General features: G+C 41.9%; 2 protein-coding genes across 2 annotated transcripts; both read right to left on the bottom strand.

Annotated features, from left to right (window-relative positions):
* Positions 1 to 16,751: 16,751 nt before the first annotated feature.
* CDC5L (cell division cycle 5 like) lies at positions 16,752 to 47,787 on the bottom strand. Its single transcript, XM_005528771.3, has 16 exons — positions 47,496 to 47,787; positions 44,488 to 44,591; positions 43,502 to 43,663; positions 42,528 to 42,655; positions 41,596 to 41,695; positions 41,294 to 41,512; positions 40,021 to 40,165; positions 39,709 to 39,897; positions 38,205 to 38,353; positions 36,404 to 36,566; positions 35,191 to 35,355; positions 33,519 to 33,599; positions 32,938 to 33,183; positions 30,003 to 30,200; positions 18,319 to 18,531; positions 16,752 to 17,217 (listed from the first exon to the last, which is right to left on the bottom strand). The coding sequence occupies exons 1-16, from the start codon at positions 47,538 to 47,540 to the stop codon at positions 17,113 to 17,115; spliced, it is 2,412 nt and encodes an 803-aa protein (XP_005528828.1). The 5' UTR covers positions 47,541 to 47,787; the 3' UTR covers positions 16,752 to 17,112.
* A 1,116-nt stretch (positions 47,788 to 48,903) lies between these two features.
* LOC102106318 (uncharacterized) lies at positions 48,904 to 55,610 on the bottom strand. Its single transcript, XM_014257659.2, has 3 exons — positions 55,490 to 55,610; positions 54,687 to 55,286; positions 48,904 to 54,046 (listed from the first exon to the last, which is right to left on the bottom strand). The coding sequence occupies exons 1-3, from the start codon at positions 55,554 to 55,556 to the stop codon at positions 51,396 to 51,398; spliced, it is 3,318 nt and encodes a 1,105-aa protein (XP_014113134.1). The 5' UTR covers positions 55,557 to 55,610; the 3' UTR covers positions 48,904 to 51,395.
* Positions 55,611 to 72,089: the final 16,479 nt, after the last annotated feature.

A 72,089-nucleotide genomic window follows, 5' to 3' on the forward strand; every position in this document is an offset into this window, starting at 1 on the left:
TATCCCTTGGAAATGGATAGAAACAGGAATTTCACACAAGAAAATCTGTGTCTGTAATACGGATAAGAACTTTGACCAGGATTTATACTGCTTACCTGAATACCAAAGAGTAGAGCTGCATTAAGTCCCTGGACTGAGAAGGGTGGTTCAGTTCACTGAATTCAGGTTCTGATCCTCAGAAAATCAAAGTAATACTGCTCTCCTCTGAGCCCTTTCTTGTCCTGTCTGTTTCAAGTATATTTTATTTGCCTTCCCCAGTACATACAGTGGATTCTCCAGGTGCTGACACAAGGTATTTTGAGATTTGTAAGCCACGTTACACCTGCAAAGTTCCTGGTAGCAGCTGTGAGAGGTGCATTTGTTCCAGCTCTGCTCAGAACTGCTGGCTCCAGCCATTTGTATGGAATAGCTTTGAGCTGTAGTTATGTAGATTTAGATTAAGACATTAGGAAGAAATTCTTTACTGTGAGGGTGGTGAAGCCCTGGCACAGGTTTCCCAAAGAAGCTGTGGGTGCCACATCTCTGGAAATGTTCAAAGTCAGGTTGAATGAGGCTTTAAGCAACCTGGTCTAGTGGAAGGTGTTCCTGCCCATGGCAAGGGATTGGAAATGGATGATCTTTAAAGTCTCTTCTCAACCCAAGTTATTCTATGATTTTGGCAGGGAAATTGAGTGTCTAAAACAAAGGATTTGAGGCTACTGGGAGCAGCTCTTTGTGTGGCAGATTGCTTTCATGGACATGGAAACTCATGCTGGAAACGTGGTTCTAATAATTAAATTCATTTGGATATTTATGTAGAGTGTCAGCTTAGCTTTGTAATAATAAATTCCAGTTTTTCTTCTGTTTGCAGTAATTTAACTCTTACTGGAAGAATCACTTCTGTTCTACTTCTGCTTCCCACTCACTGATTAGCTCTAGTGCCATGGATTTATCCCCATATATGGTTTTTAAAAAGCACAGGACCACCTGTAAGATGGGGCTGCCCATTGAATCTCTGCTCAGGGCTTCCAGTGATTCCAGCACAACAAAGAGCAGCTCTGAGTGGTTTTGTCCAAAAAAGAAGATAGAAAGAATGTTCTTTGTGCCTGCCTCCTTCAGTAAGCTTCTTCCATGGTGATGAAAGGTCCTGGTCCACTTCCTGCCTCTCCCACCTGGAAAGGCTACGTAACAATAATATTTCCTGGCTTTAGCTGTGTTCCTGCTCAGTCAGGATTTGCTAAAATGTGCTGAAATAGCCATTGGAACCCAAATGCGAAGTGAAGTTTCTGCAAGTCTGATTTTTGCCATGCAGAAAGGCTGTACCTATGGCAGCTGAGAAACACTGCTCAGTGGCAGTCACCTCTGCAGCCATCCTGCAGGGAAGCAACAATCCAGCCACATTCATCAGTTCACAGTGAATGACCACAGTTGCTCTGTGCATCCCTCACCTAATGACAGGCTGCCTTCAAAAGTTTTATAGCTCTTTTTATTTTTTTTTTTTTAATTTTTTTTTTGGTAGTAGGAAGCATCCTTCCAGTGAACATAAGACCATTTGATGTTACAATAAACCATTCTGCTGGCTCAAATCAAAGATGAGGCACTGAGGTGCTGTAAAAATCTTTGAGTCAACGAAAGACAGCTGGTTGAATCATTTCCCAGATTTTCATATGACTCATAAATTTGTTACATAGTGAGGAAATTCCCTGAAAGCTTCTTGGCAGGCACCACCAGTCTGACCAGTAGCTAAGAAACACATAACCTTCCAGTTATAGGGAGGGAGCAGTGTGGGGAGGAAACAAAGAACATCTGCCTTCAGGTTTGAGCCTGGGGTCAGTTGGAAATGCATTTCTGCCACCAAAGCCACAATCATTCTGCACAAGGGGACAGGACATTGAAGTGACAGCTCTGGGCTGTTATGACAATGTCCAGAAGTCTTGTCCCCTCCTCTCTCTCATTCCACCCCACTGAGTTTGTGCACAGAAACACACATGTCCAGACTCCACAGTGGTGACCTGGTGGTGCAGACACCTGTATCAGCCAAATACATAAAATTAGACCTTATCCATGCTATCTGAGATCCATAAATTCATAAATGAAATATCAACTCATTCCAACTCTATTCCATGGGCAGAGACCTCTTCCACTGCCTCAGGTTGCTCCAAGCCCCATCCAACCTGGCCTTGAACACTTCCAGGGATGTGGCTGCCACAGCTTCTCTGGGCACCCTGTGCCAGGGCCCCACCATCCTCTGAGGACTAGAGAAGCACTGGAGCAAGACAGGGACCCCAATCCTGTCTTATTTGGACACCTAACTAATGACAAAATTTGTTATTTTGATACAGATAAAAATCTGTTTCTGCCACCATGATCCATGTTTCTTGGGGTAGTTAATGAGGAGCACCTCAGAGAGCCTCTAAAGGGAAAAGCCTATCGTGAGCAGGTAGGTTGGGTACTTGTGTTCCCCAAAAAAGTTCAAAGCTGTGTTTGGTTTTTTTACTCTCATCACCGATTGTATATGACAGAAAGGTCTTGCTTCAAGCAAACCAATTAATTAGACAACTATAACCTTGGCACAGATTGGGGCATAGTGATGTAAACCCCAAATTTAGATGTATGACCAAATACCAGTGACCATCTCATGCTTGTGTTGACACAAGCATTGGGCCAAGATCTTGTCTGGTACCTCAGAGACCATTTGAGCCTGGAGTTGTCTTCATTACCCCAGAAAAATGGAACTTATCCACAAAACTCCAGCTTCAGAAGTTGCTGGTGCAGACTGCACCTGAATTTCTCAGTGATCCCTTCTTTGTGTCTGGAGAAAAGGAAGAGCAGGTTCCTCTCATCCCAAGCTATTGAAGCTCCATATGACCTCAGCTATCATGCAGATAATCTCACAATACTTTTCTTTCATGTCCCTGTGATATATAGAGAATAAACTCAGGACACACTCTTGAAACCTGGTGTGTAGAATCATTAGTAGCTCTACAGTAAAACTCAGCAATGCAGTATTTGGTTGTTCTTTTGGGTCTCTAAGCTCTGCACTTTGTTATCTTTTGAGGGACCCCCAAGGCATCTGCAGGGTCTGTGCACATCTTAGGCTGAAGCACAGAATCCTAGGTGCTTTGTGATGTTGGCCGACAGGTCAGCTCAGGGTTTTTCCTGGTCACTGGCAGCAAACCCACAAGTCACAAGGAGTATATTTGACTCCAGTGTGTTGGGCTGGGTGATGGAAGTGAGACTGTCCACATTAGAGGGTGTGAAGATGATGAGCACCACCTTGCAGAGACTTGGGGACCACCAGAAAGGCGTGGGCTCCTGTTTGGGGCCCGCCAGCGCCAATATTTTAACCAGTGCTTAAGAAAAGCTGTCTGACCTGGCCATTTGCCCCACAGAATTTTCACACATTTAATTAATTCATCAGGTAATTCAACAGCCGTGGATGATCACGGATAAAAATCCCACTGAAGTCCCAGTGCGTGAGCACACACAGGCCCAGGCACATCTAATGGAACGCAGCTCCTGGCTCCCCAAATCCCGCCGTGCTTAAAATGGCCAAAGGAAACACAAATGACATTTTGTTTCTTCCCTGTGAAAAACACTTGCAAAACCCTGACCGGCAAGAATGGATTGCATTTCAGGGACTTGTTTATTCATCCGAAGCTCAAAAGATTTAAGAGTTTAAATAAAACGTCTGAATGAGGCTCTGGGTATGTGAGGTTCTGAAATGCTCTTTTTAAGAGACAGACGCCTGACGCCTTGGAGGAGCTCCTTGGTGGCAGAGAGGGGTTTAGCAGCTTCAGTTGGCTGCAATTAAAGCTGATCAGGGCTTCGAGCTGGTTGACAACACAGAAAATCATGCCCAGTTCAGCCCTCCAAAATGCCTACCCATTTCACATATTTGTCACAGTTTTAGCTTCAAATTGCAGCATGAAGTACACAGCCCATCACCAGGTTAGGGGTAAAAATGTTCCTAGGAATTCAAAAACTTTACCAAACCGTTATTCTGACTGCTTTCCAGATTTAGCCTTTTTTTTTTTTTTTTTCCTCCTCTCTTTCTTTTGGTTGCTTTAATTTACTAGAGGAAGCAAAGGCAAATAGTTTAATCATAACCATCCCTAGGGGCAATTTAGAATAATTTTCTCATTAGTGCCTATAATATGCAGTATAAGTAATGTTCAATCAGATGGTGGCTACAAAGGCCTGTGCAGACAGTGAAATGAAATGCACTCCAAAGCCAGGAATAGCTGAATGAGAATAATCTTGTCTTTTTGTATCTTGCTCCTTTGCTGGTGGGTGAGCAGGACTTTTTTCCCCCCTTTATCCTCTTTCTGGTTTTTGGGGGATGAATCAAACTTTCTCCTAAATAGTAAAATCAAGTTATTGAAGTGGAGAGATTCCAAGACTGTTAAGGCTCCAGGGAGTTCAGTCACAGACAGCCAAAGGCAGGAAGTATTTGAAGGGAGAGAAGAAAATAAAAACATGAGAGAGCAGGAAATACGTGCTCCATAAAGATGACTTAAGCAGGAGACATGTGTCACACATCCATAAGGAGGGTCCAATGGGAATACCTGAGGGTATTTTGGGAGAGACAGTAGCTTCAAAGGCTTGTTCTTCCCCAAAAAGATTCTCAGCCTGAGATGCAATTACCCCCATCCCCAGTTTCTTCATACCACCTCGTGTGGGTCAGGGTTGAAATCAGATCATGGAAATTATTCCCATTAAAAAACAATCTATGAAGATTCAAAATGGTGGGGCAGGAAGATCTTGCACCATCTCTCCTGCCAAAGCTGGCACACTGGGATTATCCCCTGAGTGTGGATGGGTAGATAAGCAAAAATGCTCATTATTTGGATGGCAGCCAGCTCAGTGGTTGGTTGCTCCTGTTGGGTGGGATGTGCTGCTCAGTGGCAGCTACACCACTTAAATGGGATGTCATGGATCATCCTGACCATGATGGGGAGCCCAAAGAGCACTGCCTGCCAAGCTGGGAGCTGAGAAAGGTAAATTCTTTCCTCTTTCCAGGGAAAAAATCAGTAAGACCCTTAGTAGTGTTCCTCTCTGTGTTTCTCAGGAGGCTCTTGACTTGCTCAGGGTGGCACCTACTGGCTTTGATGGGCCTTGTCTAGGAAAAGGGCAAATTCTGGGATTTCCTGCTTTCCAGCTGGCCCAAGGTGATGACTGGGATTGGATATTATCTCTTGAATAGCTAAGTCTCTACATAAAAAAAAAATGTAGTGGCTACACTTGTCTGTTTTTTATAGGTTGGAAGAGACACTGGTGCTGCTCCCAGCATCCACAGAGATCAAAGGTATGAAATTGGAATCCATAGCAAGGGGTTTTGCAGATCATTTTTCAGGATCATTCAATGAGGGCTTGAACCTCCCAAGTTTCACTTAATTCTTCATAACTGAATAAAACCAAAAATTCAAAGTGAAACTCAACCCAGAAATCCACATTCAGCTTGGTTTTGGATGGATACCAAAGGAAATCATTTAATCCCAACATGGTTTCTACCAGAAGCTCTGCTTTGGTCTAGGTTTGGTTGAAGCTCAGCTTTTGCTTCCCTTTGCTGAACAGTTCATGTAAGCAATGGGATAAGAAGAAACAAATTCAGGAAATACTTGTGTATTTTCCTTTAACTGTTCAAAAATATCTCCTGAATTCTATCAAACACATCAGTTCCATGAAACTCCAGAAAATACATCAGTCCAAACTCTCTGTAAATTAGAAAGAACAGAAATTTGTCACTGTTTATCTTCAACACAAATACAGATATCCCACCATTGGAAGAACTTGGATATATAACCTGCATTCTTTTCCCCATAGGAGGGGAAAAAAGCTTCAGAAAAGATTATTTGAATTGATAAACAAAAATGAAAGGCTTAATTAATGCTGTAAACAAGCTTTCCTCACACTTTTACAAAGTCTGAAGGAAACAAAAGCAGCACATTTACTGCTACAAGAGACTTGGAAGATTTTTTCCCTGAGATTCAAAAATGATGATATTATACAAATGTCCTATTGGACAACAGACTTTGAGTGATTAAGGACAAGCCTAATTATTGTCTTATCTCATGGGTCACGGCAAGGAAAACTCTATTGAATAGAAGGATGGTAAGACTGTTCAGGTAATACATGAATAGTGAGTAATGGGTATGGAAAATAGGTATTTCTTATTTTAGTATGTGTTTGCATAAGTCTGTGTAAGGCTTGTCTGGCTCATATCCTCTTGACCATGAGAATGTGTAGCTTCATTGGAAGGGACAAGAAACCATAATTTACGCTGGGATGAGTAGGTTTTTAGTTCAGCCAACAATTAGGGGCACCCTGAACTCAGAAGCTGAAGTATTTGCCCCTTTGGGCTCACAGATGAATTGGCATCTGTAGATTTGGATTGTTCAAGGCCAGGTTGGACGGGGCTTGGAGCAACCTGGGGTAGTGGAAGGTGTCCCTGCCCATGGCAGAGGTTGGAATGAGATATCTCTAAGGTCCCTTCCAGCTGAAACCATTCTGTGATTCTGTGATACTGGTGATACTGTGACACTGTAAACTGGTATTCCCCCTTAGGCATTCTGGATGGCAAAAGTACTTGTTTACAGTTTGGGGTATGATTGTTACTCCACAGGGAGCTCTGGGCATCTGCAAATTGTGTGCCTGGCAAACTCACACCCTGGAGAGATTTTGTGGAAATTCCACTTGCCGGTTTTTTGGTTGTTTCTCCACAAATTCCTTGTTAATACATTCTCCACTAATAAATCTTTTAATTGCTCAACCAGCTCTGCAGAAAAAAAAAAGTACTGCTGGGGAGTGTTTGATTGCAACATTTCTTTCTACAGAAATAATTATCATCCAATAAAGTTGGAAGGAGCTTGGCAGAGTTAAATCCTCCACTGGGATTGGATCCCCTTGAAAAGGCTCAAATTAATTTTGCCATTGCCATGATTTGATTAGATCTTGTTTCACATGTGGTTGAGCTTCAAAACAGAGATTTATATCTGTGCAGCTAACCTGTGCAACAGCACTTGTTGCCCCTTTTAATTTTATTTAATACATTGAATGAAGCACATAAGCATATTTTAAAGCATGTAAAGAAGCAAATCTAAGGAAAACATTTAAAATGCTAACGCACACACATGATGTTTTTGTGCTTCTCTTCTTACACTGTCTGCAAAAACATCATGTGTTTTGGCCAGGCCATTGTCAGAACAGACAAGAGATTAATTACTGCAGCCATTTGCTCTCTTACAGAAAAGATAAAAATAACTCATGAGTCATGACAACAGTGAATACTGTGGAGCCAAATCCTGCATCCCATTTGCCATTTTCTAGCCTCAGCATAGAAGAAGAGATGTGATTTTGAGAAATGACCTGATGCTATTTTTAGTCCCTCTGTGGTGTTTGCACAGCTGGGGAAGCCAGTGCCTGGAGCTGCCTTTAGGGACATGCAGACCTGGCTCAGGGGAGGTGCCCTGCTGCAGGCTGTGGAGTGAGGCCACACCTCGAATCCTGGGTCCAGTTTTGGGTCCCTCATGGCAAGAAAGACACTGAAGGGCTGGAGCATGTCCAGAGAAGGGAATGGAGCTGGGAAAGGGTCTGGAGCACAGCTCTGATGAGGAGCAGCTGAGGGAGCTCAGGAAAGCAGCTGAGGAAAGGGGCTCAGCCTGGAGAAAAGGAGGCTCAGGGGGGACCTTCTCATCCTCTACAACTCCCTGACAGGAGAGTGGAGCCAGGTGGGGTTGGACTCTGCTCACAGGGAACAAGGACAGGACAAGAGGAAATGGCCTCAAGTTGCACCACAGGAGGTTTAGATTAGACATTTGGAAAAATTTCTTCATAAAAAGGGTGGTCAGACACTGGAACAGGCTGCCCAGGCCAGTGTTGTAGCCACTATCCCTGGAAGTGTTCAGAAATTGTGTGGAAGTGGCGCTGTGGGACATGGTTTAATGGTGAACATGATTGTGGTCCTGGGTTGATGGTTGGACTTGATGATCTTAGAGGTGTTTTCCAACCTTGATGAGTCTGTGATTCCATAAAAATCCACAGGATATGCTATAATAAGCATGAAATACATAAACATGAAATACATGTGTCACCACTGTGCTGGACCCAGGGTCTGTGTTGTGTGCTCCCTTTGCAGCAGGGATTCCAAGGCTTTCCTCAGATGTTAGCAGGGGGCAGGGAACATTTCTGACATAGTTATCATCCTGGGAAAACCAGTTTAATAAGGTCATGGACATAATCCATGCAAGAGACAGGGATAGGTGTGGTTTAGTTTACTGGCACAGATCATAGAATTGTAGAATCACAGAATCATACAATTATAGAATATCCTGAATTCAAAGGGGCCCACAAGGATCATTAAGTCCAGCTTTTGTCCCTGCACAGGAAAAACCTAATCCCACCCTGTGCCTGAGAGCATTGTCCAAATGCTCCTTGAACTCTGTCAGGTGTTGTGCTGTGACCACTGCCCTGGGGAGCCTGCTCAGTGCCCAGCCACCCTCTGGATGAAGAACCTTTTCCTAATGTCCAATCTAAACCAATCTAACTTGGCTTCAGGCCATTCCCTCGGGGTATATGATCACCACAGAGAAGTTCTCAGTGCCTGCCCCTCTTCTCCTCATGAGGAAGTTGTAATTGCAATGAGGTCTCCTCTCAGTCTCCTCTTCCCAGGGCTGAACAGACCAAGTGACCTCAGCTGTGCCATGCCCTGCAAGGAGCTCCCTGTGACCTCAGAGGGACAGCCAGCAAGCAGGGACCAGCTCTGGACTCCACACCCAGGCCCGAGGACTGCTCAGATATTTTTCATTTAACAATGACTGGATACATAACAAACAAAGACAAATCTGACTGAAGTCTCCCAGCCTCCTCCTTGAATCGCTCCTGTCTGTCTGGCCTAGGATGGGGTGAAGAGGAGTTGAGTGCCTTGTTGCTACAGTGCAAAATTGGGCAGCTCCTGATCCAGGCACTGCTCAGCAGCAGACAGTTATGATGATGATGATTGTCTTCCAGCTGTGCCTGTCCCTTCCCTTGTTTTTTACTGGGCCAAGTTCTCTGTTGAGGAGCTTGAGCCAGAGGTAGCCAAAGACCAAACACGTCACCTGAGTCCCATCATCTCTGGGAGTGTGGTGATGCCAGACAGAAGGCATCTGAGGTCAGCCCTGCATGTGTGACATGAGCAGAGGTATCGGAACTCACTTCTTTTTTTTTTTAATTTTGCTGGCACACGTCTTGAGTGTCAGGTCATTCCTTCACACATGCACATGTGTGCACTTCATTACAGCTTCTCGTCTCCCTCCCTTCCTCTGCCTTGCCCTGCTTCCCTGCAGTATCCTCCTTCCACCCTGGGGCTTGGAAGCTGTGCTCAGTCTCTGCAGGAAAACTGCTTCCAGCTGTGTGCTGTGACAGGCTCTCAGCCGCTGTGCAGCTGTTCCCGGGCTCCTGATCCCCACACCAAGGGGATGGGTGGAGGAAAGCTGTTCTGTGCTGCTGACTGCCTTCTGAAGCAGTTGCCTGAGTCTGGGTTTGGAGCCCACCCTGTGCCTGAAAGCATTGTCCAAATGCTCCTTGAGTTCTGTCAGGTTTGGTGCTGGGACCATTTCTCTGGGGACCATGCTCAGTTCCCAGCCACCCTCTGAGTGAGGATCCTTCTCCTAATATCCAACCTAAACCTTCCCTGGCATGACTTCAGGCCATTCCCTAGGGTCCTGTCACTGGTCACCAGTGAGGAGATCAGTGCCTGCCCCTCCTCTTCCTCTCCTGAGGAAGATGTAAAACACTGTCTTCACAGGAAGGTGCCTCCCACCCAGCTGACGTCTCAACCTCTCCTGGCATCACCACTATTTGTGGTCACTTTTTGCTTGGTGCTTCCAAGGACATGTGTCTGTTTGGCCCAAGCTCCTCTGTGAACCCTTGTCCTTCTGGCTGATTCAGCAGTTTTTTCAATTACAGTCACAGCCACATGGGCTTGGCTGTGCTCCTGCCATGCCTCGCTCATGCTGGAATAAGGGGAGGCAGGCAGACGTTTGTGCATTCTCTGGTGATGCACAATCCCCGTCCTGTGGTCACTGGGTAACTGTAAAATTAAATCAGATCTTTGCTGTTAACCAGAAGGCATCTGCAATGAAAGGAAGTTAAATGCAGAGCTGGAGGGGTTGTTTTGCTGCTAACAACATATTACAGGACCTGCTAGGAAATCAAATTCACTGTTCTATCCTCACCCACATGATTAAGTTCACCCCCAGCTTAATGTGATTTAGGTTTAGGTGGGATGTTTTATATTGATTGTAGGTTCAAGGACCCCTTTTTTTTATCCCTGGACTTTGGTAACACTGTCATTATTAAGAATGACAGAATGAAATGGCCTCAATTTGCACCACAGGAGGTTTAGATTAGACATTTGGAAAAATTTCTTCATAGAAAGGCTGTTCAAACACTGGAGCAGGCTGCCTAGGGAAGTAGTGCAGTCACCATCTCTGAAAGTGTTCAAAAATTGTGTGGAAGTGGTGCTGTGGGACATGGTTTAGTGGTGAACGTGATTGTGGTGCTGGGTTGATGGTTGGACTTGATGATCTTAGAGGTTTTCTCCAACCTTAATGATTCTATGATTCTAGCAAATCCACAGGATGTGCTACAGCAAACATGAAATACATAAAATACAAATTTTTCCCTATGTATAATCCTTCCATGAGGTAGAAAGTGGCCAGACACTCTCATCTTCCTCTCTAGGGACCAGGCAGGAAGACAGAGACAAAAAATTCTGCCTTTGGGTGCTTTCCAGGTAACACAGTGATGCTGGAGGTATGATCTCTGGGACTGTCAAAAGTGTGACCAAAGGTGCAGACCTTCCAATCCAGTACATGGAGGAAGATTTGGCATCTCCCCCAAAAAGGTACTTTGTCACAGCAAAATGACACAGTTGTGTGACTAAACATCTGCTACAATGGGGAGAGAAACTGTTCAGGGCCCTCTAAAGCAATGACCAACCATTTATTGTGTGGGGTGAAAACACCTCATGGGTGTTCCCACCAAACTGCTGTGTCTGGCTTTGTCTTGTTTTCCTCTAAACTTGAAACAAGATGAGCAGCACTGTCTCTTTTCAAATAAAGCACCAGCAAAATGGGGAACAAAAACCCTCAAGGTCACTGTTGGAGTCAGGATGAGCTAAGGATGTAGAAGCAGCATTTTGAAGGGAGAATATCTTTGAATAAACCAGCTGGAACAGGATGGTGAATTTTAGAGTTCAGGGTAAATGAAATATCTGTAATTATCTGTGTTCTCCACCTTTCTAATGAAAGACCCTACTTCTTCCCAGACCCTTGGAAGAGCACAGCAGGAGCATAGATCAAGAAGGGATAAGACTGTTCTGTGCTAGAGATTGATTTGGTTGAGTCAGAATTAAGAAAAAAAGATGGGGGAACACAATCTAAGGAATAATTTCACTTTTATTTATAGTTATTTTATGGTCTGCCATGGAGCTTAATTAATGTGGTCAGTAAACTCACTCTTTTTTTAAGACCCAGTTACAGCGATGGTCCTGCCCAAGCCCTAAGATAATTCACAAACAATTATAGATAAGAGAGAGACAGCTTTGAAATCAATGTTTTACACAAGAGCCAGATATTACAAAGATCAATGCAATAATTAGGTTTTTAAAAAAATAAATATATCATACAGCTGAATTACTCCAGGGGTGCCTTTGTGTCTGAGGTTCAACCAGTGGATTCTTTTAATCAGAATTAGTTCTGGAATAGATTTTGCTGGCTATAGAGCTAAAAACGTAATCCTGGCTGGCTCATTCAGCTTTATTAAGCATTCATGACTATTTTTCAAAAGATGATCTCTTTCTTCTCCTGACACAAAGGCTCATCAAATACAGACAGGAGAGGAGAGGAAAGGAAAGGAAATCTCAGCTCCATTGAAGCTGAAGCCAAATCTCCCATCGAATTCACTGGGGCCACAGTCTCACCTAAGCCGAATAACACACTTAAAAATGCCACTGGCCTGAAAATGATACAAAATAGACCCCACATTTCTGTCCTGGGAGGGGAGAGGGAGAGGGAGCAGAAGAGGGGAACCTAACACACACATCTGTCTGACCCTGTGAGGCATTTACTAGTAGCATGTACTTGGCAAAAGATGTGATGTATGAAGTGAATAAATAATAAAATAGTCTGTGTTTCCTTATGTCGCAATTAGTAAATGCTTTCAATGCACATAAATGATCCTAAAAGATGTACTTGCATTTCCTTTGAGGAATCCTTGAGGAATCCAAACACATCAGCACCACAATTGTGACTTGGAAACTGAAAATCATCAAATGAGGCAGATTCAGTCTAATCTCATCTGTGAAAAACCTTTGAGTTGAGAGCAAGAGTTTTCTAACCCTGACACTAAGGCATCTCTCAATAAATTACAATAAACCCAGACAACACCCCCAACAACTGGCAAACAATCAAACCCGCTATGAGTAATCACACCAGCAGCAGAAGTGATGCTGTAAAACACTGCTCATGCCCACTTCTTTACCTTTTCACCTACTGTGTGCATCACAGTCATGCCTGAGGCAGCAGGAATTGGTTAAAGCCACCTCATTTAAATACATAAAAAGCTAATGAGGCTTGCTGGAGGGGAGACGACTCACCTAATGGCCTGCACTGAACCAAAAAAGTGAAGCTGCTCTTTTTTTATCCACAGCTATTCCCTTTTGCTTCAAAATTATTAGTCTCAAAAGCGCTTAGTGTGGAACTTTCAAAGGGTGAGACAATTGCTCATACTTAGTGGAGATACAGGGCTGCACTGGCTTAGATATGTGTCAAATGTGCCTTTTGAAGTCTTTTTCAGGGTCTGATCTCACTCCTAATGTCAGTGCAAGTCTTCAAGATCAGCAGAACCAGGTATTTTTTGTTGGTGAGGAAAGGTAGAAACTGGAGCCCTGGAAAGGCAGAGCACACAAGTCTGGAATTAGTTACAGGGACACTTCGCCTTGAGATGAGTATCTGGCTATTTTTCAAGGTGCTTTTCACTCAGCTAGGAAAATGGGGGAAATGCTATTTGATACTCCACTTTTAAATCCTGCTTGGGAGACAGGTGTTGCTTTGAACCCACATTATGGAAGATAACTGCAAGCTGGATTCCAGAGATGAATGTGAGACAGATTAAGTCCAGACCACTATAATCTCTCTTCTCCAGCAACATCACTGACCGAGGATACTGAAGGCAAGCCAAAGTTCACACACTGGTTTATGATACTGTTAGCAAGTCTGCAGCCAAAAGTTCAAACACGGGTTTTGATGCATTTTATTTAGAAATCTATGTTCAGGCCATGATGACAAAAAACAATGAATTTCCAGCGTTTTCATCAGGGGCACAGATCCAGCTGAGTCTGTCAGAGGACCCAATTGTGGGTAGTTACCTCATGTCAGCTACTGGCCCTGAAGCACTGCAGCCCAATATTTCACACTCACTTTAGGCAGACAATGTAGTGGGACATCCTCTGACAGAAGCAGTCACAGAATCATTAAGGTCAGAAGAGACCTCTAAGATCATCAAGTCCAAACATTAACCCAGCACTGCCAAGCCCAACACTAAACCATGTTTCTATGCACCACATCTCCATGGTTTTTCAACACTTCCAGGGGTAGTGGCTGCACCACTTCCCTGTACAGCCTGTTCCAATGCCTGATCACCCTTTCAATGAAGAATTTTTTTCCAGTATCCAATGTAGCCCTCCCTGGTGTAATCTGAGGTTATTTCCTCTTGCCCTAGCACTGGTTACCAGGGAGAAGAGCCTGACCCTCACCCTGCTGTCCCCTCCTGTCAGGGAATTGTGCAGAGCCAGAAGGTTCCCCCTGAGCCTCCTTTTCTCCAGGCTGAACCCCCTCAGCTCCCTCCTTGTGCTCCAGGCCCTTCCCCAGCTCCATTGCCCCTCTTTGGACACCATTCTGTCCCACTTCCAGCTTCACTTACACTTCCTACCTGGAAATGTGGCCCAACTCGTGTTTGCTCTGTAAAGCGGATTGGACAATCAAACTGGATTAACATATTTTAACCCAAATGTGCTGGCCCAATGCTTGTCCCAGCAAACAAGGGTGCAAAAGGCAAACAAGGAGCAACAGGCAAAGACAAGATGCTCCTGTTGGCGCTGGAAGTGTCTTTTTAAGGCAGCCAGAGAACTCTGGTGTGTCTTGGCCACTGCTGGCTGCTGTGACTAATTACAGTGTTACACAGTGCTTATTTCTCTGGAGATTTGCCATGTTTGCAAGAGCTGGCTTCAGCTCTGCTGGATTTCTCACAGGGAACCTCCTGTGCCTTCGCAGCCCCCCCCTTACCTCGAGCTCATGATCTCTGTTATCTGCTGGGTATGGATGAGACACCCAGCTGTTATAATTTAGTTCCCTTGGCTTTCCCAGGTACCTGAATCCAACTCAATTGAAGTAAATGACAGCCTTATCAACTCCACGGACTTTGAAGCAGGCTCCAGCTATGGGATTGATCCAATATGTAAATTCCAAGTCGGATTCCAGGAAGGGAGGAAAATCATCAGCTGAAATTATTTAAGGGCTTGCAGATATATCTTGGCATGCTAAATGGAAATGGAGGAATTTCTTGGGGAGAATGTTAAATAATTCTCAAAATAATTGTTAACACACACAGCACAACCCCCACCCCACCTCTGTCAGTGAGATTAGTTTCCCCACTGTAGTGAAGTGTTCATGGGTTTGCATTGTTTATGGTTATACTTATTATTGTTCTTGGAAAGACAGATCAAATTAGTCGGCTTCAGAATTTTAAAATAAAAATTTGCTGTCAAGGTGTGCTGGTCGCTGTTGTGTCCACCAAACATCTGCATTTAGCTACAAAGACATTTAGAAAGATTCAGGGAGTGCTGTCCAGGACATAAACTGGGCCTAAGCCCAAGAAATAGATCTGACAAGCCCAAGCTCCATCATCACCTGCAGCTGGAAGCACTGATATCTACCAGCATCCAAATTTGTTTGGACAGATTTCCTAAGCACTCCAGTTTAAGATCCCACACCTGAATTATCTCAGGATGTTTTAGCCAGGCTCTGCTGCTCCATTCACACCATCCTGGAACCAACAAACATGCAGAGCACCCTGTGTGAAATTTGTGGGTTAATTTCAGCAGATCTATACATGGCTGCCCTAGAGCAGGCAGCTGAGGGCACGTAAAAAACTAAAGCAGGGCACAGCCAAGCTCTAAGTAAATAAAGTCTCTTTCCTAGTTTTCTTTCATTAATGAGATAGAAACTTCAGGACAAAAACTCTGACTAAAGACAGGGAAAAATGTGAACTTGCTTAAGTGTTGTGTGAACAAACTACTGCAAAAACATTGAGCAAACCTCCTGCAGGTACTTCTCAAATAGAACCACCTTGTGCTTGCTGCAATTAATAAGTGGTTAATTGCATGCATTTCAAGAAAGGAAAGACTTTTGTGACTGATCAGTCCTTCTGAATTTGTCTTTTAAACAATTTAAGGCAGTGTTTGAGTACCTGTCTAGCTCCAAAGCTGTCAAAAATACAAGGCACATCAAAGAGGCTCTGCTGCAGCCCTAAAAAGAAAGGAAACAATTGTAGTTGTGGTATTAGCAAACCTACAAGGGTTTCTCTGTTAATATCTCCAGCTACCACACAACCGCAAGAACTGACATGATATGCCATGATTTTTCCTTTTGGGTATAACCATCCAGGCTAAAATACCCCATATGCTACAAGACTGATGCTTAATACTTCATTCCAGATGTGTTCTGGCTTAGTTAAATATTTAACACATTTCTAGAAGAATGTAGTCTATAATTGCATTAATACTTCAGAAGAATGATGTCCTGGTGAGTAAAGGGAAAGATATTCCAATGTTGGCTGTGTCTCTACTCCAGTGTAGGAGTCCCTACTTCACTGACCCTACTGTCAGTGATCAACAGGACTCACCCAGGCTACATTTAAAAAAACGTGAATTTTTAATTAATTATCAGAAAAATCTGATAATGATTGATCTCCATGGATGGCATTGACAGAGCTACACAGGCACAACCCTGACCCTAGGGCTCTGCAGTAACATTTCCAAGGCCCAAGCAAAGTGACACTGCAATCTGGTAAAATTCCAGGCAGCAAAATCCCCATTTAAATTTCAAATATATCCAAGCAAAATTGCATGATGTATGTTACTGGATGTATTTAATTGCTGAATTTTGTGCTGCTAATAACAGTTTTGCATTCTTCCCTGTGCCTTTCCATAAGCCACAGCTCAAAAGACCCAAAGTGTATACACATTCCTGCCTTTCCCTAATTCCATCCTTTCCCTTCAGGACAAAGTAATACAATCCTGTTGAGATAGGGTGAAAGGAGAAGAGGAGCAAACACAGAACTTCTTTCCCATCCCACACCATGGGTAACAAAGCAGATGATTTATAAAAATTAACCCAGAAAATTTAACAGCATATTTTCTGCTGAGATCTATGGCTCTATTTGGATGTCTCTATAACACTTATCCTTACCATGGTTCTAGGATGGGGAGATTATTCCAGTATAACCATTGGAGCACCTGATAAAGCTGGGAGTGTATATTCACAAGCACAGAGAAGAGTTGGGAACATGGTATTTATTACCTGGACAACAGCTATCCTGCACAGGTAATTCCTATTACAAATTAGTCATGGAAAATAAATGCAGCAGCAAAGGGAAGACCAGAAACACAAAGGAGGGCTGGGATATGTGAAGATTCAATTTTAGTTAAAATACAGACATTATTACTTCACTGTTTTTTAACATTCCAGGTTTATTCAAAAGACATTATTCTGCATGTATCTTACAGGTCTTAAGACTGGTAAAACACGAGGAATAACGTGATAACCCTAGCAAATGAAGAAATGGCTAAAATCATACCAGAGTGATTTTTCTTTTCCTTCAGTAACATTTTGGACATTTCAATCCCATTTTTAACACTGGCCAGAGCTATTCATACCTAGAGCATTTGGAACAGTCCACTGAAGGAACAAAACTTGACAAGATGGAAACAGCAGACTACACTTGGATTTATGCAACTGCTGGCCAAAGCTGCTGGAGAAGTATCTGCACACTTTAGAAATGTTACATCAGTGACAGATGGAATTTTGTGCTTTAATACTTTGCTTGAAAAGTCTCTTTATCCAACATGAAGTCAGCAAATCTCTGCTGGAGTTCCTTTTCTCTCTCCTGCTGTCGCTGCACATCTTCCTTCAGACACTAAGGAAAACATCATTAAACAACCAGTCAGTTTTCCACCAGTCTCACCCATGGAGATCATTACCAAAGATTGTATTTTAGTTCCTTCAGAAGAAAAGCTCAGAATTGAGACAGGACATTGCTAAAATTACTTACATTAAATATAAATGCAAAACAGAGCAGTGGACGTAAAGTATCAATAATCACAGTTATCTTACTTCAAATGTCTGGTAGCTCACCATGTTTTTGACAGCAGCTAAGATCAAATGCTTCAAAAAGACAGATTTCAAATTGGAACCTTGCCATTTACTAAAAACAGGTGCTATTAGCAGCTATCAAGTGATTTAATATGTTTTAACTGTTGTCTTTCACTAAATTAAATAACCACTTCTGAGTTTGTAGACACATCTATCAGTATTTCTACATCATCTTCACAAAATCAGTTTTAAGCACTGATGCATTTTATCTTTTTTATAGCAAGTGGTTGAGAATATCTAAGCCTCAATGGAAGCCTCTGTTCTGGAGGAAAACCACATTACAATAAAAATTGTGCTCAGGTGAACATTTATTCCTTGGAAAGAAAGGCTGGCACTGGTTCAAACTTAGGACTGAGTCTTGATTAAGGGTTGTCTCATTAGCTGAATAAAAGGAGAATATCCTGGAGATCCTTAAACCAAGAAAAATGGCTCCAAGGCTGTGATTTTAGGCATACAATTGGTAGACTGACTTTTAAGGAAGAAGGAGATTTTCAACAAGTTTTTGATTTACTTGAAATTCTAATAGTAATTAAAACTGAAAAACCAAATCGAGAGAGAGATGGAACTTGTGCTGATATGCATTGCAGAAGGCTTATAAAATAAACCACACAAGGAAATAAAAAACCCCCAAAGTTAAAGAACACACTGCCAGATTAGTCCCAGCCTCTAATATATGTATCAAAGAATCTTTGATACTGAAGTAAAAGGCAGATGAATCTGGTAACAGCCAAAAGCAAGATTTTAAGAGAACATTAAAAATTTGATACCAGCTCAGACTGTGACGCTCAGAGCTCATGCACTGGAAAAACATCTTTTCCATGAGGTGCCTGTGTCTGACCTCAGCTCCTGGATTTTGGAATCTCACCTCCAGTCTCCGAGGGATCGCAGCATCTTCGTGTTTCTTCAGCTCCTCAAAGGTCCGCAGCTCCAGGTGGGCCTGCTCGATCTGGTCCCACAGATCATTCAGCTGCTTGATGAGCCCCATTGCCCGAGACTGGTAACCACCAAGAAGGATCTTCAGCTTCTTCTCCATCTTGGCAGCCCTCTTGGCTTCAGTGGTCATGTGGCCTCTGTTGATCTGCCAGAAGGAACCCAAGAGTTGTTTTGGTTACCCACAACTCAAAATTCAAGAGGGAAAAAATAAAAAAAGTAAAAATGTATCTGTGGAATTGTGTTGAGTTGATCAAGTTCTTTGATTTCTGTTAAAATAATCATATTGCACATTTTACAACAACCTAGACTTTTGTATTAAAATCTTTATAACAGACATAATGCACTCATAAATTGTAATCCAGACAAAATCCATAAACAGACAAGTGACACAAATGACAAAATTCTGTCAACTGGGACACAACATCAATAATTGAACATATTTGTGTTAACATGTTATAAAAGTTGTATAAATCATTTACAAATAGCAAAGATAACAGAAGTCTTTGTGTATTTTTCCACCTGGGGTAAAATTAAATGAGCCCTAAAATAATGAAATAGCCATCAGAATATTTAAAACCTGGAAGAAGGCATCAAAGAAATCTGTAACACTGAATCCCAATCACAAATGGTCTAAAGATGGGAGACTGGATTACATTAAATATTTGGAAGACATTGCTCCCTGTGCGGGTGGTGAGGCCCTGGCACAAGTTGCTCAGAGAAGCTGTGGCTGCCCCATCCCTGGAAGTGTCCAAGTTTAGGTTGGACAGGGCTTGGAGCAACCTGGGACAGTGGAAGGTGTCCCTGCCCATGGCAGGGGGTAGAATGAGATGACCTCTACAGTCCCTTCCAGCCCAGGCCATTCTATGATCCCATGAAACCACAAAAGAACACAGGCCTCCACCACTAAGCACAGCTGAAGCGAGGTGCAACAACTCACACCTTTGAGCAGAGACATAAGGTTCCTTGTTGAGGCTTTTTTAATGCTACTTTCTTAAAAAAAAACCAGAACAACAAAATAAAATCCTTTTTTTGAGAAAGGACTGTATGAAGAATGCCAAGCTCTCAAGAAAAATGGAATCAAACTTCTAAGATTTTGATTTTTGCCACACTTAACGATATATTAGTGCAGGACATGAAATATAATACAAAAGTTTCTCAAGTATTAAAAAATAATTCAGAACTACAATGTCTGAGTCACCAATCCTTGCCTTGTTTCTTTAGAAATCAAAACTTTGCTGGTGAGCTTTCTCATATACAAAAAAATTACCAATAACCAACCAAAATGCAGCACCTTTTCATTGCTACAGTTACCCAATATATCATTTATTACTAAAGAAACGGAACTCTTTTGGGAAGGAACTATTGAAGAGGGATCTGTCTTTTACAGTGACAGCTACAGCCAGCCATCACAGTCTTACACACCAAGCCGCTGCAAAGTGCATTTCATCAGCCTTCCAGCCCTCCAACCGTACTGAAGTACCCTCTGTTACACAGCTGCAGGTTTCTGTAGTGTGCCCTCCTACTCCTTAACAATTTATTCACTCATTTAGAACAGTTTTACTTGGTGGTGCAGAGATAAACAAAGTGAATGGTCAAGGGAGCAAACTGTTAATGGGTGAGTGAAAGAGGAATTTGACTTTCTGAGCTGTCTAGTTTGCTCCTGGGGAGAGCGATGCAGACTGCTACGCTTTTCAAACTCTGTTTGCAATGTAGACTTAAGCTATGCCCAAGGTGCTTTAAGCATACAGAAAGGCGCCTCTTTTTCAATATTTATATAAATCTAGAGAAAATTAAATAAATAGATTAGGGATTTGTGAGGATACTCTCTGATGGAAAAGTATGAAAGCTTTAAATGTCTTCATTGGTAAATAATATGCTATTACTGCAACAACAAATACAGCTGTGCGGTCAATGAACTATTTTCCAATTACTGTTTCTTGCATGAAAAATGTGTGCTGATCACCACTGACATTTAGAGATCATGGACTAGATGGATGCACAGGCCAAGAGAATGTTGTTTGCAACAGAGGCCTAGTGTAACAAAGATCAATTGTCCATGCTGCTCCCAGTATTACAGACAACATAAGAGTATGGCTGGTGTGAAATGAAACTCCCATCACAATGTTGCTCTTCAGAGCAGGCTAAAAAATAAAACCATTTAGAGAAGTTTCACTGTTCTGTCATCCTGAGTAAAGAGCTTAAGCTTTACTGTGAGGGTGGTGAGGCCCTGGCACAGGTTGCCCAGAGATGTGGCTGCCCCATCCCTGGAAGTGTCCAAGGCCAGGCTGGATGGAGCTTTGGGTAACCTGGTCTGGTGGAAGGTGTTCCTGCCCATGGTAGAGAGTTGGAACAAGCTGAGCTTGAGCATCCCTTCAAGCCAAACCTTTCTGTGATTCTATGATCTCTCAACAACCTAATTTTCTAATACAATTTTAAACACTGAGTACCTGAGGATATAAATACAGTTATCAGCACTATCCCCACCATACAGAAAAGGGACTGGATCAGGGCACTGTGGTCACAAGCCCTGAATTATCCCCATGTTCCAAGTATCACCAGCAGCAGGGGCAGTACTGGCTTGGTCTGCCACTTTTATACTCTTCAATTTGGATTCACTTTGTTTGGCTTTAGACACCAACATCTGAGCTCGTCACAGAAGGTCTTTCTGTCATCAGGGGAGAAACTGGCAATGCCAGGGCATGGCTCATCTTATCCAGGGCCTTGGGAAAAGGTTAAACACCTTCACTGATGGTGATGGGAGCACAAACTGTTCAGACACTGTTATCCAAGACCAGGTAGATCAAACCCACCCTAAGTGTTTACTGTCTTAAGGTGTTTGAAATAATAGAGTATTTTTAAATGTAAAACTTTTAACAACGCCAATTCAAGTCTAATACTTATTACAGTTTAGACCCTGATTATTTGAACACTTGAAATTTTCAGACAATGAGAATTGGACTCAATATTTCTGAGTTGGTCTGGATACTGGACCCTTAACTACTAGAGCTCCTAAGGTTATATGCTGCTATATTGCTTTTCTACTCAGTTTCTTGTCCATCTTGGATTATCATAGGCCTTACTGCTGTGAAAAGAAAAAAAAAAAACCAAAAAGGAAAGGAAAAAACCTCCCAAGTATCTAAACCCAGAAATAACAGCCCTTTCTTCCTTCTCTGCTTATGGAGAAATGTGAACACTCACCACCTTTTCCCCTCCCTCTCAACTACAAAATTTTAGGACCTACTACGAAAAGGTCAAAAGGAGGTCTCAGCTTTTGTAACAAATACTATTTATTAAAAATTGCTGACTGCTGCATTAGTGCCAACAACTGCATATAATTTCAGTTCAAGCTTCATAAAATTTTAAGGCTCAGATACCAAGCTAAAAATTCCAAGCAGTTATAAAGAGGTGTGTTTAAACAGTAGTCTACATTATTTGCTTAAAGCAAAGAAATAGATTTGAGTAAAATCTGACTACCATTTCCCCCTGAACCTAACAGAAAGAGTAAAGACATTTGAAAGATTTCTCCACTTATTTATTTTGTACTGTTCCTTGGCTAGCTTTGGTTCTGCTGACTTTTATACCAGTTACAGCAAAATGAGAACAGCTTGTACAGACACAGGGTAAGATGATATATGATGTTAAGGCAAGTGTGAGAGCCTCATCCCATCACAAATCTCTGATGTAAAAGCCTTCCTTCATGACTTGTAAAGTGGTGTTCAGTTTTCAGTACTGCACTAGAGAACCAAGGAAGAGAAACCAAAACAAGCAGCAGACAAAAGAGCCAAAAAAGCAACAGACATAACCAGAGGTTTATAAAACATGATCTAGAAAAGGGAGACTGACTGGATTACCAGGGTTTGTTTGGTTTGTTTTCCCTCTAATGAAAAAAAAGAGAAAAAGAAGACATAACACCCTGCTTTAAATATCACAAAGTTCATTGTGAAAAATTCATCTGTTCTTACAGCTACTGAGAAAGGAAGAGGGACTTAAATTTGGGAAGGAAGTTTTAGATAGTTCTTACTTCCTTCCCTAGATGTCAATTAATGTCAAACTACCACAGGAGGTTAGTCGTACGGTTTAACTAAGGACAACGAAGGACAAGGAAGGGCTCCTTATGAGAACAAATATCCACTGGGAAAGATTTAAGAAAAACTGACCCTGAGGAAGGAAGAGCTCAAGTGCCTTAAAAACTGCATTTTCAGTCTTCTCATCTCACCAGGTCTACTGAGGACACCCCTCCTCAGTTCCAAGGGCTTTTTTGCCATACTGACTGGTTTGTTTTCCTTCCCTTTAATGTAGAGCTTCTGGTAATCCCTGAACAGCATTAATCTCTCTTGTCTTTTAATTGATCTTCCTAATCATGCTGGATGGATTAAACAAACAGGGAAGAAAAACTGCTGCATGTTCGGAGCAGAGCTACAGTCAAAGTAAACCAACCTGTTCTGTGACCTTGGAGAATCAACATCATCACAACATCACAGAGAAATCCTCTGCCAGCTTCAGCTACGCCGGCTGAGCAGGGTACTCTTGGAACATACATAGGACTACTCTAAACATTACTGTAACTTCCTTCCTCACCTCAGACCCACACATGGCCCTCCCAAATTCAGTTCTGCTGGCAGGAGATGGATTAACTTAATTGGAATGGCAGGTTTGTGAGCTTGGCTTGTGCTGGCTCAGCTGCAGTGTCTGGGCGCTCAGCTCGACAGCAGCTTGTGCTCCAGGCCAGGCATTTCCAACCACTCCAGGGACAACAAGGACCCCCACACTAAAGAATCCTCTGGCCATGCTGGGGTCATCTGCCTTTACAAGCTTATGGTGCACTCAACAACGGCATGTTTAAAAAAAAAAAAAAATCATTAACTTCTCTACTTAAAAATGTTTTTCCAGTTCCAACATCTTGAACAGAATTCTCCATTTTTGGTTTGAAACATTGTTATATCTGTCTAGAGTCTGACCAGGCAAAACTCTCCACAGAGCCCTGCCTGAGTTACCCCTAAGATAGTACAAGTCAACTCTGCTGGAAACTGAGATTTGGAGTTAGTATCAAACCAAAATTGCATGTCCACTGTAGAACAATGTGGCCTCTATCTATTAAACAATATTAGCTCAGCTCATTGACCAAAACTACTCCAAGGGCTTGACACAATTTCACATTTCTGCTGTGACACTAAAGATCACAGAATCAGAGAACTGGTTGGGTTGGAAGGGACCTGAAAGATCTAATCATTCCAACCCTCCAGCCATGGGCAAGAACCCCTTCCACTAGATCAGGCTGCTCCAAGCCCAAGTCCAAGCCCAACCTGGCCATGAACACCTCACCTCCAGTAAGGTGCTTTACTTAAATGTATGAGAGAGAATGAGGATCATGAAGTAAAGGTGCTGATAAGGATCAGAGCAATCAAAGAGAGACTGAGCTTGTAGCTATTAAGACATGAAAAAGCAGAAATTAATTCTAGTTGACTAGGATCACATGAAGATTTTTATGGAAAGATTCACTTTAAAAAATCCTTAATTTAAGGCATTGATGGTAAGCAACTACAACTTCCCAACTGAAACTAGACCAGATGTTCAGAGCTTGCATAGCAATATAACACTGCCTTTTCCCAGTTTAACAGAGGAGCCCCAGATAAACTCCTATACTGTACTTTGTCACATAGATCCTGTACCACTATGATTTACTGAAAACTGCAGAACACTATTCTCTCTACTTACAGCCAAATTAATGACCCAAGAGCATGGTCCCCCTGAAGAATGTTCCAGAAATTATGACTTTTCTTCAATGACAATGACCATGAGTCGATGTGACTGTTGAGTAAAGACAATATAAGGTATATGAAAAGCAAGTGTTCCTACAGGGCTTCACAGCATCCAACTACTTAGAACTAGAATAATGTAGGAAAGTTACTGTGTAAGTAAAGCAGTCATTGCTGATCTACAGCCATGACACTGAAGTCCACTTTGAAGATTTTTATTTGGAAACTGCTTCTAAGACCAGCAGTTTTATGAGTGATACCCATATATGCTCTCTACAAATAAGGGATCTTAGACTGGGCGGGTGTCAGTCTCTTCTCCCAGGTAATAAATGATAGGATGAGGGGAAATGGCTTCAAATTGCAGGGTGGTTACACTGGACATTAGGAAAAAAAACTGTTATGGAAAGGATTGCCAAGCATTGGAACAGGCTGCACAGTGGAGTGGTGAAGTCACCGTCCCTGTAACTGTTCAAAAAATGTGTGGACATGGCACTTGAGGACATGGTTTAGAGGTGAGCAAGATGGTGGGGTAATAAGGTTGATGGCTGGACTTGGTGATCTTAGAGGTGTTTTCCAAATTTAATGATTCAAGGATCCTATCTCAATCACAGCAGAAACATGTAACAGAAACTAGAAGAGAGTAGTTTATGATGAAAACCGAACAATTTGTTTTTACTAAACTTTTTTGGAAACTCTCTACCACTCATTGGAAAAGAAAAACCTTGCATTAAGATCACAGACAGCAGCACCCACCAGAGGCCAGGAGTTTTGATTAACCACAAGCAAACACGGGTTACTGCTGGGTCTGATGAGGTCACAGGGCAGCCAGCACAGTGTAATTACCTTCAAACATTACCCCTGCACACCCAGAGTGCCGGCACTGGCCCCTTCCAGAGGCTGACAAGGTTGTGAAAGCTCAGGCAATAAAGGAGCTGGCAAAGAGCCTGGCTCCCTCTCAATACAGCTGAAGCCCCATGGTGATCCTGAAGCAGTCAGCTCTGAACAGTGAGGGTGTGCAAAGGCCTTTGCAATGAGAGCTTTGTCAATGCTGAACTTTTTTTCTAAGCATGCTAAGTTACCAGATTCTGAACAATCTGACAGTGAAGACCCTTGATACCTCTCTGATGTGATCCTCTGGTGCCAACTACATTCCCAACAGACCTTATTAAAAGAAGTGTATTCCACAAATGCAAGACATTAGCACAAAATCAAACATGCGGCCATAAAAGCAATGATACTCAGGATTTTCACCATATTTTAGTTCTGTGAGTAACTTTTCTATTCCTAGTCCCATAAAATCTCTTATTTTCTCCAGGTGCTTTCTGAGTACCAGAACATCTGAAAATGCAAAAGAAACTGCAAACTTTAGCCCATAAACTAGAGAGAAATTAAAAGACGATCTCCAATAAACTAAGTGATATACCCTGCAGCAGAGTGTACCATGTAACCTATAAAACGCCAGCTAAGCAAGTTGTTTTTAATCTGAATTAATTCAGAGGACATGGGCTGCAATTAAAAGCAAACATCAACACTTTGGTAAATCTCACCTTGATGTATCTTGGATACTGCAAATAGACAATTTACTATATTTTGCATATACAGTGTACCTTGAACTTTTCCCCTGTAGGCTTCCAATAGCATTTATAATTTAGTAATCAACTGAAATGATAATGTTAACTACCACAATTTTAATAGAAGTATTTGTATTCTGAAAGCCAACTTTATTAACTGTCTTCAAAGGAAAAGTAAAGATGGCAGAAAGTTTCTACGTTGCGAACTACAAAGGGAACCAACTGTTAAATAGATGCCTTTACTATCTCATTTTATCTTCTAACATTCCAAATTTAACATATGTTAGGAATGCTTTTCTTTATAAATGTATTGTTTGGAAGAGAGGGGAGCAAAAGGTACTGCAGAGAACTGAAGCAGTTACTCAACACTACTGCAAGCATCAGAAAACTTTGATTTCTGAAATCACTTGCTCTGCAGTGTAGCCTAGCCTTGGAAGAATATTCTGGATTTCTAGAAGCTACTGGAAAGATGAGAAAATTACACAAATCTAAGGTGTACCAGAGACATATTCTGAGGTCACAGGTATTTACTTGCATAGACCGGAAACTCCCCATCTGTAATGCAAGAAAGTTCACATACTAATCCTCTAACCCACAACAAGTAACACACTCAAGGAATCCAAAACCCTCAAAACAAAGCAATGAAAAGTATTACTAATACACAGCAGTACACTTCAACATCAGAACTACTGATGAGCTATGCATTACTGATGATGCCTGGACAGGATACCATGCCAAACAGAAGCTCTCCACAACAGCTCCACTTTGCCTCCACAAGTTCATCAATAACAGCACAAATCTGTTTGTGATATCAGCATCCATTTGAGAAAGATAAATGTCATGTCAACATAAACCACTCAGGCAGTGAGAACAGGACAATTAGAGGAAGATGAGTGTGTGTCCACACCATCAATCCAGCCAGGAATCTCTGAGCAACAAAGACAGACTCAGAAATAGCTTGGGTTTTTTGCACAGAATCTGCAGGGTGTCAGCAGTCCCATATGGAAGCAGTACACAGTGACATCCCCATGTGCAGCTGTGCCAAATATCACTACATTCTCATGGCTCTTTTCCCTAACAATCTTAGTGCACTATAAAGAGGAAAACTGACCAACATCAGTTGATGTTGCTGGCAAACTGTTTTACAGTTTCTACTCTTCTCCCAAAGAAAGCTAAGTGTCTTGGAGTACTGAAAGCTGAGCTAATATCCCTGCTTTTCATTAAGCTTGTCTGATACTTCCCATTAAAATATCTATTTCAACTGATATTGCTTTCAGACAATTTTCCTTGGAAAAGCATTAAAATAAAGGTGGGTTTTGTTATTGCTAAGAATGGTGTAGGAAAAAAAAACTCTGTGCTTTTTTATTGCATATTTATTTGTCCATTAAACTGCTATGCTTTTTATTTATTGTTTAAAAAACAATTCAGCAGGTGACCTATGCTTAAAAAACCTGTATATGTATATCTTCCTTTTAGGAAGGGCCTTTTAGGGTCAGGCCACAGAGCTGCACTAAACTGCATTTTACACACACTTGGGAGAGATTATCAGGTCAAATTTAACTTTGCACAGAGTCCACCTGCACTCAACAGCAGTGAGCTGTGAGAAGCAGAACAGTGCTCACTGCACCTGCAGGCACAGGGCTCTGACAGTCCCAGTGCCTGCCTGGACTGGGGGGTGGTATTTTGGAACACAGGAAAATGGGAGAGCAGGATTGTGTGTGGAATTGTACCGAGCTGTCTCATCCAGCAGCACTCTGAGCTCCAAGGGGATGTAGCTACATTAGCTAGAGTCTCATCACTGCAGTGACTGATAACAGACACATGATGGGTCAGGCTGGAAGGGACCATCTGGTCCCTCCTCCCTGCTCAAGCAGGGCCATCCCAGAGCACAGGGCATGGACAAGTGTCCAGGCAGTTCTGGAATATCTCCAGTGAGGGAGACTCCACACCCTCTCTGGACAATCTGTTCAGTGCTTGGTCACTGCACGGGGAAGAAGTTCTGCCTCCTGTCCTCTGCTGCCATTGCTGGATCCCCATGGAGCAGAGCCTGGGCCCTGCTCTGAGCCCTCCCTGCTCACAGGGACACCCAGGGATGAGGGCCCCTCTCAGCTGGGGCTCCCCTCGAGGCTGAACAGCCCCAGCCCCCTCAGCCTTTCCTGGGCAGGGAGATGCTCCAGTCCCTCCATCATCTTTGTCACTGGGCACTGGACCCATTCCAGGAGCTCCAGGTCTCTCTTGTCCTGAGGAGCCCAGAACTGGACACAGCACTCCAAATGTGCCTCCAGGGCTGAGCAGAGGGGCAGGATCCCCTTCCTCAGCCTAATGGGACACAGCTAACAGGATTTAACATGGTTTTTTAAGTGTCTTTCACAGAGTCCCATGCAATGTTGGCAGCAAATAATTTCTTTTTCTTGGCAAGACCTCTGATTTGTACTTTACTTCCTGGGTGACTGTCTTGTGACTGCAAAGCAAAGACCATTTAGAACACACACACACGAGTTTGATAAATTAAAAACTTGACCTTACTTTGCTTCAGTATCCTTAATAAGCATTCCACCACCAACTACTCATTCAAATACTGGGAAGAGAAGGACAGAAATCAACTCAAGAAAGCCCACACAGAAGTAACCAATTTAGACTGCAGAAACTGTGCGCAGGAAAAAGGCACAGGGCCACACACCAAACAATTAAGAGAAAACAAAATATTCAAGAGCTACTCATTAAGCAAGTACCATCCACCCTGTGCAGTAAATGAGTCTGTGGAAAAACTAGGCTGCAATCATGAAATTAAAGACTGTCTCAAAAAGCATATGCATAGGCAAATTAAGGCTGTTCGTGCATTCCCTAACTTGGACTGTTTGACTTTGCAACTTTAATAATGCCCTTCTAATGTCGTTTTGGACCTAAGATATTTAAATTTCAAAAGCATTTGTACACAAATTAGGTGCAGCCCTCTGACTGCTGGCGTTGTGCCTGCCCGGCCCTGCTGCCATGCACAGCCAGGCTGCTGCTGAGCTCCCACATGGGTTTGGGAGAGCAGAGCATGTGAGAAGAGTCTGCCAGGCAGCGCTGGGCAGGGCAATGGTGCTCTCTGCTGGGTGAGCAGCAGCACGACAGGGGCTCTGCAGCTCATACCGAACCCCTACCACCAGGCTACCTGCAGGTGAGCTGCTCCTGGCCCGAAGCTGGGCTAACAACTGCGGGATCTGTACCTGGACAGCGCTCCTGACTGACAGGCTTTACAAAACACACACTCACTTTGTATTTCATGTGTATGAATCAAGTGAAAATTCTGCCTTTTTGACCTCTCTCCTTATTTCTGGGGTAGCGGCTGTTTGGGGAGGTTTACTTCCAGCAACAGTAGCTATGTTCATGTTAAATGCAGAGAAACTTTTTTTGCAAAGTTTCCTTTTACCATGGGAAAAAAAAAATAACCTGAGACCTGCATAATTTAGAGGGACTTTTAGGCTAAAACGCTATTTTAGAAAACATTTAATGACTTACTGCAAGTCAGAACAAACATGCTCTGTGGGAAGAAACTGCTTCAGACCAGCTTACTTGTTATCATGAACGTTGTCTGGTTTTGGTTTTTTGTGAGGAGTGTTTGGGTGAAAATCTAGAGAAAGGACTGGGCAAGGGAAATCAGTGTCAAAGGGTCTGATAAATAAAGTGAAATGGGATCGCAAACATCCATTGTTCTCTCTTTTGGAGGGAATTTCTGGAACTGGAAAAATATGCCAGCCTGGCAAGAATTCAGGACTAGCTAACCTTCATGTATGTAATAGTCAGAAACCAAATGTTAAACTGGAAAGAGGACTTGAGAGGAACTTCAGGACAGAAAGGGCTTTTTTTTAAGCATGTTCCTCTGAGGTTTCTCCTCATACTGGCCACAATCAAGTGCAAACCAATAAAGATCTGACCCATTCACAACAGAGATTAAGAAAACTCAAAAATTCCACATGTAATTAAGAGACAGCAGAGCTTGACCTTCTTTCCAGTAGAGAATGGAGTGGATGAGCTGTGTTACAGCTATTAGTGCAGAGAGAAACTCTGTGTGAGAATACTGTGTGGGGATATTTTAAGGAGGAAGATGATGGAAGATGATTTAAACACTTCAAGAACATCTATGAACTCCCTAGGAAAATTTCTCAACAACCAACCTTTTCAAATTAATCCTTTCAAAAGACCTGACTGAATTCCTACAGAGAAAAAAAAAAAACAACAAGACAAAACCCTAGGTAGCTCATAAAAAATAGGACGTGCAAAAGGCAGAAAAAAGTGACACTGACCTCGAGCCTCTTTTCAAGTGACTCTATCCTGTCTTTTTTGCTGGCCAAGTTAGCCCTTGTGTAGCGGCTCTGTCCAGGCAGGTACAACACTTGGCTGTAACATTCTTCCCACACTTGGTTATAAGCTTCACTTGACAGCTCCCCGTGCCCCATTCCTTGCTTTACCACCTCCATCTCTTGTGCCAGTAGATCCTGTGCCTGTTGAAAAGAATGAGAGAAATTGCAGTTACAATACACAGAATACAAGCAAATTCTTCTTTTCAAACCTTCAGTGTGCAATTCATGGGGGCAGCTTTTCTTTTCATACTCAAAGCTCACCATCAGGTTAAGCTAACTATGAAATCGAACACAGATGCTGTGGATTACAAATGAAACCCAGGCTAGAAGGCTCCTCACAGCACAACTATCCCCCATTTTATATAATTTGGCCAAACCTGACATCACTCTGGCATGGCTAATGAAAGCTGTGGCACAGTGAGATACTTCATCTTGCTGCACAAGAACAGAGATAAAAGCAGGGACCTTGTGGGGAGGGAGAACTGTACAGACAGAAGCAGCTGTCCTATGAAACAAAAATCACTTTTCATTTCCTTTTGCTTGCCCTTCTCCACGCAACCTGGAAAGTTGAGTCTCAACATTCCTGGGTGAGCTGCGTAAGCTCCGTTGCAGGAAATACAACTCTGATTGTAACTAACACTTCTGTGGCTGAAGAACTGGTGAGATATGAACGCTCTGCTGCTGCCAGTTTAGTTTATGAAGTTTACAATGAACTGAAAAGATTCTTGTTGGTCTCACAACTCTTAATATTTCTGACAAAGAGCCTGCCAAAACTGGCACCCAGGTTCTGCTGATTTTATTAATAACTAAAAAACTAAAATATCTTTTCCAATCTAGACTTCATTGGCTATAAGAGCATGTCCATGTCCTCTCTTTCAACAGCATTTAGAGGTGCAGAACAGATTTCCCTATCAGCAGTAGGTATCTTACTGCAAGCAGATGTTATGTTTTGTAACTGCACACTGACCAGAGAGAAATTCAGGTATCACCAGATTAGATGATCCCACAGATGCTAGGGAAACGAAAAATAATTACTTGTTCTTGATGGTCAAGACAGATAAAATAGAAGTAACACAACACACATGACAAAGCTAAATGTTACAAATTAGCCAAGATTAGCACACTGTGAGGAACTGCACGAGGGTATTTATTTGTGGCACCAGAAGTGTTTCCCAGCTTCAGGAGCTCAGCACACTGTGCCCAGCACCACTAATCCTTCCCAAAAGAGAACTGCGCATCAGGAAAAGAAAGGAGTATTTCATTAAAACGTTTTAGCACAAAGATGCTAAAACAAATGAAGTAAAGCAAAATAAATAACCCCCAGATGAGATAACAGAGATAGGAAAATTTTCTGTCTTGAGCTAGATTTTAGACAAAGAGGGAATACTGTGCTGAATGTTAGAGAGCAAGCAGGAGCAGGGATGAAAAAAACCTTCTGCCCATCAGTTAGGAGACAAAACTTCCAGGGACTTCGAAGAAAAGTTTCCAGACAAAAACTACTGGACCATGTAATAGTCTCTAAGGGAAGTGATAGCAAACCTGATTCTTGCTGCACTTCAAAACAACCAGAGAAAGCACTTGGAGAACAATCCTAAGGGAACAATCTGACACTGTCAGGGCAATGAAATTCATGATCTAACTATATTTTCCATCTTTAATGTCTACTGGTAAGAGATCATGTAGTGTAATTTTTCATTTAACAGCAAATTCGAAGTACATGCTGTTCAGCGTTTCTCTTCTTAGGCTCTAAATTTATTGGTCAGATATGGTCAAGGACATAGATTTAAAATCTGCTTGTGTACCTTCAGAGTCACCTTAAAGGAACAGGGGATTTAGGTCTAGAGATACAACAGGTATTGTCAGAAGACAAGTCTAGAGAGACAGACAATTTGGTGGCACGTGATTTTGGTCTTTTCACTCATTTTTATTCCTATAGGCATTTGGTCAAAGATTACTGGCACAGCTTCACAGGTGAAGCTCTTAGAAAGAGCTAAACCACAGAACTGCCTATCTGTCACTTGGCAGCAAAAGGCACCATCTGTAGCTGCTTAAATAAATGAACACCCTGAACTGGAACCCTGTTCCAGATCTGCTGTTTAACTTGGGATTACAATGCAAAACAGGACACAGTGCCCAGGCCGCCCACTCACTGCAGCCAGCCACGGCCCAATGTGCTTGTTCAGCACTTCTGGACCAGGTATGGTTGTAAGATCAGCTGCCACAGCCCAGCAGGCTCTGCACTGGCACAGCTTGCTTGGATCAAGCTTGACAAGCATAATTAAACAACTTGATTTGCTGCTCCAAGGTACAAACTGACTACCATTGTCCTATTTGGTCTGCACTGCTCTGAAGAAAATACTTTGTAATTCTGGACTAGTGAAATTCAGAGGCATCAGAAGGTGGATATCTCATTTGGTTAATGCCTCAATGATTTAACAGCAATTTACAGAAACAGCAAAGTAGGATTTGGTAAATGTTGGGGTATTATTGCTCTTACCCTTACTTAAAATGATAAGCAACCACAACACATTTGAAATTGTATCTCAGTGACAATGTCTATGGGCAAATACAGCATCCTTATCACTCTGCTGAAAAAGCCCAGATAAACATCAGCTCACAGAAAGGAGAATGTGCACTTAAATCATCCTTACTTATTAACTGACCCTTCCTTACTTAGCACTTGGCAGTGCTGGGTTAACAATCAAACCTGATTATCTTAGAGGTCTTTTCCAACCTCAACACCTCTATGATTACAGCTCTTCATACAACCCACTGGAGACCTCCCAGCTGAATGAATTCTGTGCAGGCTTTTTTCCCCAATATTACAGAACTACATCCTAAGGAGACTTTAAGTCTCCTTGGGACACACAATTCTCACCTTCTTGAGATCCTCTTTGGAGAACTTCTCATAAGGATTTTGCTCCAAGTAAGCCATGTGCTCTGCATTGTTGCTTCCAAATCCTGGGCCTTTTCCTTTCTTACCAGTAAACTGTTCTCCAAAGGGATGGTGTAAAAGATCAAAATGAAGCATGGTAATCATCTCTTTCTTTATGAGTTCTTCACTTTTCTGCAAGTCTGTTAGAGGTGGTTCCACGTTTAAGGGTCTCAGTATTGTTTCATTAACCTGCCCAGAAATGAAAAAAAAGTTTGTAAATATCATATATACCAAAGATAACATTAAATTAATCTATCTCCACTCAAGTGTGAATTTAATGTATCAGCTAAATCCCACAGAGCAGGTGCCAAAATCCCTTGTGTTGGGACACATGCAGCAATCTTAACATCTGTGCAGATGAAATACATCATGACAACTCTGCTGGGGAAGTTTCCTTTAAATCAACATAGTCTAATAAAGATTTCACTCTTTCATGATCTCTTTAGACTGTATTTCCTCCTATAATGCTTAAAGCCTTTATTTTTAATTTTTGTTCTTTAACAGTGAATTTTGTTTCCACTTACTTCTGAGGGCCGTGGTAGGTTCTTCTGCACAGCTTTGTGCATTCTCTTCAGTTCCTTGGCACGCTCCGCTTCTCGGAGAGCCTAAACAAACAAGCCAAGTGTTACTCCAGCCACTGTACGACAATCAGATGCTGCCTAGCAATGTATGTGATATAAAAACTACTTGATTATTGCAGTAAAGATTCCTTCCAGTATACAGACTTCATGTTACTAAGCCAGAGCTAAACAATGTGATGACAACATAATTTACTACCTCTAAAGTGAATAGGAAGAGCACAGCAGACTAACTCCAAGAAAAAAGAAACCTTCAAAAGTCATTTCCAGGCATCAAACTCTCCTCCAATCTCAACTCCAGCAAGATTTCGTTCTTTACACAATTCTCCATGTGTGACAACTGCTCTAATTCTCCAGACATTAAATCCACCAGGAAATAAAGACTCTTAAATTAGCAGCCACGACTCTGTTGTCCTAAATGACTTAAAGTAGGTATTTCACTAAAACAATACTTGTGAAAGTGGAAAAACATGAGAGTTCTCTTTACAATACACTTTCAAGCAACAAGTAACATGAAAAGCCAGTGTTGTCAGGAACTTCAGGAACAATGTCCAACATCTTCCATGTTCTAATCCCAGCATGTCACATCTCCACTTGAAGGCAGGATGCTCTTCTCTTGTATGATGGCACAACTCAGATTCTTTCTTCTCTTCTACATACATTACTTGTACTTATTCGGACTTTTTTTTAGGGTATGTATGCACAAGACATACATATACATGTATAAAACATGTTCGTCCCCAAACAGGACACACTAGGAATCAAATTCTGGAAAATGCTTATCCCATTTATAGATATCAAAGCATAGGATTTTTAAAAATATTTGGTTCACTTGTCAAAGCATAGCCATTGTCAAAAACTTCTCTAGACTCAAAAATCAAATTTATTTTTATAAAAAACATTTATATTTATATAAGGTATATAACAGAAAGAGATTTGAACACAAAATTTAGGCTAAGCAATGAATAGAAAAGGGACTGTTTTTATAAAGATTTAAAGTGTCTCTGGTTACTGGCCAGTACAGCCATTTAACTGGCAGAATTTCAGCTTGTACTTTATCCAGCCTTCCTTGATTCTAAACCAAAAAACAACAGGGATATATTCACAACTTGGCCGTCTGGGTAATCCTCTGGTACCAGCCAAGGGTACCAATTCCCTGCATAGATTTTTATCTGTGTGCTACCATCCTGCCAGAGTTTGTATGTACCTGTCTAACCATTCACAAACAGCAGCTTTTACCCTCGAGAGAATAACCTGAAACTGAAAAAACTGCACAGTTCTTATGTGCTTAAAATCAAGCACGTGCCACTGTAGAAAAAAGCTTTAAATAAATTTTTATCTTCTGGGGGACAAATGCAGGAGGTAGGACACAGGTACTCTTAGGGACTTCACAGTAGAAAATGATGTGATATGTAACATTAAGAAATTAAGAAAATGATTTAGAGAGAAAACCGATTTGTGTGTGTATACTCTGACAGCAGCAAATAAAACAGCTAAATTTTACTTTGCTATCCTGTAGAAGAGCCTCTTCCATTGAACAGGTGTGAAATGGTGGGAACCACACAAAGAATACATTTTATTTTATACAAAAGGCACCATTCACATCTCACACACTGACCTGCTTGCGGGCTTCTATATCAGCAGCATCTTCTACAAAGGTTTCATCTACTTCATGCTCTTCAAGTTCCTTTTCTGCATTTTCAGGTAGAACAATCTCAAAGTCGTTCTTTGGAGCAGGGAGGGCCATGAGCCCCAGGCGCAGGTGCTCTCGAGACTCCCTCTCCTGTGGGAAGAGCAGTGAGATGTGATGCTTCTGGATTCATACCCTGAATGCAGTGTAATACCCCGAGTGCAACACAATCAGACTCCATTCATCTGCATTAACAGACAGAACAACACACTAATTATTCCCTGGACACCTCAGTCTGCTGTAGAGCCAGAAAGCACCACATCTGGAAACCAGTGGAGTCCACCAGGAGTTTGGAAACCTCAGTTTCCCTTCTAGCAGTAGACAGTCTTTTTACTATAAAAGGGCTAAGACAGAACCAAAGCATAAGTACATCAAATAAACCTTCTCCTTCAAGCTAAGAGAAGCTTGAATTTTGAACTTGAAGAGTTATTTTTGTGAGAACATGCCAAACACTTGGGAGTGGATATCTTAGCCAGGCCAAAAAGAAAACTGTCAATAGCTCAGGTGTGAGATATCCAAAGCCACAGTAGAGGCTGCAGAATCAACCACATAAAAGGAGTTCCCAAGGTGCTACCTATTAGATGTATGCCCTTTTACACCATGTCTAATTGGCAGGGTCCATCTGGCTGAATCTCCAAGAATGGAAACATCTGTTGCCAAAGGTGATGAAAGAGTCTAGATGGGACTCAGATTTCTGAACATCTCAAACCTCAGCGCTCCTAATGGCAAGAATTAAACTCCTTTAGCTCAGTGTTGTCAACAAGACAGACTGATGAAAAGGTCCTGTAGGTAAATCAGGAAGCCAAGATGACGAGGAATTTGAGGATTGTGTAGGATTGAGTCTTTGCTCAAGATGCATCTCCTGCTCAGCTTCAAAGACAGAAATAGGATGGAAACTTAACTATGTCTTCTCCAACAAACAGTTTTAGAGTGTGTTTACTGAGCACACTGAAAGGCATTCTAAGCAGCAAGATTTCTGCCGTTTTAAATAAAGACTGTATTTTATTATGTGATGAGGACAGACCTGTAGACAGGTGGAAGAAATAACATTTATTATAAAATAAAATTATTTTCAACAGATGAGAGCTAAAAACTTGAAAATTAATAGAGCACTGATTTCCACTTCTCAAGTACTACTTACCATTTGTTTTGCATAGGATGGGTCACTGTAATCTGCCATTCCCTCTTCTGGGTTGATGTTCAGTTTATCCCGCAGCGGAGTTCTCCCAGGAGTTGTGCCAAGTGCAGGTTTGGGAGTCAGTCCTCCTCGAGGAGTTAAGCTCTCTGACCCCTGAGAGGGTGTTCTAGTGAAGTGTAGTTAGTCATTAGATTTTTACTAAAGAGTTCCACTTACAGAAGTCTGAATGCTGGGAAAAGTTACATAAACACAGTCGATACATTCAATCTAGAGTTGTTTTTTGGAAGGCAGTGAAACTGTAAAGTGCAATTAAAAGAATACTAAAAACAAATCGTTTAAGCCTGTCAAGATGTAACCAAGGTCCTGTCAAGCTGACAAGAGAAACTTCAGGAACTCCATGAACACAAACTCCCACTGCTGCTTTTGAGAGAAGAGCTTATCAAGTCACCAGGCATTATTCTGGGATACAGTAATCAGGACTGATTTACAAGCTCTGATTTCCCCACCACCTGGGCAAGTCATTCACTCCAAAATCATCTGGCCCAACAGCTGTCCCACACTGCAGTTGAATGGATCATCCTGACAATGTCTCTTTGCTTTCACTGACTATTGAAGGAATAATTACATTATAATAATTACTTCTAATCATCTATGGTTAGGTAACATAGATTAAGTCTTAGATTTTGTTGCCCCCAATTGCTTCTCCTCTAGATTGGGAAGGAATATTGTTCTCTATCCCAATGACCTACTCATGAATGTGGGGCTACTTCACGGATTTCTTATTTTTCCCCTCTGCTCAAGGTCTTGGATTTTCCCACTGACAGTGGACTTCTGCAAGCAAGCCAAGTTGACCCACAGGGACTATATTTACATGTACAAATCTGAACTTCAGAAGCTAAAAAAAAAAACACCACAAAAAAATCTCAAAGAAAATTAAGAGTATCTCTACTTTTAAAATATAAAATAACCCAAATGACACCCAGATCAGTCCAGGTCAAATTCTACATTCATTCTGCACCACACTGACACCAACAGATATTCAAAAAAAGCACTCATTGCTGGAGCTGCTCTTATAATTAAAAAGATCAGGGCTTTTAAACACAGCTTCTAAACAAAATAAAGCTGCTTTGGAAATGCTGCCATAAAGGTCCTTTTTATTTTATTCTCCACTTTTCCTACTAACACGATGCAAGTAAAATTAGAACCTAAGTGGAAAAACCTGACACACAAAATGTACCAATTATAACATGTTTTAGCTGTATGGTATTTGGCATTTGTGAGATATTTATTTGTACACTGTAAGAGTTAAACCAGCAATTCCGTACTATTTAGATTGGCAATATAAGAAATATTTTATTTTGGATATATATGGCTTATAAAATATTTACTCCAGCTTTTCAAAAATTCAGTGTGGGTTTGGCTAAGGGACCTCCCACATCTTTGACTCCAAGGTAATACTTTGGAAAGGCCAGAATTCACATACAGAATGACACTTCAGCTTACTATTTATACTCCTGCATTACTCCAGAATAATTTATACTGATCCACACCACAGAAGGCCACATTTTGGATCAAAATTCCAGTGAGCCATACAGTGTATGCACATAGATGAAGAGGACATGGCTGAGCTTTCTAAAAACACAAAGAAGGAGAAATTTGTACAAGGGCTTGAAATAAAATGCAGTTAAAATTTCTTTTGAAGCTCTTATCATGGTAGTACTTTACACATTAAAATCTGCTCTGTCCACCCACCTCCAAACAGACATGCCCACCCAGGCACCCATCACAAAAGGAGTCTGTTTACCTGAAAGGTGTGGAAAGCACAGTATTTGGAGTCTGAACAACCTGTTTCTGTGGTGTTACCCCTGAAAAGTCACTTTCATGCAAGGGAGTATTAAGACCTCCTTTCAGAGGAGTATCCACATTTGTGAGAGCCATCAGATTCTGGGCCTCCTGTGTAACAGACAACACAAACAATTCTTCACCAAGACATTGACAGTCACGTTTAACAGATTCAGTAGCAGCAAGAACAGCTGAAGAGTTATTTGAGTATCAGTTTGTGGAAAACGTTTACAATTTCTTAGCTTTAACACCCGTACACTGGTATTTATAAACCCTACTGTTCCACTGAGAGGCATTTGAACTTCATTTCCAGTAAAATATGTTATAAACTGGAGTTGCAAAATGAGTGGGTTACTTACTGTTTCAGCTTCCTTCAGTTTGCCAGACTCCAAGATTTGTTACTGAACATTCAAGTAATCCTAAGAATCCTGATTTTAAGAGGGAAGAGCACACTTGAACTCTGAAACCTGAATTCAATCAACTTAATCCAAACTGCACTTCAAAGAGAATGTTCCAAAAGAGATGGTCACTATTCAGATTTTTGGTCCACGACTCAATTTGGGCTTTTATGAATAGCTCCCCTTTTTATTTCATTTTTCCTTATTACAGCAAAGAATTAAGTCTCTCTGAAAATGAGCTAATTATACTACTGCAAATAGCAAATGCATTCCCAGAATATACCTAATCCACTAATCCACCGAGAGAACTCTGGATATGCATAATACTGTGACATTTATAATGTCAGAGTACTCCATTTGAAGGTGAGCCTGACTGTTGATGCAAACATTGCACAGACTTAGGTCATGACCTGCAGAGCCAGGAACTTTCCCTTTTCTGCTATCACAGAACTGCTGAAATACAGCTCATTGTCAGCTCAGAGGGGTTTTTATTTTGGAGTGGGATTTTTGGGGTCTTGTTTTGTCCTACACACTAGTTGTACTGATTTAATTTATCCATTTCCACACGATCAACAAAATGTTACTTAACATTACCAGTATTTGAAAAATGCAGACAATCAGAGGTTGCAAAGGAAGGTTCTGGCTAACCTATGTTTTAAGCCAATAAAGTGCTATGAAAATATTCTTGAATTGTTGCGGTTAATCACTACTTGTTAATTGAAATAAAAGTTGGGCAACATGCATAAAATATACTGTTTTAAGAAGATGAACTCATACATCTTCAACACAAGGAAAGTGAAAATTATGCAAGACACCAGGAAAATGGTTAAAAGCTTCACACAATATATGACTAAAAGAAAAAGAATCAGAATGTTTTGAAACATAGTGACAACTGATCAAATAGAAGCAGATCTGCTTCTGTGCCCTTCAGTGTGTCCTGAAGATTGGGATTGTTTCAAATCCCAATATTGCACATAATCTGTGGAGTGTTTCTTTGGCACTTCCACCTTCTACTCAGCTGACTCCTGCTCCAAAACTTAAAACCCATCCTGTACATTTATACTCTACCTGCAGGATCCTGTCCTGGGCTGCTGGAGTTTTGGGAGTTCTTAGAGCGATGCTGTTGTTGGTTACATTATATTCAGAGAGAAGAGTGCTGGAAGCTGAGTTTGTGATTCCGGATTCCTCAGCAGTCTGCCGTGCAATCTCACTTGCCTGTCCAACTTTTACAACTTCTTCAAGTTCTGTATCAGATATCTTTGGAAGAGAAAATCCCAAGGCACAGTAAGATACAATATAACTATGAGATCCACTTAATAAAACAGAAAACACTGTTTGGTATTGGCCTTGGAAGTTGTTTATTATCAGGAAACACCTCACCTGAGGAGCTGGAAGCACCAGTTTACTCCTTTTCTTGGTAAATTCTGACACTCCACTGGTCTGCAGAATAGCTGAGGGCAAGTCTGACTCTTTTTTCCGTTTCATGTGTTGCTTGTCTTTTTTTCGCTCTCTTCCTTCCCTCTCACTGTTATTATGGAAAACGGAATCATTTCAGAACACAAAGAGCAGCTACAAAGCAAAGCAAACAAGCCAAGAGCAAAAAGGCCATACCCTTATCAGATACTGGATATACTGAAATAAAACACTACAGGAAGAGTGGAGCACCTTGTGGGTGATTAGATGTGATCTGCAGATCTTGCAGCAGAACCTACCACAGGGCAGTGTAATGCTTTTAAATTACGCAATTAGCCAACAGATTTAGTTTTAGGCTGAATAACTACAATCAATATGGTCACTGAATCAATAAAAAAATGTCAGGCCAGGAACTTAGATAGTAAAAATATGGGAATGTGAACAGACCCTTTTTCTCCAGCAGCTGCTAAGGGAAGATGAACATTTTCTTTTATGGAAAGTGGGAACCAATTTCTCTTCAGTCTTTAATAAAAATGGCATTTCTTTCAAACAGCAATGGAGGCAGTCAGTAAAATCATAAACTTCAGTCTGAAGCTCCTGCCTGACCCTTTGAATGGAGTGCTATGCAGAAAAATCAGTTAGTAACACCACAGGAGTTAATAAACAAACTGTACATGGCACTGGACCCCCTCAGTAAAAAGTAGTTTTGGCAGAAGTAATGGGAAATGCAACTGTACAATTAAGTATGTGCAAAGAGTGGCATTTAACTTCTCAACTACAGTTTTGTGGATTTTTATGGAGGATAGGTAGAACTCAAGCATTTAAGGACATCTGCTTAAGAACAACTCCATCAAGAGTAATACTACAAATCTACGCCTATAAGCAATCTTAATAAGATCATAACTTAAAGGACACTAAATACACAAGCAAATGAACTGCTAAAAAAAAAAAAACCCTAAAAAATTAACATTTTGACTTAAAGAGCAAGTGTGTGAGAAACTTTATTTTGATAGATAAAAGGTGAACTAGAGGAAAGAATAAAAGTGATCATAGACAATAGGTAAACCATATCTTTTGGAAAGACAAAACCACTGAAAACTGAAAAGGCAGAGGCCACTTACACTTGTATCTGTTCCATGGAAATATATTCCCCACTATGTTTTCAGGACTTAACACAGATATATATGGGTTGCTTCTTTTTCAAATACGCTGTTCCCTCCTTATTACAGCACACACTTACGATCTTAACTCTCCATCCAGGTCTTGCTGACGCAGTCTCCTGAAATCTGCATCCAGGGACTGATAATTTTCTTCTGATGTATCATAAAAACCAGGAGCAGGCTTCTTTTCAAATGGAATTTCTGCATTGTAATCCACACCTCTCTTCTTTTTTCTTTTCTTCTGGATCTCAATTCCAGCAGCCCGAAGTTCTCGTCGTTTCTGGAGAGCAGCAAGACGTCTAAAGAAAGAGTAACACCACATGATTTAAAGTGCAGAGTACAGAAAAGCAGTCTCAGGATATGAAACCATATGCAAGTTTACCGAGCTTCTTCCAGCTGCTTCTCCCTGGCTTTCCTCTTGGCCTTCTTTCCCTGTGTATTCGCCAGACGCGCTCGAGCCTCAGACAGCATTTCAAGCTCATCTACAATAGTACAGATAAATACAGCAGTGAATCTGCACTTAAAAGATGAGAGTCAGGAAAAACATGACTTTAAGATCAGAAAACCATCTTTAAAAGCTGAATCAATCAATCACAGGCATTCTGTGCCATCACTAATCTCCAGGTTGTCCCAATGTATTTACTGAATCACTGGCCAGGTGAAATGAAGACTTTTAGAAAAAAAGCCTAATGCTGAAAACAGTATCAATAAGTATTACCAGCAAATCAAAATATTTACATAAAGAAGTAAACTGACCACATTAATGGAAGTAAACTTCATTTACATCTTTATCTGAGAGTATTATCTTGAGAACTTTTTAATTGCATTTACTTCCAGAGCTGAGAGCACTGTTTTTGTGAACCTGTGACTGTTCGAAAACACCAATGGTTCCACATTAATGGAATTTTAAAATGTTCATTTTTCAGTCCACAACACTGCTTTGTGCAAGGGAAAAAAAAAAAAGTCAGGCAGTCCTTCTGTGCTTCAGCATGGATTCATTTGAGAGGTGTAAGCTGATGGAAAATGATGAAGATACAGAATGCAAACAAGCAGAGAAGTTGCCAAAGCAAAGAACTGCCAGTCATGGTAACAGATGAAGGTGACAAATAAGGAGATAAAAAACACACCGAGAAAAGGAAAACTGGAAAAGTGTAACTGACCGGCCAGACACAGAAATAAGACAAAATTAATAAATAAATTAAAGACCAGGCGGTGGTGGAAGAAAAGAAGAAAACCAAGGTACACTAGCTGTGTAAACGGAAAAATTAGCAGATCATATTTCTGTCAAAAATGGTAAACATATTCCTAACTCACCTTCATCCATATCAATGGGATCTGGCCTGGCAGGTTTTGTTTCTGGATTTGGATCTATTTCTCCAGGTTTCAGTTTCCGAGGATCATCAGCAGTTTCCTCCTCATTGTCTCTCTGAGCAGCTTTGTCTCTAAAAACATATTACAGATGTCACCACCAGCTCTTTGTTTTCCCCCAGACTCATATTAACCATCTCTTAAATGTCTCCAAAGACTGATCATAAAGCAGTAACCTTGTACTCTACTGTAATGTAATGTACAATACATTAAATCTGCTATACAATTCAAAAGTGTGGTACAGTTCCATAATCTTAAACAAGATAAGAGAAAGAAACCAACACAGTATTGCATTACAACAATAAAATATTACATAAAATACAATACTGACACAGCTAGTAGTAAAAGAAATCTCCTCAGGTAATCTTTAACAATAAAAACAAGAATTCAAGCAGTGTGACAAAATTAAAAAAATCAGATCTTCTATTATGTTTTTTCTACTCAACCAATTGCACCAGAATTAAGAAAGCTCACAAGGGAAAACAGCACATTCTTTCTCTTCTCGTGGCCTAAAGAAACTCTTTGTAGCAGAGAGATGGTATCTACACATTCAGCCATTTCATCACGTGTTTTGTCTCTTTTCTTTCTCACATATCCACTCCTGCTGATCAGCCACTCAAAAAATGCCCAAACAGCCTAATAAAAGCATAAATCTTGACAGTCCCTTAGCCAGAATGACCAGGAGCAAGAAGAGATACATCTATCTCTATTCAAGCTGCTCTCCAGGTTCCAGGAGCTTCTTTCAAGCTAGACACAAGTGACTGAAAACAGTCTTTAAAGATTTGCTTACAGAAGGACTCAGTCAACTTGAAACCACTCTAATTTACCACCATGGGAGAAGGGAATGACACATTGCTAAAACTCCACAGATTTTTTGGATATTCCTGGTTAGATTTTCCTCTAGGCAAGCAGAAACTCACAGCAGAAATTCATAGTGTTCCAAACACTGTGCAGCAGTTCTCCCAATGATGGGGGCAATGGTTCTCCACTGGGTTGGCATCAGCTTGGCCAGGTGCAACAGTTTCTCCTCCTCCTCCCGAGACCACTCTGTCTTTTTGATGCTCGGGTCCAGCCATTCGTACCTGTAGTAAGGGAAAAAATTAAGGATGACAGATCCGAGTTATCCACTGATTTGTCTTCAAGAGTGTTTTCATGACATATGCATTTGAGCTTTAAAATGCATTATTTATCCAGCACTTTTCATATAGATACTGCCTCTTTTTCCTTTTCCCATCTCTATTCTGGCAAGGTAAATAGTCACAGAATTAATCCTAAAAAAGAAAAGTAAAAATTGAAACTATCAAAGATAGAGAAATGGTAGAATTATTTGCTCTGCAGCCTTCAACAATCATCTTACTAATCCCCAACTGTGCCAGTACTGTTATCTCTACAAAAAGTATTCTATTAAATATGTGCAGTTCAGTACTTGAGAAACTAAGTCTGATTCTCAAATACATTCATACTGCATCAGTATTTGCATAAGTTTAAAGCTCCTATCTTTTATAAAATATTAAATTTCACAGTGCAATTTCTAAACATTTACTCTCAATCCAAACTCCCATTACATGAAATTAGAAAATCATATGTAAGAGAGATTAGTATCTTACAATTTTACTTCCTTGGCAATATCCACCAATTAAAACATGTTTAAATAAAGGGAAAAACTAATGTTTATAATTTAAAGTGATCCTGCATTTGCTAACACTGCAGTCACTGGCAAACAGAACATCTGGCTACTTTTGTTCAACTATTTCCAGCAGTAAGAATTTGAAATTTCCATGATCAAATCAAACAGTGTTAAAACTGTTGTTGCTCTGTGGACATAAATTAGTCTGTGGTAAGATTTTTTCCTAAATTTCCACTAATTATGAAGGTCATATTCCCAGGCACAGCACCTCTCACTTACCATCTGGCTTTGCACTGCTTTGCTGATTTCCTGTGCAATAACGAGGCAATTCGAGACCACTGGTTTTTGCCATATTTCATAACAGCTGCTTTCAGAATTTCATCCTTGAAAAAAACATAAATAAATATCCTTATGGACTGCAAAACAGAAAGTCTGAGCTCAAGGAAAGGAGAACATGGTAAATTTCATAGGCTGGCCCAGAGGAAACAGCGTAACACTGCTACTTCTGTTCTATTTTATTCTCAAGAAAAATGAGGATTTGTCTTTCAAAGACCAATGGAATCCATAAAGATTAAATGAAAAAGACACATGATTACTGTTCCAAACTTCATATATCCAACAGAACTTCCCAACTGATAATTTTCAATGCTCTCTCATGCACTAGTATTTAAAGGCTCTGTATGTCTTCCCTGAAGGACAGCAGCAGGGGTAAGGAGGTGTTTGTCTGGTAATGACATCACAATTGGAAAAAAAAGTAGAATTGGCAGATATCTCTAACTCCCTTATTTTAAATAACACCATGAAATTCTCTATTCTTCACATTTTAATACAATTGGAATAAAAATGTAATATTCAGCTTGGGAGCCAGGTACAACGAAGTGTGCACTGCATTTGATCAAAAGCCAGAAGCATTATCAATTGTCTGTCAATCTATCCCATCCATCAATCCCTCTCTCCCTTCCTCAATAGATGGGTTCATTAGTTCTGCTTTATTCAGAGAAAGTGGTATTTTAAATATATTAAAGCTATTCTTGCAGCCCTGTCAAACAGATGTCCCTCTCCCGTACCCAGTGAGTGTTCGGTGAGTCTGACACTGTCTCCACTGACACCTCCCAGAGAACAACTTTAACTTTGAGCTTATGACCAACTCTTGATCTGGTTTGAGCTGCTACAGGCAACAATTCCTTTAATTAGTGTTCCAAAATAAATAATAAATCCTCTTTTGTGTGTTTTTTTTTAGCTTACTTGGTGCTCCGCAGCACACAGAAGCTGTACTCGTGACATTAACAAGCTGCTTTTTTTTTTTTTGCAAGCAATTAGTCATTTCATGCATGACCTGGTATCGCCTGATTCCACCTTCTCTGTTTTTAATGTTGTATGTATAATCAAAATGTTAATAAAAAAAACCCCAATGCCTATTTTATCTCTGGTACACAAAGCCTGGTGAATTAGGGATGTATTTGGCCACTGGAACAGGCTCCCAAGGGCCTGACAGAGTTCAAGCAGCATTTGGACAATGCTCTCAGGTACAGGGTGGGATTCTTTGGGGTGTTCTGTGCAGGAGTTGGACTCGATGGTCCTTGTGGGTCCCTTTCCACCCAGGATATTCTGTGATTCTATTTAATGCTCTTTCTCTTCAACAGTCACCAAAATTCATCAAGTACGGAGGACCCCAAGAATGGGATGAACATAACCTGAGTTTTCCTGTCTTCTGGTGACCCCAAATTTAGCTGCTTCCTGGCACATCACTGATATATCATAAGTGCTTAAAAGCACACACAGCACATTTTATCTTCTCTTACTTTTTCCTCACTCTTTCCTGGAACCACATGCATGCCTGGTGTTCACAGTATGCAGTGACAGCGTTCAGTATTTTACAGTGCCAGGTACATCCTTTTGCTTCAAATATGCATCTAATAAAACTGACATCCTTCATTTCTCATGTTATTAATTTCTTTTTCATGATCGCTTGCGGTTCTGAAAGCTTGTGATGGCAAAACTGGAGGGGATCGTTCTTTTTTGGAACAATAATTTCTGTATACAAAATTCTTGGGCTGCAGATGAAGAGCCCAGACACATAAACAAGAAACAGACTGAAGTTACACCAGAGGTTTACATTATTTGGAATTTTTTTCCATGGAAAGGGTTGTAAAGCATTGGAACAGCTGCCCAGGGTGGTAGTGAAGTCACCATTCCTGGAAGTGATAAAAAAAACACGTACAGGGGTCACTAATGGACAGGTTAAATGGTGACTATGGTGGTGATGCTGGGCTGATGTCTGGACTAGGTTTTTCCAAGCCTAAAAATTCTATGCCTCTGCCTTTGCCATTTCCACATTTGGAAATATATTCAAGGGCAAGAGGTTCCTGATGCCTCATTCCCCTAGAGCAGAAGAGAGCTGCCTATGAAGTACAAGTCACACCCTAGCCTGTGAGAGGGACATCTCCAAGCACAGCACGTGTTTCCACTCCAGCAGCAGTAGGAACAGCTCCTCTGGGGCAGAAGGACACGACACACGTGTGGCTGAGCTTCCCAACCTGCAGCCTGAGGGAAAAACAACACCAGCGTGACCTTTGCCCAATGAGGCAGCAGGAAGATGGTACAGGCAGAGGCTGCTGGGGAATGCAGCCCAAGAGTGAGCCAAGGAATCACAGAATCAGTTAGGTTGGAAAAGGCCTCTCAGAGGCCTTTAAACTAACTGAGTTTAATCTACGTCTGATCACCACTATGTCAATGAGACCATGGCACTCAGTGCCACATCCAGTCTTTCCTTAAACACCTACAGGGACAGCGACTCCACCACCTTACTTAATCGCCCTTTCCTGTGAAAAAATTCTTTCTAATGTCCAATCTAAACCTCTCCTGCTGCAGTCTGAGGCCATGTCCTCTTGTCCTGTCGCTTGTTGCCTGGGAGCAGAGCCCGGCCCCCACGCAGTTCCACCTTCCTGTCAGGGAGTTGTGCAGAGACAGAAGGGCCCCCCTGCGCCTCCTTTTCTCCAGGCCGAGACCCCCCAGCTCCTTCTGCCGCTCCTCATCAGAGCTGTGCTCCAGACCGTTCCCCAGCTGCGCTGCCCTTCCCTGCAGAGCCCAAACCCTCTGATGTCCCGGCACAGGGCTCCAGCAGACCCGAACCTGCCCCGGGATACCCCAAAGAAACTGAACCCCCCGCGCAGGCGCACCGCGACACCCACCTCCACCCCTACCGCGCCTGCGCACCAGTGAGCCCCTTTCCCCCCCAGCTCCCCGGCCTTGAGGGGGATGAGGGCTCAAACCCCGCCGAGTCTTACCTCGGTGTTCCGCCACACGCCGCCTTTAATCATAATCCGCGGCATCTTGGCGGCAAAGAGAGGCGGGGACGAAGCCCTGGAGCGAGAGAATGGAGAGAGGACGGGAGCGCCGCTGGCGGCAGCGGCGCCGGCCGAGACCGCGCACGGTCGCCCTCAGCGGCGGCGGGTGCCGAGGGGAAGGGAAGCGGGGCCGGCTGCTCTGCCAGAGAAGCGGGAAGCGGGGCCGGCTGCTTTTGCAAGGGAAGTGAGGCCGCTGCTCCAGCAGGGAAGCGGGTCCGGCCGCTCCGCGCCTGCGCAGCCGCCCCGCGTGTCCTGAGGCGGCGCTCTGCGCTAGCGCCACCGGCCGGCCGGAGGAGCGCACGGCGGAGGGGCCCGGCCGGCGCCGAAAGGAGGAGCTGGGAGTTCATGAAACCCTTCAAATTTCCCCAAGGGACGCAAATGAAGTAAGAAAGGGACAGAGGAATAATCACATCGCCGCAGTGTTCCGTTTAGAGGGTGTTTTGGTAATTTCAGGAAAAAGCCCCGTGCATTTATGTGTGGAATAAACTCTTCCCTGTGAGGGTGCTGAAGCCCTGGCACAGGGTGCCCAGAGTAGCTGTGGCTGCCTCATTCCTGGAAGTGTCCAAGGCCACTTTGGACAGGGCTTGGAGCAGCCTAGGATAGTGGAAAGTGCCCCTGCCCATGGCAGGGGGTGGAATGAGATAATCTTTAAAGTGCCAATGGAAAACTATTCTAAGTTTCTACAAGAGAGCAACATTGACAGTGCATTTGCATATTCACACTCAAACACACGCTGAAGGAGTGTGTACAAGGTACATACCTGAACTTGGTAAATTTTCATAGCAAAGCACTCACGTCACTTTCAACAGGTGAAGGGGTTGAACCTCAAGGACCTTCAATCTCAAGGAGTGGGGATCTCAGCTCAGGATCTGTCACTGTCACTCAGCTGTGGCCCCCCAGGTATCTCCAGCCTGGGAGTTGTGTGGCTCAGAGAGGCCCCACTCAGAGAGAGGTGCTGGTCTCAGCCCACTGCAGTTCAGGGAGCTCAGAGGGTCTCAAATACCACTGCTTAGAGAATCAAAACAGACTTGGCTTTGCTCATAGCAACTTTCACCTTGGCTGCAATTCAGGTTGGTAACTTTCTTTGAAAGTTCAAAACCAAAAATGTTGTTCCACCCGGGTAAGAAAAGTAAGTTCTCAAAGGCTGTTAAAAACCAGGGGGTTCCTTAGCCAGCGTAAGTTCCTGGGAGCAGACAGAGTTTTGGATAAGCTCAAGAGGAGCTTGGCCCAGCTTGCCAAGGCCAAGCCCAAAGGAGCATTTTTGAGACCACAATGTGGCCCAAACAGGAGGATGCACCACCACACCATCCAGGTCGGACTCACTATTGTTTATTTACATCACCTCCAGTTTAATTTATATTCATTTAATTAGCAGATGTACAACAGGTAAAAGGCCTTTTGCTCAATTTGTCTTATTACATTTCCGTTTTGTCCAAATTCAGGATATTTTCATGGAGAAAATTATTAAACTTTTTTGGTTCAAATAGGAAACTTTATAGATTTGATTTTTGTTTAAACTACAGGAATAAAAAAATATTACACTTCTAGCTACCAAAAAACAAAAACCCAACAACAGCCCATGTCTTATTTGAAACTGAATATGCCTCAACCTTTAAATTTCACTGACTTAGCAGACTGAGAATACCTTTGAAATTCCAAAAATCCAGTGCAGTGCATAAGGAACAGAAAGCAACATCAGGAATTATTGAACTATTTATTTTTGTTAGAAGCAGCGACTAGGACTAATTATTTTTACAAAATCATCAGTTTCCAAGAGAAAATATCTTATTGTTCTTACTTACAACTTGAAGAAACTTAGATTTACAAACTCTTTAAAACTTTACTGCTATTAATTTACCCCCCTAAACCAGGCTCTCTTCATTACTGTTGTAAATCATACTTTTAAACAACTGTGCTCTATCAGATTTAGCCTTCCTAGCCTCATCTGATATAAAGGTTACAATTCCTTCAGCATTTTGGTTTTCTCTTTGTACCTGTTCTTTTCAAATAAATGATCAGAATTGTTATGTAATGCAGGTAAAAATTCATCCAAGCTTGAGTAACCATTAATATTTCCAAGGAATATTAAGAAATATTTCTTAAAATATTTATATAAAAGAAAGAAGTTCTTTTCTTTCTTCATACAGGATAACATTCTTCTTTCTCAGAACTGGATTAGGTGGTTCCAAGGTCTAAATCACTCATCTGTAACTACCACAGTTCAGGCACAGATACTTGTCTGATGTTATTGAAGCTGCAAAGAACTGGATCACTTGAATATCTTTGCTGATCTGGCCTTAAAATGTGCATCTGTCCATGAGTTTCAATCCATTATTGGAAAATTGTCTTCCAAATCGCAGAATGGCTGCAAGAGTTCTTGAAGACAAGGCCCTGCTCAGGCAGGGCCACCCAGAGCCAGCTGTCCAGGATTACATACAGGTGACTTTTAAATACCTGAAAGAAGGAGGGGACCTCCACTACCTCTCTGGGCAGCCCTTCTCAGCCTGTCTCCTGTGTTACCAGAAAGCCTACAAGACATTATCTGTATTTCCACAGAAAGGCACACATCCAGGAGCAGAAATAAAAAGCACTGAGTTCCACATTTACATTCTCTAAATTAAACCACAGGTTCGTTCTGCTGCTCCATGGACTGAGCTGTAGCATTGGGACAGTTTGCACTAGTCCTTTGCTGTTGTCTTTCCTCACATAAGAGGATAACACACTGTTACCCTAAAACCACTTACCACACTCAACAGTTGCTGGCACTGCACAACTCCAAAGATTTGTCTAGATTTGAACATAAATTGGAAGCAGCATCATCTGGGTTCACCATGCCCTGCACCAACTGCTGCATAGTACAATGGTTCTTACACACCATGGAGTATTTTAGACTAAGAGTAAAGTTCTTAAAATAAATTTAACAGGTTCAGACTAAGAGTAAAGTTCTTAAAATAAATTTAACAGGTTCAGATACTGCTAGGGTTTTCATTTTAACTAAATAGCATTCACAATTATCAGCAACTTTTCATATTAACAGAAGTAAATAAACAACACAGTAACTACCAACCTGAGAAAAGGTAAGGCATTTCATACTAGATTAACATTGAACATTCACATAAAACTGAAGATTAAAGATTCCCAGTATCATGATATATGTGTTTCTGGACATTAGCATTTCTGTCAGACTACTCAAAAAATTACGAAAACTGCAGACAAGGTAACAGGTTAATAAACATCTTACACATACAGACACATGGAAAACATTTTCATGTCACAGTTACCCAGTGATGACATGCATGTTTTGTTTCTCTGAGGTACTATTTTTTTCCCCCTCTTACAAGTATTGCAAAAGCACCTGGGAGTAAAGGAGGCAACTTTCAGCAGATGGGAGGTAGCATTAAGCCTCCAAATACACTGGTAATTTTTATATTAAAAGTTATTACTATAAAATATAACATGCCCTTCCTTCCCTCCCTTTAGACATTCTTTCAGTTACAAAAGAGATTTTTTTTCTCGTTATATTTTTACAAGAAAATAGGTGGTGCAGAATAGCTGTTTAAACACAGATGAACACTGGCCAAAATAACTGACCTCTACCGAAGCAGTTACTCAGGGATGAAAAAGTGTCTCCAAGATCTTCAGCACAGCCTGTGCTAGAACTGATGTTCTCAGAAACACCTGCAGCAAATCAGTACCCCAAGTTTCACTCTCTCAAACAAAATGCTGGATGCATCCATTACCAGGCATTGCTCTGCACACAGCAAAGGAACATAAAGCCATGAAGAAATTTAAGACATTCAAACCTATCTAAAACCAAGCGCCAACTTCCAATTCTCAACCTCACACTCCAGGCTTGTGCTGCTGCTTATGCTTCTCTAGAATTTTTCTGGTGGGCAGCACCACATTACACTTTGCACACTTGTACTTCTTTTTGTGCATTTTTATATGCTTTTGGAAAGCATGTTTATCCGTTGTGGAATACTTGCACCTCCTGCAGCGCAGCTTGAGGTGAGTCAGCAAGTGGCGCTTGAGGTGGCTGGAGGTGCGGAAAGCCAGGGAGCACTGCCCGCACTGGAACGGCTTCTCCCCTGTGTGGATCCTCATGTGGAGCTTCAGGTTCCCTTTGTGGGCTGTGCAATAGCCACACTCTTCGCACCTGTACGTCTTGACAGGCAGCTCCTTGTGCTCATAGAGGCAGCCAGGAGAGGAGGTTCCCTCCCCAGTGTGTGAGGCCAGATGCTGCTTCAAGGACAGCCATTTGCTGGTTGAGTAGTCACAGCCTGTGCACTTGAAATGGCCCATAGTCAAATGGGTGAGACTGTGCCTTTTCAGGTGACTGGAAGTACGGAACTTCTTCTCACAAACGCTGCAGCTGTAGGGCTTCTCACCTGTGTGAGTTCTGATGTGGAGTTCCAGGTTGTTCAAAAAGCCAGTAGCGTAGCTGCATTCTGTACACTGATATAATAGTGGTTGACTTTGTGTTTGCACATCATTTACTGGGCCCCTCTGAACACCTTGCTGAACTCCACAGACTTCTGAACCAAGCAAGGAGCTGTTTATGCCTTTGCAGAAACCCAAATCATCCCTTTCTGGGTATGTGCCTCCATTGATTTCACGATGCAATTCAAGATTCTCCAAGCACCTCTCTACAAAGTGGAAACTTCCAAACTCCTGTCCATTTTTCACGTGAAGAAGGCTGTGTTTTTGCAAATGGTTTGAGGTTTTAAATGCCTCATTGCACTCTTTACACACGAATGGTCTTTCATCCGTATGTATCTTTAGGTGCAGCCTGAAGTTGTTAGGAACATCAGTAACATAACTGCAGTGCTGGCATCTATACGTTTGGAATGTATTTAAATTGGAAAAACACGTATCCTCCAAGTCTTCCACAAAGTTATGAAATGAAGCATCTTCTTGCACTCGTGAAAGAGAGGCCCCTGATTTGAAGAAAGGCTCCTCTTTGTAAGTGACAGCGTCCATTTGGTAAGAGGTCTGAGGAACTTCTGATCTATTTCCAGTAACACCCAGGCTGTTGCTTCCTTGGCTGTTTTCAAGAAATTTCTTTCCAGGGCGTATTTTTTCATTGTCCCACACACCATCTGCTTGCTCATACTCTACTTCTGAAGCCATGATTCCCTTACCCAGACAATCATTTTCTCTATCAAAAAGAGAGTGAGAAACATGGCCCTGAGAATCACCATCAGTTTTGTGTATTTTGCTTTTACAGTACTTATTGCTCTGACTCATAGAACCATTAGCCTTTAATTGTTCATGAAATCTCTTGTGAAAGCTGAGATGTCCTTTAGTGTAGAACACCAGGTTACATTCTTCACATGTGTAATTCTTTGGAGGTTTTTCAGTTCTCTTTCTCCCACTCAGGCAGTCGGGTTGCTGTCCTTGGCACGTTTCTGTCCCTGTGTGTATCCTCCTGTGTCTCTCCAACCCTGAGGTGCTGGTGAATGCTGCCTGGCACAGCTCACAGGAATATGGTTTATCCCGTGTATGGACATGGCTATGCCTCACCATACTTGCAAAATACAGTGAAAAAAAGGTGCAGAACCTGCACTGGTAGAGCTTATAGCCAGCATGCCAGTACATGTGATTTAACAGGTAGGACAAGCTGCTGCAGGAGTAATCACACTGAGGGCACTGGTAAGGTGGTCTTTCCTTGTGTCCCTTCATGTGATGAATAAAACTCCTAGGATTTGATGAAGCAAAGAAGCAAATTCTGCAGGAAAATCTAACTGGCACATCCAGAGATGTAAAGTCCCTGTCAATTTTAATGAAAAATTTATGGTATTTACTTTCTTTTTTCTTAGTCTCAGATTCTCCATCTTCAGATCCTTTTTCCCTCCCTTTTCTAGCACTAATTCTATTTTTTCTTGCCTTTTGCAACCTAGCAATCTTCTTATGAAATTTAAGGTGATTCTTGAGATTGAAAGAAAAGAAAAAAGTTTTTTTACAAAAGCAGCATTTATGTATTTTCTTATCTTTATGAGCTGAATAAATATGTTTTTTCAGGTGTGCACTGCATTTATACACAGAACTACAAAACCTGCACTTGAAACTCGATCTTTCATTCTCCTTTGTAAAACAAGATGTTTTAGGAAGAGGTGTGATGGTCACACTATCATTCAGCCACTTTAAACCTTCTTGCTTGCTCTGGAACTCTTCTGGGCTTGCATGAGAAGAAACAACTTTTTGTTGTTGGTATTTTCTCTTAGGGAATGGTGGCAACGTCTTGTAAATATGCTCTCCAGTAGTATTTGATTCAGCAGAAGTGGAAGCATTCATGTCAGGTTTCCCTACATCCTCTAGATGTTCCTCAAAAGTAGAAGAACATACATTAAGAAATGGATCAGAACAATTGTAGGTAAATTTCTCTTCTTCTTTCAAGCCATGTTCCAAAAGAGAATTCAGAGTTTCATCTTCAAATTTGCTTATTTTCATGTAATCAATTTCATTATCTCCATTCTTTGAGGAATCAGGATCTACATGGAAATATAAAGTCACATTTCATCCAATCACAAAGACTCATCATTAACTCATAGTAATAATCCAAAATTGCCTAACGCTTTGCTCTTCACTACTTCTGCGTCCTTATTATTTCCCTCTCTCGATTTTTTTCCCTTAATGCCTCTCTTGATGCTCCTCTCAGACCCCACTATTTAAATATTGCTTCTAGTTAAAAGCCACCTTCTGTTCTCTTTTCACTCAAGACTCTGAATTTCACAGGACAACACCACATCCAGTTTTTAACAGAACACCTTTATGCCAGAATTTCTACCAAACTACTGACACAAAACTTTTCTAATGTTCTGTTCTCACAAATATCACGCTTTTTCTGCATTTTTATTTTGAGAACATTTTCCTGATGAAAGGCCACCCTTTTTATCATTGGAGAATGACCAAGTACCAATTTTTGTCATTTCACAGCCTTTTGCAGGAGTCTGAGAAAGAACTGAGCATACTCCAGGCTGTATTTTCTTTCTGCTGCATTTAAGAATCTAATTTGAAATGCTTACTCTAAAAGGAATTGGTTTCATAATGTTTCTATATATTTTTTTATTTCAAAAACTCGAGGTTTGCTGTATTTTTTAAGCTTTTGCAATAATCTTATTAATGTATTACCTTCCATTTTAACAATTATCTCCAGTTCCTTGTGGATTTCTGGTTGGTTCTGTGGACTGCCATCAAAAAGAACCCCTGCAATACTGACAGGTTCTTCTTCATGTTTGGGTACCACTACCAATGTCTCAGAAGTGTCAGCTCTGTCACTGTCAGCAGAGGAGAGGAGAGGAGGAATCTTCTGAAAGCCATCATTATCACCACAATCTTCTCCATCACTGTATTTTATTATCTCTGGAAGCTCTGTTTTGCAAGACAATGTAGGTAACATGCAATTTTGACCATATTTATCCATGTCTGCACCACATCCATCACTTAAAGATAGTTTTGATGTGTTACACACACTCTCAGCTAACCATTTATCCTCAGAGTATGTAATACAGTTATCTTCATTTGAGACAGTCTTGTTCGCGTCCCAGTTGCCTACACTGCTACTGTCGTTTGAAGGCTCCACTTCATTTTTTATGCAAAGGCTGTTGTTTAATTTAAACTCCTGCTCCACCTCGGGAATGGGCACTTCCTGCTCCTTATCATCCTGGAGAAAATCCTCATCGCTCAGCACAAAAACGGTGATTGGCAGCACTGCCTCAAACACTTCGGGCTCTGCGAGGACAAACAAACACAATTATCGCAATTTCCCCACCCCCCAAAAACACCCCGCCGACACCGCGTCCACCATAATCCGTGCGCATGCCCAGTGCGCCCGTCCCGGCGGGCCCCGCCGAGTCGGCCCTTCCCGCCATCCCCACTTTCCGCGGTGCCACAGGAGCCGCGCTGGGTCCCTGTTCCGGCCGGCCGGCACTTACCGCTGTCTGCGGCCGGCTGCGCCATTCCCTCCGCGGCCTCCTGCAGCCCTCCCGCCTCCATCCTCATCTCCGGGCCGCGCCGCCGCGGGACACGAACCCGGGCCGTGCCCGCCTGCGCAGAGGGGCGGGGGAAGCGCCGCTGGCGCCTCCTGATTTGTGGGAGAGGCGGGGGCGCGGCGGGAGGAGTGTGTGGGGCGAGACCAGAGGCTTTAAAAGACGCCTTAAAAGTCAGTTTTAAACGTGCTCTTAAGTGGTTTTAAAACTCGGTTTATTCACCCGCCTGGACCAGGGAGCCCCCAGCCTTGGGCAGAATTATTTGAATGCTCTGCGAAACCTGTTCCCGGTTTAAGCAATTTGGTTGCTGCATCACAAAATAATCGCAGGCAGGAGTCACAAAATGAATGGAAACACAAAACAGCACCTTTGGTTTCATCCTGTTCTCCTCCTTGGCTGTTCAGGCTGTAAGTGGAAAATACAGGAACCTGTGTGCAGACATATTTACATGTGTAGAGATGTAGGCCTTTATATACATAAATAAATTTCTGTACATGTAGGGTGTCCCCACGTGACGGGGTGGTTGGAATGAGATGGTCTATAAGGTCCTTTACAACAAAAACCATGATGTGATTCTGTGAGGTGGGGCTGGAGGGGATCTCTGGAGATGATCCAGTCCAACCCGTCTGGTAAGGCAGGGTCACCTGGAGCAGCTGACACAGGAATGTGTCCAGGTGGGTTTGGAATAGCTCCAGAGAAAGACAGTCTTAAAAAAACTCTGGGCTCTGCCACCCTCAGCATAAAGAAGCTCTTCCTCGTGTTGATGTGGAAATTGTTGTGTTTCATTTTATGGCCATTATTCCTTGTCTTGTTCCTGGGCACCACTGTTAAGAGCCTGGCACCATCCTTCTGGCACCTGTTTTGGAGATACTTACATAGAACGTTGAGATCCCCTCTCAGTCTTCTCTTCGCCAGACTAACAAGGCCCAGTTCCTGCAGTCTCTCCTCATAAGAGAGATGCTCCAGAGGCCTCATCATCTTTGAAGCCTCTCCAGTATCTCCTTGTCCTGCCATCCCAGGGATTGCCCCAGCTCCCAGCACCCTGTTCCTGACATTATTTTATCCCCATCCCGAGCTGTGAGCCCACATTCTGCACTGCTAGAGGATTCCCGGTCCTCACTTTCCAGCCTCAGCACTCTGTAGTAGTGTCTCCAGAAGAGGGTGGAATGTTTAGCCACTCCAATGAGAGGAATTTTCCCTATTCCCTGTCTTCTTCCCCCAATAAAAATCATGGAACCAATTATCTGCCTTAATTTCAGAGCATTGCACTTCTTGTACACTTAGCAGCACCCATTTTTTGGGAACATTTGTTCAGTTTGTGAAATTTAGGTGGCTCCTTTCTACTTTCAAGTAGAACTGAGAAAACCTTGAGGGAGGGGAATTTCTGAAATCTTCCTAACTGGGAGCATTAAATTAGGAAAAGAGAAAAGTATTGGCTTGTGTGTTTCAGCTCTCGTGGGAGTTTGGGAATCTCTAAAGAGTGATACTTGTTGATACTCCAAGGTGAGTGAAACATGCTGGGGTGAGCAGCATGTCTTGCACAGACTTTTTGCTGCCTGAGCAAGCCACATGTGAAAAAACAAAAGTAAAAGAAGTCTCCTCCTGGCAGAATTCCCCCACAAGATGGCTCTGCAGCCACAGGCTCTGAAAGGGAAGAACCTGGAAATACCAGTTATTTCTCTTTTTTCAAAACATTAACTTTAAAATAATCTCCTTCAAAAGATATCTCCCTCACTAGAAAACCTTCAAAGTTTTGTGAAAACTTTACAAAGATGTTAATCCAAGCCTTTTTCCTCAAAAGTGGCTCTTTCCACTTTTTTTCTTAAAGGAACAGATTATTACTTTAAGCCGAATACTTGATAATGCCATCATCCAATGAACAAAGCGATCATTAAATGGCTGAGGAATTAATCTGGTTTGTCTTTACAAGCCCTTTGCACAAAACTGTTTTGCAAATTCAACTTGCATTGGAGTGGTCTGAACCTGCTTGCAACTGTGCTCGTGCTCACACTCCAGCATGAAAAAGTTTTGGGAAATATCTTGTAAGGAATAGGACAGAGGGGAAATGGCTTCAGACAGAGAGAGGGTGGATTTAGAATGGGTATTAGGAAAAAATCGTTCCCTCTAGTGGTAGGGAGGCTCTGGCACAGTTTGCCCAGAGAAGCAACTGGAGAAGTTCCACTGGCAGTGTCCAAGGCCAGGTTGGATGGGGCTTGGAGCAACCTGGGATAGTGGAAGGTGTCCCTGCCTATGGCAGGGGCTTGGAATGAGATGATCCTTAAGGTTTCTTCCAACCGAAATAATTTTGTGATACTGTGAAATATTAGATACTATGAGAAATTGAGACAACCCAAATAAATTGTGATTATTCGAATTGTGGATTTTTGACATCTTTGTGGCCAGAATAGTGGCACAGAGTTACCTCAACTAAGATATGATACTGACCTAAAAGGTGTATCTTGAGAGTGTAGTCATCTTACTTGCAAGTGGGTTTTATCCTCTTGCATTTAATCCTGTAGGTTGGAAGGGCCTGTGCCACTAATTTTGTGAAGTCTTACATCAGTATCCTTCATTTTACCAGCAAGGGCACATAACAAAAAATCAAGCTGGAAATATTGAACAAAAAGCTTGAAAGTTGAGGGATAAAAGATGTCAGATAATTGTTCCTGGGAAACTTACATTATGTTTATATTACATTTACATTATATTATGCATAGGTGCATAATATAAATGCATATGGTCTGCAATAAGAGCAGGAGGGGTAGCTGAATACAAATACAGCTGAAAAAAAGCATAGAAAAGAGGCTGGATAAGTTGTTAATGAAGTTATTGATCGATGTCAACTGATATAAAGAGGGAAATATCTCCAGAAGGATTGCTCAGCCCAGTTTCAGCTGTATTAGCACTGTGAACTATAGGGACTGGGAGCTTTTTAACAGCCCAGATGTTGCAGTAGCAAACCAAATCTTAGTAACTAGATGGATTCTTTCACTGTAAAGCTTGCTGATTTGTTTTTTCTCTTTCTCACACTGCCACTGACTTTTTTTGTTTGTTTTTTTTTTTTTGTCCTTTTTTGAAAACAGGTCCCCTGAAGTCTGTTCCAGAGGGAAGAGAAGAAAACACATCAATGAGGACAAAGAGCTGAGCAGCACTTAGACACAGAGCCTTCTCACACCAAATGCCCACAGAGAGATGCAGCTGAGGATTGAGAGTCACACAAAATCCTAGCACACTCTGCTTTCCTATACCTTCTCCCCCAAGCAGATCTTCTTATCACTAAGTTCACCTTGAACTTGTGGAAATTGCAGGGCTAGGAAAAAAAGTCAGCCTTATGGTTAGGGTACAGGAGCCAGGAAGCTTGATTTCCATTCCTGTTTTTTTTCTGCAGGTTTGTGAAAATCCCTATTGTTTGAAGAATGTTTCAAGCTCTTCACATTGTTTTAAGAGAACAGAGCAGTGCTGTTAGATGTTTTCAGCTCTCAGTATTGGAAGCAGCGTTTGATTTATTGCCATATGCAGCATTTCCCTAAATCTGGAGACAAATATACTTAAGGTAGAACTCGGGAAAACCTGGAAATACAGAGCCTTTTCTCTAGCAAATTGAGCATGGTCCATTCTACTGATTTTGCTGTTTTTCTCTTCATAGAATCATGGAATAGTTTAAGATGGAAGGATCTTTTAAAGGTTATTGTATCCAACCCCGCTGCCATGGCCAGAGACACTTTCCACTAGACCAGGTTGCTGCAAGTCCCTTCCAACCTGGCCTTGGACACTTCCAGGGATGGGGGAGTTCTCTGGTGCCTTTCTGATGTGAAAGATGGAGAACTTCTGAATAAAAAATGATTGCTTTTTATGAGGCCACACTGATCTGAACACAGTTAGCCCAAAACTGGATTATGGAGTTAATTGCAGTTTAAAAATGTGGCAAGGGAAATTTCAGCTTGAAAGTTCCAGCACAGCAAGATTTCATTGTGGAAAGTGTGAGGAAATCTTAATAGAGGGTCTTGGTGCCTCTGCCTTCTATAATAATTTGAAAACTGAAGATTAAAATACTGACAGTACCAGAAGATAATGAGCCATTGCTTATAAAAAATAATATGTAGGGAAAGGTCAGCTCTTTGGGAAAGCATAGTGCCTGTGGATTGACAAGGTTATAAAATAAGTGGATTGCTGCCAATTGCCTGTTGCTGGGTAACCCACAGGTGAAGGGAAGTGCATTTGCTTAGTGGCAGGGATTTAATGATTCACCATGTGGGTGAAGTTTTCTTCAGTGGAGCATGTAAGATTTTTATTTAGAGAATGCAGTCTACCTGCTCCATTTGACCAGCTAATCTGTCTCTAGACTCCATTGATAATATTGGCTGCAAGCTTAATTCAGTTGTCTGAATACGAATAACAATAAAAGTTTCCATATTAGATTTACTTAAATTAACTTCAGATAACTCATCCACACCAGATAAGACAAAACAGCATAATTAGTTTGTGGAAATGGTGCTTCCTCAGCACAGGGTTTGGAGACCAACCTGAAAAAGTGATAAACTTTTTTTTTTTAATAGAGCAAAGCAAAGGTGCCTCACTCAAAACAGAGAACATTGTATTTGCTTTTAAACACATGTTAATTGATTGTTTAGCTGATTTCTCACATGTTATTTGCATTAAATTCTTCCCTATGAGGGTGGTGAGGCCCTGGCACAGGTTTCCCAGAGAAGCTGTGGCTGCCCCTGGATCCCTGGAAGTGTCCAAGGCCAGGTTGAATGGGCCTGGAGCAACCTGGGATAGTGGAAGGTGTCCCTGCCCATGGCAGGAGGTGGAATGAGATGAACTTCAAGTATCTTCAACCCAAACCATTTATGACTCTATGACTTTGTGTGGCAGGGCTTTTCTGCAGGTTGGAGTCCTTTTGGTGTGATCTGGTCATGCCCTATTGTGAATTCCTGTTACTCTCCCAAGCTGGGTGATTAGGGACACATTCCACTAGCCAGGTGACTCTGACTTGGATCCAGGAAAACAAAAGTTCTCCTACACAGTTTCCAGGTACAGTTTAGGAGTTACTAGCATGGGCCAGGGCTAATTTCCCAGAGCAGAAATAAACAGAAGGAATGAGCAGAGAGGATTAATGCCTGTACAAAATCAGATGAGAACCTCTGGAATGCATGATGCCATATAGAAAGATGTTTGCTATAACATTCAAGTAACTTTTTATTTGTGTGTTTCAAAAGATTTCTTGAAAAGTCTCCCCAAACCTGAACTATATGTTGATCAGATGTAGTTTATGGAATTATAGTCAGTCTAGATACTTGTCTGCAGCTGGAGGAGTGTTTCAGCTGAAAGCAAAATAAATGAATGATCTTTCAACTGATTTTCAACTTTGTTTTGTATTCTGCAGCTGCTTTTAAATCACAGCAAAAGTCAACAATATTATTCACACTGACAAGATTGAAAATGACAAAAAGTTATGGAAAAGGAGAAGCCAAAGCTTTTTGTGTTTGCAAATTTTTCCTCAGCTAAATATGTCCTAGATTATTTTTGTATTTTCTTTCCACCTTAGATTATTCCATCTTAAAACATTTTAGGTACTTTTTGCACTTTTAGCAAGTGCAGAACATTAGGGTTTTTTTTCTGTAATTTTGCCTTGGATAAGTGGCAATTACACAGCATGTTGAAAGCGATTGAGACTTTCACAAAGTGGTATGGATTTCTCATTAAAGCAGGATCATTATTAAGGTGATTGAGCAGCCTAAAGGCATTATATTTATATTTTTCCCAGTGAGGGTGGTGAAGCCCTGGCACAGTTTTCCCAGAGAAGCTCTGGCTGCCCCATCCCTGGAAGTGTCCAAGGCCAGGTTGGAAGGGACTTGCAGCAACCTGGTCTAGTGGAAAGTGTCTCTGGCCATGGCAGCGGGGTTGGATACAATAACCTTTAAAAGATCCTTCCATCTTAAACTATTCCATGATTCTATGAAGAGAAAAAGAGCAAAATCAGTAGAATGTACCATGCTCAATTTGCTAGAGAAAAGGCTCTGTATTTCCAGGTTTTCCCGAGTTCTACCTTAAGTATATTTGTCTCCAGATTTAGGGAAATGCTGCATATGGCAATAAATCAAACTCTGCTTCCAATACTGAGAGCTGAAAACAAATAAGAAGTTGGAAGTGGAAGTGGAAGGTGTTCCTACCTTCAGGAATCTCATTATTTATCTGTATTTATTCCTTATCTCTATTTCTTTATGGAATATTTAAAACCAGAAATCCAGATTTTGCCCAAGCAGGTCTGCATTACCTGATGATGGTATGAGTTCACACATCTCAGATATAGCTGATATACAGATACATCTTTTAAGTTTTCAAAGTGCTCTGAGATTTCAAAATACAGCTATTATGGAAATAGCCATTGTTGTTCTTGTTTTTAATAGCTGCTGACAGTCAGGAATATTTTAAGGTAAGTGCCAAGTTGGAAGCTGTGATTCTGAATGGATTTTTTCAAATACTCAAGGGGTCTATTATGTTTGAGATAATTTGTCTGGACTGTCATCCCAGAAACATCTGGTGGAAGAGGATCAGACTGGCACAACAAAGACTGGCAGTGGTACTCACATGTCCCCTTGTGGAGCCACTTCATGGGTTTGGTTGTGCTAAAGATGTTGAACACTTTGCAGGGCATTACTGAATCTTCTTGAGTTGTCTGAAACTCAGGATTTCCATTTCATGGCAAATGTTGAAGTTTCACAGTATGTTTTTATTCTCAGTGTGAACATACCCACAAGTATAAAACCTTTTCTGCCCATTTAGAAAAGTGTTGTTTTAAACAAAGAATAAATATATATAGAGAAACTTCAAACTTAAATTACTAGTTCAAAGCTTATTTTGTTTGGTTACTAATCCGAGTATGAGGTGTTTATGCGTGTCCAAAGCAGGACAGCAGAGGTAGGGAAGGCTCTGGAGCACAGGTCTGATGAGGAGGGAGCTGGGGGAGGCTCAGCCTGGGGAAGAGGGGGGACCTTCTGGCTCTCTACAACTCCCTGACAGGAGGGGACAGCCAGGTGGGAGTTCAGCTCTGCTCCCAAGGAACTAGTGATAGGACAAGGGGAAATGGCCTCAAATTGCACTAGGGGAGGTTTGTAGTGGCTATTAGGAAAAAATTCTATATTAAATGGGTTATCAATTATTGGATCATGCTGCCCAGGGCAGTGACAGAGTCTCCATCCCTGGAGGAATTTAAAAATCACGTAGATGTGGCACGTGGGGACGTGGTTTAGTGATGGGCTTGGGAGAGCTGGGTTAATGATTGCTTTCAATGATCTTAGAGGTTTTTTCTACCTTAAACAAATCTGTGATTCAATGATTCTCTCCTGACAGAACATTTCTAATGGCTCAGGACATGGCTCAGCTCATCACATTGTATCCTGTCAGGATAAGAGCCAGGTAAGGATGCTATGGACAACCACATGGGTATTTTCTAGTGGGTGAGGTTCATCAGCAATTACCTAATTTTAGGTGGCTTTTTTTGTGTCGTGACTACACTGGAGCTTAGTGGCCAAATTCCTGATTAGGTGAGGGATTTTCTACAGCCAAAATTGTATAGTCCAAGTCAGTCTTAAATTAGATACCTCTACTTAGACAAGTGATTTCTTATCTCCATTGCTTGTATTGAGTCATTTTCCACTAAGCATAATGGGAATCTGGACTGTTGTAGCCATGTCCATTTAGGTTTGAATTTGGTGCTGAATTTCCCCCTATTCTGTTCACCAGTGCGATGAGAGCTTTCTGAGAACTAATTAGTAGCAATAACTTGAAGTCTCTTGTCCATTTATTGTTGTTATCTTTATAATATGCATGAGACTATTTTGGGCCTGTGATCCAGAACATGTAACCAGAGCAGGGTAAATCACTACCTTGTCTTGTCACTGAAATATTTTAAAGTTGTTAACATAAAATCCTGTTGAGGAAAAGCTCTGTAGTTCATGCAAGACAACGCAAAACGAACCGGGTTTATCTGAACCTGTCTCCATTAGGATCTTGTGTTGACTTTGCTGGTTGATTTAGCAATCAGCTGTAAAAGACAACATTTTGGAAGCCAGTCTAATGAAGATACTTAGAGTGATATTCTTCCAACCACATGCTTGAATCTGAGAAAATTACTTCAGGCTTTATTCCCTTTATTGTTGATGGGAAAAAGCAGGAATTTAGAGAGTCATCTGACCTATTTTAGATGTCCATTTTGGAGTGATGAGTTGCAGATGAAATGCTGATTTCTCCTCATTGAGTACTAGAGGGCCAGAGGGGGATTAGTTTAGATGCAGGTGATTGATGGGATTGGAGGAACTCATCCCATCTTCACTTCAGGGTACAACATTTGGCCTTATCAGCAATAGCTTTATCACCCAGCATATGCCATGGCTGATATGGGATCTCTCCCAGGAAAAGTCTGCATGGAGATGAGACCAGCCACTGGAACTGGAGCTCCATTTCCATTTGCGAATGATTCACAGCCCACTGAGGTCAACAGGAATCTTTCCACTGGCTTCAATGGGCTTTGCAAACCCCAGGGTTTCAGCATACATTAATTTAGCAGCTGGGTGCCACAGTTTAGGATACCATCACTCTCCTGGGTTTTATTATCAATGTTTTGCCAAAGGTCAGCACTCTCACAGGAGCACTGGCAGACCAAAGTTAGCCACAGACTAATACAGCGGTTCACTTGGTCATAAAGGCTGTGCATTTCCTACTCCTAACAGAACATTCCCTTGGTACCTGAGTCTCCTCTGCTTTGGTTTATCTAGTCTATAGTCTTCATCATCATAGAAATCCATACTTAATCCCTTTGTCCATCTCCTCCAAGGCTGCCAATGGTCTGTGGTTTACAAGGAACAGCCTCCCCATCCCCTCCAATCCCCACTCCCTGACATGTGATCTCTGTCCTTTCAGCCTTTGACCACCTTGAAGTTGCATCTCAGTAGCAAGTCTGGTGGATTAAACAAATCACCGCTGATAAAGAGGGGGCTGAAAGTACCTTTGATAAGAACTCAAGATAGACAAAATAATTTGGTGTAAAATCTGGATGTTCTTCCTTTCTGCCAGACAGGCAGAGATGTTGCTTATTTGAAGGAAAAATATGAAGAGAAAATTCAGTATTGAATTGTATAACTGAAGCTTGAAACATCATTAATTAACAATTAAATAACTTGAAAAAACATTATAGCTTTTGGGGCAAGTTTTCTCTTCTTTGGAGAAAAACCAGAAAAGTTTATATATTTGTCTTATTTTTGTGGCATTGTGGATGCTTTTGCAGTACTTATACTTTTACTCACTTCACTTCCCCAAACATCCTTTTCAGTATCTGGGAAAAAATGATTCTTTTAGAGCTCACAGAGTGCTTCAGAGAACACGCCACTGCCTTACCAGGAAATCTTTACAGGTACTGACAATTTTCTGCATCAAAAGAGGGGCAAACTCAAGTTCACTGTGTTTTTCAGATCAGTGTAATGTGATTTTCACAGTCAAACCAGGGTCATTCAAATAGTAATAACATCATTGTCCTGGTCATGTTTCTACAGGAAGGAACTGGTAATTAAAAACCTTTGGGAAAATAATATTAAAGTTGGACAGCTAAAATACTTTGTTTTGTTTTAAATAGCAAGCAGGCTTTGTGACCACTGCATGCTCTGAGGAATTTCATTTTTGGCAGTAATGGAAACAAGGGGAATATAACACAGTTGAAAGCCTTAACTCAAGATTTGAAACCATATCTTCCATTTCATCCTTTATTACAGGTTTCTTGTGTTTCTTAGAATGTCTGTCAGGACAGGATTCAACTAAACCAAATTTAGCCACCTCAAATGGGATGGCTTATTTGAGATGCCCCTCTGGGCTGTCTGTAATCCCAGAATGGTTTGGGTTGGATGAGACCATAAAGATCATCTTGTGCCACCCCCTACCATGGGCAGGGACACCTTCTACTGTCCCAGGGTGCTCCAAGCCCTGTCCAGCCTGGCCTTGGACACTTCCAGGGATCCAGGGGCAGCCACAGCTTTACTGGGAAACTGCTCCAGGGCCTTACCACTCTTACAGTCAATAATGATGATGACATTATTATTATTATTATTATTATTATTATTATTATTATTATTATTATTATTATTATTATTATTATTATTATTATTATTATTATTATTGCTATTATCGCTATTATCGCTATTATCGCTATTATTGCTATTATTAAATTTAATGTCAATAGGCAGTTCCAAATAACTCATCCAGAGAAGGTGCATATTTCTCCACCTAGAGTGTCTTTCACTTCAATGATCTTTCTCTATTGACTCCAGGGGAAGTCTGGATGACCAGTTTCAACCAGATCTGAAACTTCTAAATGGTTTTATTTCGCTGAAATACATTCTCTGGTAAAGTTAGGGCTATAAAATCTATTTAAGTGCATGTGACAGATTTTAATATCTTCAGTTACAAGCCAATAAATGTTTGCTTCAAATGTTTGGGTTATAAAAACCATTTCAACATGTGTGACAGGAAAAATATTTTATTACATTCAGTTACAGGCAAAAATAAATTAGTATTACCATGTCAACTCTATGCATTAAAATGGTCAGAAGTTAGTATGACAACAATGATGAGTGAAAAAAGGGTCATAATTATGGTTCCTTATTTACCTCATGGTTTTTGTGCCTGTTGTATTTATGCTGTCAGAGTTTTTCTAAATAACCATAATGGATAGAGATGGCCTAGATTTTCCCCTTCTGAATGAATACAGAGATTCTTTCCTGATGAGGATATGGAGTTTACAAACAAACAACCAAATAAACAATGTCTGCAATGCAGACTGAATAGAAAATGCAGCTCCACTTCCAGATAAACCCAAGTGAGCTGTGGGGACTTTTTTCCCCATGTCCTGATCCGGGTGCAACAAGCCCCCAGCACCAAACCTCATGAAATTTAATGAGGCCAAGTGCAAGATGCTGCACCTGGGTCAGGAAAATCCCTGGTATCAACCCAGAGAATAGATTGAGAGAAGCTGAGGAGGACTTGGGGGTGCTGGTCAATGAAAAGCTGGGCATGACTCGGCAATCGCTGGTCATTTCTTGCACTTGCAGCCCAAAAAGCCAATTGTGTCCTGGGCTGCATCAAAACCAGCCTGGGAAGTGGCTCAAGGGAGGTGATTCTCTCTCTGCTTTGCTTTTGTGATATCCCACCTGGAATGCTGCATCCAGCTCTGGGAGCACCAACACAGCATAGACAGGGACATGTTGGAGCAGGTCCATAGGAGGGCACAAAGATGCTCCAAGGGCTGGAGCCCCTCTGCTCTGGAGCCAGGCTGGGGATGTTCACCTGGAGAAGAGAAGGCTCTGGAAGACCTTAGAGACCCTTCCAGGACCTAAAGGGGGCTTCCAAGAAAGCCAAAAGGGAATTTTTTTACAAAGGTATGTAATGACAGGACAGGGGACAATGGCTTCAAGCTGACAGTGTTTATATTTGGGTTAAATATGAGGAAGAAATTCTTCCCTGTGAGGGTGGTGAGGCCCTGGCACAGGTTTCCCAGAGAAGCTGTGGCTGCCCCTGGATCCCTGGAAGTGTCTAAGGCCAGGTTGGACAGGGCTTGGAGCAGCCTGGGATAGTGGAAGGTTTCCCTGCCCATGGCAGGGGGTGGAATGAGATGAGCTTCAAGGTCACATCCAACCCAAACCATTTTGTTCCCATGAATGTGTGACAGTGATTTAGAGGATATAAAGAAGAAAGCTTTTATTTGCATCCATGGTTCATTTCTGAAGCATTAAAACACAGAAAGATTTAATCCCTGGCCAAAAAGCAGTGACAGGAAGACTGTGGCAAGGCAAAGATCCGGACCCAGAATGCCCCAGGGCCCTCACCACAAGACTTTTTTTTTCTGGGAGTAGGTTCATCTCGTTTTTTCAGTGTAATTGAGTGCAGGAAGTATTCACAGTTGCTGTTGCTGTTTTTGAGCATGGTCTATAAGAGAATAATCTGAACCAGCCTCTTAGAAGCAAGACAATACTTTTCTGATGTGCAGCAGATGACATGATCATCAGAGGAATTGATGTCATCCCTACCTGAGATGAAGAAGGCTGCAGTGAAGCTTTTCTGAGTCCCTTCATTGTCTTTTTCACTGTAGAGTGGCCCTGGGAAGACAAGCAGAGGGACAACTCAATATCAGCAAAATAAACCAAGTCCTGTGTAAATATGGGGGAAAGAGCTGGAAATTTCTCTGTGTGAATGCAGGGAATATCCATCAAATATTTAACTTACTCCCACTTTTGTTTCCTGTCAAGTATCAAGAGCAATGAGCAGAGGACCTGGCTTCAAGTCAATGACACTTGTAGGATTAATTTTTTGCAATTTTAATGATCTCTTATATCCTTGCAAAGGGCATTTCACACCACTGCAAAGGAGTGAAGTGCAAAGATGTAAAACCCAAAGCACTTTCCAAGGTGTGGAAAATGCCCTCTGAAAGCAACGTGTTGCTGCAGCTCAGTTAACCTTGAAAACTCAAGCAATTAAAATGCTAGTGACTAAGAAATAATAATTTTGAGAAAGTAATTTTTCTTCTTTCCCTGACAGTCCTACTCTGTGCCATATTTACAGCCATCTTGAGCTGGCAGGTTTGTAGAGGGGGAATTAAGCACTACTTGGCTTAAAGGGTTGAAAGACCTCAGAAAGAGGCTCAGAAGGACAGAATAGCTGTGACTTCTCTCCCTCATATGATTATAACCTGAAGGCTGGAAAAGAGACCTGAGCATGACTTGATGAAGAAAATGACGGAGAGTCTTGACATGAGGCTTTTGGTGCTCTCCCTGCTGCTGGGAACCCTTAAACTCCAAGCAATGCCTTTCACTGGAAGTTAAAATCCAGGGAAGCTGCCTTAGCAGTGGGTTGCTGTGGTAGTTGTCAGTCAGGCAGATCTGCTCAATGCTGTCCTTAACAGGGTCATTGTCAAAGAGCTGGTGATGCCACCACAGTTTATTGCAGAGCAGAAGTTTTGTCTTCCCCATTCTACCTAATAAGAGATTTGTTACCATCAAGCCTCTGTTGTGTCCTTGTTTCCCAATCTTTTTTCTTTCTCCATTAAACTTTGTGTTCCAGATTGAACAAGGAAACCTGGTCTTTTCCATCCAAGAGAAGAGTCTCCATGAATTTCCTCTCTATATTTTTACAGGATTCAGTCTCAGCTATTTTTTTTTTCTCTAAATAATAATCCTGGCATTTTTGAATTCCCAGCATGGGTCTATTTAGAAATTAGTAAGAGTAATTCTAATATGAAAGAAAATTGGTCTTTTTAAGCTATTGTTGTGTCACAATGGTGCTGAGAGGCACAAGCCAACAACAGCACTGCATTGTTACCAGGCACTGGGCAGAAGTAGCTGGAGATCAGTCAGACCTTGGAAAATGCACAATTTCAGCTGTCAATCAGAGGCAGCAGGAGGAAGGAAGTGACTTGAGGAGTGTCTCACAGTAGACAGCAGCAGAGACAGGGCAGTGCCATGGAGTTCATCTGTAGTGCCATAGGATTGCACCCTTGGACCCTGCCCCGCTGTCTGTGTGGGATACACAGCCATGCCTGCTCTGGGATCACATCCCTGGGCTGCTCTGTTCCTGCCTTGGCTGAGAAACTGGAACAGGGGTGAGTGCACCCAAACTGCACACAAAAGTGTTCAGAGAGCCCATGGTGTCAACACAACTGGGTTACACCATTTGGATAAAGATTATCAGTATGTAATAATCTCTGTCCCCAAAGGTTGTATAAATACTCTGACCTCTTGTTTTCCACTCTGGTAACCTTTTCTCTCACTACCTTTAAATAAATGTGAAAACGTTCCCTCAAAACAAATCCCCTTCCCCTCTTCAGTGAAGCAAGGAACAGCAACACCAGCTGCAAACAGTGAACTCTTTTGGAGGCCCTCTTTGTGAGGATTTCACTGTCCTCATGCCAGTGTCCGGGAGGGCCCTGTGGTGTTTGCCATCCCGTATGACTCTGCATCCCAAATATGCAACCACAGCCTGTTCAGTCCTGTCACAGGTCTGCACACCCTAGTCCTGCTATTAAAGTTAAGGAACAAAGAGAAGGACCAGTTTCACCTGTGCTGCTGGAGGGATGCTCCCTCTCAGCATGCAAAAAGGAGAGGATTGAATTTTGTCATTTGAAAGAGGAAGGGGTGAGTCCAAATCGACACTGGGTCAAATGAAAAAAAGACAAAGGAGCAGAGCTGGGACTAGTCCTGAAGCTGGGCAGACTCCTGCAGAGCTGGTCTTCCTGCTCCCAGTGCTGATGGAAGGATCTGGGCAGGTTTGGTCCCAACCCTACACATTGTCATCCCTTTTCTCCCAGTCCTATTTGCTGTTTTGCTGCTTCCAGAACACTTCTGATTTTAGGATTACAGACAATCAAGTCCTTGTTGCCATCATGCTACAGTAACACAAAACTGGAGAGTCTTAAATGGTTTAATCTGTCAAACCTGGCTTTTTAGAAGGCAGAGTGGCTGGAATGTATTGCTTCCCAGGTCACCTCTCTCTGTAGCCACACTCATGCTTGCCCAGAGATGTGCTTTAGAGCTGTGCAGAGGATGATGAGACAGAGTTGCTGCACAGCAATATTTCTGTGGTGCCTGAGTCCCAGGTGCTCCATTCTACAAATCGTGGGCTTTTTTCCCATTGTCTGAATGACACAAAGGAATTGTGAATAAATGGAGTGCAGGACCAAAATGCAAAGGAAAAGTCAGTGGAGCTTGCTACCAAAACCAAGATGTCAATAAATGGTTGAAAGAAAAAAAAAACTGTAAGAAAGTATTCCTGTGTTCATTTGTGCAATATCCAGCGTAACAGAGCATGGGTTTGTCTTTGAGCCCTTGAAAATGAGAGTTACTGCTGTTCATACCACTGTTAAACTGAGATCTGGGAACATGGTCACCATGTTAAATCTGAGCAGGTTTGCAATGTCAAATTCCACTGCATGGGCAATACATTTTATTCTTCTCTTTTCTTGACACAATAGTAGCTTTCATTTTACTTTAGCACCTATGGTGCAATTTTCTTTCCACTTTTAGCGTATTCGACTGTCTCCTCACACCCCTGAAACAGCTGTAGCATGTTTCATACTTGAATGTTGAATTAACCTTTTCATATCTCATTCCACTCTCTCCTTTCCACCTCCTGCTGTGTTCCTCCTTCGTCTTGTTTTATCAAATTAGAGCCTTTCATTGCATATTACCTTTCATTGGGGAAAGAAAAAACATGTCCCTGAGAGGGCAGCCTATTGCCCAGTTGAAAAGAGCTGGTTTGTCATGTCAGAGACATCTTTACTCCATGTGTGACTTTCCTCACTGTGAACCTGGTATTTTTTTCACCAGTGCAGCATGAATATCATGGTTACAACAAATAATGACTTTGTTTAATAAGTGTGAGTTTCTGGCTTCAGTTCCACAACCTTTCCCCAGCTCAGTTGCTCTTCCCTGGACACACTCCAGCCTCTCAATGTCTTTTTTTGTCCTGAGGGGCTCAGAACTTCACTCAGAATTTGAGGTGTGGCCTCAGCCATGCCCAGCACAGGGGATGGTCACTGCCCTGGCCCTGCAGTGGCTGGTACAGCCCAGGTGCCACTGGTCACCTTGGCCACCTGGGCACAGCTGGCTCACGTTCAGCTGCTGTCATCAGCATCCCCAGCTCCTTTTCCAGTTTTCTAGCCACTCTTCCCCCAGTCTGCAGCACTGCAGGGGTTGTTGTGACCCAAGTTACTCTTGGGCTGGGTTAACTCACACACAAGTATTATAGATTAAACTGGTTGTAGTGAAAGAGCAAAATGTATTGATCCAGCTGGATGCTTCAGTTCCTGACAAGGGAAGTTAGGGAGTTTAGTGTCCCTAGACTGAATTAAAACTTTGTAAATAACCCCTCAGGCAATAACATGCAAGTCAGTGCAGGAAGCCAGAAGAAAACAATTTAAAAATGACTATGCTTGAGGTTGCAAATACCAGCTTAAACAAGACTTAGTTGTTGAAAACATACAACTCCATGAAGAGACTCTGAGAATTCCACTTAAATGCTGGCTCTGGTTTTCATAAATAGAGGTGAAAGCTAGAGAAGCTCAGCTAGAGGTCTCAGCTCAAAGATGAACTTCCAAAAGTAAAACTGCAGAAATAAACAAATATTTAAAAGGATGGAAGTTGTACTAATTCCTGGAGAATATGATGAAGTCGTCTCCTCCAAGGAGTGTAGAAAAGGTGTTATTTCTTAATCAAAAAGGCTGAGTTGTGCATCATGACAGATGTGTTTTGCAGCAAGGAGAGGGCACTGAAAAGGGACTGTCCCCACAGACTGTCTGCACACACTCTGCTCACTTGAGATCTCAGAGTCTTTGCAAAGAGAAGATCTGGACACAGCAGCCAGACAGAAACAGGAATAACAAAGTCATGTCCTTTTCTAAATTATGCATGATTATTTTTGGTAGACATTTCTGATAAGGACCCCGATTCACAGCCCTCCCCACATATCAGGAAATATCAGTGATTTTGATATATGGTACCAAATACAA

The sequence above is a fragment of the Pseudopodoces humilis genome, chromosome 3 (assembly GCF_049639895.1).
Source record: "Pseudopodoces humilis isolate 2021_Gansu_Grassland_sample_001 chromosome 3, ASM4963989v1, whole genome shotgun sequence".
In the NCBI taxonomy this organism is placed as follows: Eukaryota; Metazoa; Chordata; class Aves; order Passeriformes; family Paridae; genus Pseudopodoces; species Pseudopodoces humilis.

Coding starts and splice junctions, on each gene's coding strand:
- CDC5L (XM_005528771.3), bottom strand. CDS start 47,540: ATGCCGCGGATTATGATTAAAGGCGGCGTGTGGCGGAACACCGAG. Junction 40,166..41,293: donor CTGGATGGAGAGTTAAGATC/GTAAGTGTGTGC, acceptor CCATAATAACAG/TGAGAGGGAAGGAAGAGAGC. Junction 30,201..32,937: donor CCAAAGAGGATCTCAAGAAG/GTGAGAATTGTG, acceptor TCTTTTCAACAG/GCACAGGATCTACTGGCACA.
- LOC102106318 (XM_014257659.2), bottom strand. CDS start 55,556: ATGAGGATGGAGGCGGGAGGGCTGCAGGAGGCCGCGGAGGGAATGGCG. Junction 55,287..55,489: donor GCAGCCGGCCGCAGACAGCG/GTAAGTGCCGGC, acceptor TTGTCCTCGCAG/AGCCCGAAGTGTTTGAGGCA. Junction 54,047..54,686: donor GATAATTGTTAAAATGGAAG/GTAATACATTAA, acceptor ATTTCCATGTAG/ATCCTGATTCCTCAAAGAAT.